Here is a 59798-nt window from a genome sequence, read left to right on the forward strand (position 1 = left end):
ACACATCTAACCGCTTTCAAGATGCTGCATTTACTATTTTATTTTTAATGGTAACCTTAGTCATTTCCCAACAAGTCCAACTAATTGTTTCCTATCTGTTTTGAATTTTGTATACAAGTGGGGCACAGCACTCCCTCGCTGTGCACCACGTGGGTCGATTCAGCCAGGCTATACAAATAAACCTGTTATTACAGTTCAATAGCAATGATGGATGTTGACAAAATAATTGGATCTAACACACGAATACTAATTTTCCCCGTGAGTAAAGTTGTCACCAATATCAATTTAAGGGGCTTTATTGGCTTGCCAAAGCAAGTGAAATAGACAATTATCAAAAGTGAAATAAAGAATAAAAAAAATTAACAGTAAACATTACACTCACACATTCCAAAAGAATAAAGACATTTCAAATGTCATATGTCCATATAGTGTTGTAATGATGTGCAAATAGTTAATGTACAAAAGGGAAAACAAATAAACTAATATAGGTTGTATTTACAATGGCGTTTGTTGGTTGCCCTTTTCTTGTGACAAGTCACAAATCTTGCTGCTGTGATGCACACTGTGGTATTTCACCCAATAGATATGGGAGTTTATCACAATTGGATTGGTTTTCAAATTCTCTGTGTGTCTGGTGTAATGAGGGAAATATGCGTATCTAATATGGTCATACATTTGGCAGGCGGTTAGGAAGTGAAGCTTATTTTTGGAACTAGGTTCTCAATAGCAAGGCTATGCTCAGAGTCTGTACATAGTCAAAGATTTCCTTAATTTTGGGCCAGTCACGGTGGCCAGGTATTCTGCCACTGTGCACTTTAAGGCCAAATAGCTCTGTTAATTTGTAAATTCTTTCCAATATGTCAAGTAATTGTCTTTTTGTTCTCATGACTCGGTTGGGTCTAATTGTGTTGCTATCCTGACCAGCTCCCCTCATCCATTCGAATAATTAAAACAAGTGCATGCTATTGGTTGTCAGAGATCAGTGATTTTGTGAGGTTTTAATGTGGGAGAAGCAGGAATCAGATGACACCGCAAAGAGAAAAATAAATGAAACTCATTTCCTCATCGTCAACCTCTGCTTACGGTACGGTCCCTCTGAACTTGATTTATATCCAATTACTTTGTACAAGAATAAATAAAATCATATAACATTGAAATTCAATGCAATCTTCCTAAAAAACTGCATCTCAGTATTAACATTCTGGTCTTTAAATAAATAAACTATGTTAAGGGTGTGTGGGAAATTGGCTTATTGTGCAACTGGTAAACAAAGGTATATTGTGAGAAGACAAAAGTCCTGACCAAGCTTCCGATTATCATACACATTTATTTTAAAATCAGATCTTGTGGACATTGGTTCTGAAGTGTGTGTTCTGTTAATTTCTTAATGGATGTATCACATCAATCATGAGAAAGAAAGAAAGAAAGAGAAAAGTGCATCTTAGGAAAAAGAGGACAGTACTGTGACGCGACTGAGCGCCACTCAACTCTAAACACTCACACACACAGCCTCTCCAATACAACATTAACACACTCAGGTTGCTCATCAAGTATCTCCACAGACTACCACTGTTCACTTCCCACATGACCAGAGTCATTTGTGCATCCAAAATGGCTCCCTTATTCCCTATATCGTGCACTAGTTGACCAGAGCGCTATAGGCCCTGGTCAAAAGTGGTGCACTATATAGTGAATAGGGGCACCATTTAAGACACAGCCTATTGAAGTTGACGTCTCAGTATTTTTCTTTCTGCAGGCAAAAGATGCAGCACTGAGTCAGCAGGAGGAGGGGGATCCTCAGATGGGGGGGGGGGGGGGGGGGGTGCTAGGTCCCCCTGGCAGATCCCCCCCCCTGACATGGTAACTTCCTGTAAGACAGAGGTCTCATGGGAATGTTCACATGTTGGTGCTCATTCGTGATTGGCTGTTGGCAGAGTTGAGTTCGCCTTGGCTGCCCTCCCTGGGAGGAGACTGGAGAGAGGGAGGGAAAAGGGAGGAGAGAAAAATAAGGTTGAGTGGTTGACATCCTCTATAAGCAAAGACAAGGGGGAAAACCTCCTTCTCATCCTGCATTCTGATGCCTTTACCAGTCTTCAGACATAAGAACATACAGTATATGTATCAAAAGGAAAATGTACCAAGCATACAATATAAAAAGTGTTGCAACTATTCTCTGGTACTGTAAGATCATGACAAACTGGGGAGAGAGGGACAGACGACAGAGATTCCTCCTCTGAATCAAAGGCATTTTATTTCAGAGCCAATGATGTGTGGAAATGAGCAGTAGTGGATGGCTGAGAGGAACAGAGATGAGGAGGAGAGGGGGAGGACGGCCTGTAGAAAATACAGGTGGACCAGAGGTCAACGAGATAGAATGAAAGGAAGACAAAGCGGATATGGGAAAAGGGAAAGAGAGAAAGGAGATAATTAGATGGCGGCACTGATAGGGAGGCTGAGTGAGGCACGGATGTCAAAATAAAGAAAGAAATATCAGTTCTGAGAGATATCCATATCCTAAAGGTAAAAGGCAGGGGGGGGGGGGGGGCAAGATAGATGAGTAGAGAGAGCAGCCTGAAAACCCCAGGGAGACCCTGTGTGCAGAGGTACCTTGACGTGTATCTGGTTGCGCAGCACAGCAGCTCGCAAGATCATGGCTTTGGCTCGCCTCTGGAACTCCTTGCCCATGTGGATAGACTTCTCAAATGTGTGGCTCCGCTGGTCCACGTCACGCGCATACAGGATCTGGGATGAGGAGGGAGAGTATTTCATAGTCTCTTTGTACATAAATGTGCTTGGCATCTCAAAGAGAGAAGGGAGGAGAGAGAGGCTGGGGATAAGAGCGCTGTGGCAAACCATTTGGGTCACTGTCAAATCAACATCCCATGCTGTATTATAAGATTATAAACTGTTAAACAATGAAAGAGTGATCGGAGCTCATCTAGTGTGAGTGAGAGAGCTAGGGGGTGGGGTGTATATGTGACTTGACTCTTGAGTGTGTTACCTTGCTATGGGAGTCTATGCGTGCATTGATAAGTCCCTCCAGTATGAGCTGGGTGAGTTCGTCTTCCAGAGCTAGCACCGTGGTGTTGAAGGCCTGGGCCATCTTAGTCATGTCTGCAGACACGTACGGGCTGAAGTACTGCAACACACACACACACTTAGTCATACATGCAAATGAAAAGTAGAGACTGAGGTACTGCACACGCATGCATGACCCTCGCCCACGCCACTACACAAAAAAAAAAAAGAAGTGTACATTACAGCAAACACACACATTAATACTGGGGAGAGAGAACCTGCTCTGAATGTTAATGATCCCCAAATCAAACTATTTTGATTACATATTCATTATTTACAATCTAAATAACACCAGCGTAACTCACACCCTCCAACAAGTATCCCAACCATCATTCCACTGCAGTAAAACAGAAAAAGGAGACCAAGAGGTCAAGCAGAAGAACAATGTCTAATTATAGGGCATGATATTAAATAACATTAGCAAAACAACCATTTTAGGTGCCATACTTCACCTGCTAGTCCAGTTAACGGTCAGAAGTAGTGATCTATAGAAGGAATAGGGTGCCATTTGGAATGCAACCCCTGTAGATGTTTGACCCCAGGAGTCAGTGTCCTTCAGACACATTTCCTCAGCTAAATGTACTATTGATTGCTGCCTGAGCTAGAAGTGACAGGTTTCCATGAGATTTTCATGTGAATATTCTAGAATCCGCATACGTTGTTGATGATGGTTATTATAACAATATGTGCTCAGAGGCATTTACACCTCCATTTCTCACATAATTAATTTTACAGACACAAAAAGATCCCACCATGTCGAACAAACAAATTGTCTGTCAGCATTTTCAAAAATTAGACCGAAACGGTCACTTTTTTAAATTTACAGTATGACTTTACTCGCATAAAAACTGTGGATGGAAACGTGGTTAGAGAGAGAAAGGTTTTGTATCCGATTCTTTCCCCCAGACGCAACGATTGCCTATTTATTTTTTTACGACTACGGGGGACTGACTAATTGACTATTCAAACCCATCCGTAGTTGTGAGTATATAAGGAAAACAACAGAATACTCTGAATGTCCATGATGTTCAGTATTATATGGGAGTACTGGAGGAAAAGTGTTCCTGTCCCCAGTCTCACCTGTCCGTCTCACCTGTATAAGGGCTCTGTTCCTGATCAGTGTGTAGAGGGTCAGTACGTGGGGGGCCAGGTACATGTCTAACAGCAGGTTATCCTGAGAAATAAGAAAGGCAGTCTGCATTTAGGACAGGTTTCAAATATGTGTTATCAACATAATGAAAACACAGCACTAGGAAAATACATCATAGCTAAGAAATCATGTTACTTGGTTCTTACTTCGTTGAATTCCCGTTTTTAAATGATTTGCTACCCATTTTATGTTTTTCACATCAATGTAATCATTGGATCGATTGATAATCATAGATCATTAATTAGATCAATCTCACCTTGATCTCATCCAGCATTTTGAGACAGGAAGCGTACTTTGACTCATAGAACTTAAAGATGATGTCACGGACCTGAGGCTCCAACTCTAAGAACAATTTAAAGGAGCTGGGAGGACATAAAATACATGAATAGAGTATTGTGGATGGTAACACAGCTCGGTCAGTTACATGAAAAACATACACCATTTATACAAACGATACACAGGCGTTTGCGCGCTCACACACCTGCTTGAGATTACGTTCTTCTGTAGCTCCTGTCTGTCGAAGGTGGCGAGGGCACACATCCCTCCGTACACAGCTACATTGCTGGGGGACAGGAGCTGGACACACAATACAGGAGGTTGGTACAACGCCAACAGAAAAAAATACAAATATTAGAATTTGTCAAGCAGCAATCGTCTTTACAATTGTCCAAGTACCCTTGTCCTAGCTGTTGTTGCCTTCCCAATTGTTGATAAACAATACACAAATTATCACAGAACAACACAGGGAAGTCACAGACATCACCTTTAAAGTACTACACAGATAGGCAGGCAGACTGACTAACCTCAGCGAAGTCACAGTGGTCGAAAGAGGCCAGCAGGAAGCACTTGGCTGCTTGTTTGTACTTTCTGGAGGCCAGCTCAGCTAGGCCTGGGGGACAGTGACAGATATACAGACGTGGAGGAGGAACAAGGAGAAAGAACAAGAGGTCAAATGAACCGGACTGTGGGAAGAGAACTTTGTAATCTAATCAAAGCAGAACGGGGTTTAAAACAAATGCATTTTCATTGAAACAAAACATTAGCATGAGTGTCTGCACCTGTTGAAGATTGGCATCTGTTAGTGAGTTGTATACCCTCTAGAGAACAGGTGAAAACACTTACAGTATGTACATCTCTTTTTAGAACAACAAAGAGTGAGTGAATTACCTGCAGCACATTTTAATTTGGTGAGGACTGACTGACTCTGGCAATCTCTCTCCCCTCTTTGCTGAAACAAAAATAAATATATTCCCTCAATAAAGATGGACACGTCTGTGTTTTTTTTAAGACAGTAGAGGACTTATGCTCTCTGGCTCAGAGGAACCTACGACTTACCTCTGCTATCTCCGGAGTGGATTCAGCTTTGCTCACATAGCTAAGGACGTGGGACCAGTTCTGGAGGTAGACGCTAACCTGATAGATGAAAACAGTAAACTCAGTAAGAAAGCCTGTAGGACACATATCAATATCGCCCTCTAGTGCTAGTCATTGAAGTTAATCACATCACAGAGAAAGGAAGAGGCTGAGAACAAGTGAGGCTGAGAGAGAACGAAAGAGGAATATAGCCCTTCTGCCCTCCAGACTTTACATCGGGATTAAGAGCATTGACCAAAAAACTAGGACCACTAACTGTCATTATGATAAATGATGACATACCTTGATGACATTAAGACACATGTTTATGACATGCTTGGCGCTAGTGCAGTAGTCTCGGGCTCGGGAGTAGCACTTAAGGGCGTTGCTGAGATCACCGCAGTCCAAGTAGTGGTCCCCAAGGTCATCATGACCCCTCCTGAGGTGAAAGAAATTATTATAGAGAGCGTTTGGGCCAGTACCAGAGAGGAAGAAAGGCCAGGAAAGAAAAATTCAGATCCTCCCCTTAAGCCTGAGCAAAGCACTATGCAGAATCACTGATCCACAAATAAATATTCCATTCCAAATGACCTTACATTAAAAAACTACTACTACTAGTCAACTACTCAGTGATTACTTCAAGATCTGCAAACAGACGCACATTGCTCAGGCCGATCCTCTTGGAGGTGAGGATTACCCAATCGGTTTATTATCTACTTGATGCTAACAACCGTAGCGTCTCCCACCCACCTGATGCTCTCTTTGATGGAGTTGCCTTTGTAGTTCTTCAGGTCAGTGTCCAATTTCTCCAGTTTGAGCAGGGCCTTTTTCCTGGTCGACTCGGCCCACGCTGTGTCCAGAGGAGGGGGTTCAACTGCCCCGCCCTCCACCGCAGCATCTGGAGCCCCCTGGACCTCTCTGAACACACACTCGAATCAATCAAACACTCAAAAACAAAAAGCACTTTCCAAACCAACAATGAAAAATAACATACTATGTACTAGTAGTATTGTTGTACCTTCTCTGTGCTATGCTGGAGGGTACTAGGCTATGCTGTGATACACCTACCTGGTGGCCTCTGTGAGCTTGCGGTGGATCTCCTCGTACACGTCTACGTTGAAGGTCCTGTGGACAAAAGACAGGGCCATCTTCAGGGCCTCGGCGCGGAGCTGGGGACAGTGCTCTGCGATGAACTGCAGCCTCTCAATACGCATCAGACCACAGTAGCTGGATGCATATTGCTCCAGGTCCTAGAGAGAGGGAGACAAAGACACACACACACACTTCAGTGGGACAAAAGCCTAAACATTTTTCACTCAATAGTCTGCATTTCTATTTATTAAGGATCCAAACATTAACGCACTTACATTACACATAAAACAGTACATCATATAACATTACTACACCACTACATATCTACAATACAACATGTATAATACCACCACACAACATTATTTGTATGCTCGTGTTTGTGTGTGTCTCATCACAGTCCCTTCTGTACCATAAGGTGTACTTTTATCTGTTTTAAAATCTGATTATACTGCTTGCATCAGTTACCTGATGTGGAATAGAGTTCCATGTAGTCATGGCTCTATGTAGCGCCTACCATATTCTGTTCTGGACTTGGGTATTGTGAAGAGACCTCTAGTGGCATGTCTTGTGGGGTATTCCACTTCTACAGATTCCTTTGATTTCAGTTTAACATTTAAATAGCAGTAAAAATGTCATTTGTGTGGTATTTGAGTCCCATCTAGAAGAAACAAGCCCTCCTTTACAATGCCAGTAGGGGGAAATTCTGGATAGATAGACCATACCAGCGTGGGGTTTTCCACCACATAGTTGACATCTGGTGCATTCTGCTGGTCCTCCTGTGGGTCAGCATCTATCTGCATGGGCTCAACAACCCCCTGAAGAAGAGCGAACATACAGGTAACTGCCAAAATAAAAGAAACACCAACATAAAGTGTCTTAACAGGGTGTTGGGCCACCACGAGCTGCCAGAACAGCTTCAATGCTACAAGTGTCTGGAACTCTGTTGGAGGGATGCGACACCATTCTTTCACGAAAATTTCATAATTTGTTGTTTTGTGGATGGTGATGGAAAACTGTCTCGGGTGCCGCTACAGAACCTCCTAAAATTTGGGCGGCAGGTAGACAAGTGGTTAGAGCTTTGTAGTAACCGAGAGGTTGCAAGATTGAATCCCCGAGCTGACATGGTAAAAATCTGTCGTTCTGCCCCTGAACAAGGCAGTTAACCCACTGTTCCTAGGCCGTCATTGAAAATAAGACTTTTCAATGACGGCCTAGTTAAATAAAGGTCAAATAAAAAACATTGGGTTGAGATCAGGTGACTTACAAACACACTTTAAACCCCCTTTGCTCTTTTGAGACCCCCTCTTTCAAAGTCACAGATATCTTCTTCTAGCAATGATAGCCAAAATAACCGGCAATTTTTATACATGACCCTAAACATGATGGGATGTTAATTGACTAATTAACTCAGGAACCACACCTGTGGATGCACCTGCTTTCAATATAATTTGTATCCCTGATTTTATCAAGTGTTAACTGCCAAAATAAAGATTACTGTACATACTGTTGACAAGTGTCATAGCAGCGTGCCACAATGAGGGGAATACTGACAGTCTGCAACCAGGTTACCAAGGTAATAAATAGCCATACATACACGACACTCCCACAATAGACAGATCGCTCATGTCCCACTGGATACTTACATTGGAGACACAATGTACATGTGTTGCTGAACAAAATTAAAAGGGATGGCTAAACTACTACTAGCTGGATAACAGGTCAGTCAACTAACTACAATAACAGAACTAGCTAGTTAGCATGACTGTCAAAGTGCCTGAAGAAACCATAAATGACCAGCGAACAGTTTCCTGGGGTGCACCTTTCAATTTTTTTTGTCATTCTAACATCTAGTCAGTTGGTATAGAATAACAGTGAATGGAAATATAACGCTGTAGAGTTAGCTATATGAACTTACTAAAGTTAGCCTAGCTAGTTAGCTTGCCAGTACTGCTAGCGGCCCAAGCTACTCCCGATGTATGCAAGGCTTGCGTGTTTATCGGAGTACCCACCGTCCCAGTTAAGCGCAAGGAAAGCCTTCTCCACGTGCATACCCGCATACCGTTTTTGTGTAAACATGCATCAAAATAGATTCATTATTACCTGAAAGTTGAATACTTGCACGGGCAAAGGCATCTTTCACGGTCTGTGACGTTCAGCGGCAGAGAGGAAGAAGCGAAGCGAGACGGATAACTGGGACCTAAATCTGTCTTCTCCAGCAGGTGGCGTTTTTCCCGCTGATCAAGGGAGGAGTTGTTGTATGGAGATCAATGAGTGTCGAATTTAGTTAACAAAAAAGTAATGTCTTGTTTTCTACTTGAGGCTTATTTGATCGAATATACGTTTGGTAATGCTTACGTTGTTACGAGTGTACTGATATAAGTAGGATACATGATATCCTGCCAAGTTTGAGAAAAAAAACACTTTATATCGGATTTGTGCCTGTTATCACACTCGTATCTGTCCTCTCATTGGCTAGAATTGTCCCACCTGATCTTGCCTTCTCCAGACTGCCTTCCATTTCTGAAGACATTTATTGTCATTGTTGGAGCAGCCAGTCGATTAACTGGTCGATATGGTCCCGTGTTTCAGTTGGAAGAGCATGGCGCTTGCAACGCCAGGGTTGTGGGTTTTATTCCCATGTGGGACCAGAAAAATGTACAATGTATCCACTCGCTACTGTAAATAGCTCTAGATAAGAGTGTATTTTAAATGACTAAAATGTAATATGATGGATAATCTGAGTCTACAGCAACAAACAACGGCTCGCTATCACATCCGGGGCATGGGTTCACAGGGCTCTTTACGTAATGACGTCAGCGCTGCTCCAGATGTGTCGGAGGCAGTGTTGTTGCAGCGTTCAAATCAACGCCGAACTCGGAAAAATACGAGGTCAAACATTGACGTCAGTGATATTCAGGTTGAAAATTCGGAATTATAGAAAGAGGCCCGATAATCCCAGATCGATTTTTACCAATGGGAGATCGTTTGTTTCCGAGTTCCCAGTTGTTTCAACGAGTTCTCAGTTGTTTTGAACGTGGAATATTTATATCAACAACAACAAAAAACAGTTGCAAACTGATGGTAATTTGTATTAAGATACAACTAGTTCAGATATTAAAAATGAATTACTGAAATTATAAATTCAAACAATTTATTTGAGGTCACCCTTGGGATGAATACGTTTTTTTTAAAAAACTTTGTCACACTAGTTGGCTAAGCCTACAGGGGGGATTTTGCCGCGAGTTGTTTTGTCTGACAACTTTTTCCATTGTCAGCACAAAATAGGCTACAAGAGCCTACGACATCCAGAGCGAAAATAGCAACACAGTGGCGACCCCAACAGCTGTAGCCTACTACACCACAGGGACATTTAATTTGCAAGGCCAGGTCAGCATCAACCAGAGGGCGCTCAGTTTCAGAGGATTTGCGTTTGGAGCGAGAATCACACAGTAGGTGATTTGAGAAGAATCCGAGAAACAGAGGTCGTTTATAATCGCAATAGAAACAAATGACGTTGTTTGACTCACTTGCACTTGACTGGATGAGTGCACAGCTAGGCTTCTTAATCGCGGTCGAATAGAGAAAGCGGGCTGCTGATGGTTAAAATCTGAGCCCAATCAAATCATAGTCAAGACGAGGAGACAAAAAAAAAGAGAAGATCGTTGAGTATAAAAGCGTCTGGAAACCCTGTATTGTATTTTCATTTTCTTTGATCAGATTCTGTTCACTTAATTCATTTTTGGTGACCAGTTCCCCTGGTGTTTTGTTGCTGCATTTGGGAGGAGGCACATCGGATTAAAAACGTGATTTATTTTGTTTCCATGTAAGTATAAGGCATTTTCGTGATCACAGAATAAGTGTTTTAAGTAATTCGTCATATACAGGGTTTTTCATAGATTTTTTTTTTTTTGACTGAACACTCTTGTCTTTCTTTTGTTTACCGTAGGACAGCCTATAGACCCGTATGTGCACGACATGCACACGGAACAACTCCTAAACATCCCCGTAAACTTTAAAGTTACCTTTATAAGACCCAATAATGTTGGTTAATCGCGTTGTTGTTTTCATACATTTGTTGTGGACTCTACAGTTAAATGACCGAGCCCACAGCAGTCAGACCTGTTTCTATTGGCAGTGACCCAATCTGGCAGATTTGCATCTACCAGATTTGCATAATCCCAAACCAGGCACCAAAATATGAAATGTTATGCATTATGTTTATTTATTTATTTCCCCCTGGAAAATTATGTATAACTCTCATAAATCATACCATCCTTCATGCTATATCCACATATCTGTGCTGAGAGCTCATATTTTACTAAGGGGGCTAATTTTAGTAAAGAAAAAAGGGTTTGATTACATCCCTCTGCTTCCTACAACTGACATCTGCTACTGGTTGAGGTATCATTGCCTCTGAAAATAGCAGCAAACAGGAAATTGCTCACACACTGAAGGTAAGTCTGTCAATTAAATGTGACCTGTATAAACTGACTGGCAAATGGAAGGGCATGAGTGACAAAGTGCCAAGAGGAGAACTTCCAGACTTTACAGGTCTGCCATTTAAGAGGGACTCAATCAGAATGTATATAGAGTTGTACAGTGAAATCTTGGCCCTTTTATTGATTTTTATTTTTTATTTCACCTTTATTTAACCAGGTAAGCAAGTTGAGAACAAGTTCTCATTTACAATTGCGACCTGGCCAAGATGCAGAAACGGACTAGTCTGTCTGGCACCCAGGGTAGAGTAAACCCATGCAGGAGCCAGTATCCATACACTCAGATTAGGTTTTCAAGTGTGTCACTGTCATCTTATTATGCGGGGGGGTGGTGATGTCTCTTCAGGTTCCTGTGTGATGTCATAAAGATGGGACGCGGTGGAGTGGGAAGCAAAGCTGGCGCCGGGGGCTGAAAGGCCCCTCCAGCGGCCAATCAGGATGCATGTCTCCTCGATGGGTGTCAGTAAGTTCTGCTTTCTGTTCTCCCTGGCCCTCTGTGCCCTCCTGCTGCTCCTCATCCCTGCCCTCCAGCCCTCACAGCATCAGGGGGACCTGCCTCAGCCCCGGGCCCACACCAAGCCTGCCCGGGCGGGCACAGGTGCCAGCAAAAACCCCCAGCACCCTGGAGGTCTGGTGGTCCCTCTCCAGGCAGATGTGGGGAAAGTGACAGTGGGAAATTATGGGATTGATGGTGGATCTATAGGGCAGGGCACACCCAGAGAGACCAAGAGGACTGGGGATGGGGACTGGGTGTATACAGATGGTCGAGGTGACACCCAGGGCAATGGGAAGCATACAGACTCTCAGACAGGGCCGAAGGAGGACTTCCTCCACAGAGCTGGAGTTGTGGTGGGGGCTGGAGGGTCTCGGTCCAGGACCCCTCTAGAGCTGAAAGACATTTTCATAGCGGTGAAGACCACCAGGAAGTACCACAAGTCCAGACTGGATTTGCTGTTCCAGACCTGGGTGTCCAAAGCCAAAGAACAGGTAGGGAGGAACGCATACAGACACACACACACACACTCAAGTCTGAACTTGGCAGTGGTTCAGATGCAGCCTATGGCCCTGGATAAGGGTATTTGTTATGTCATAACCCCCCCAGGTTATGTTTTGTCGACATGGTAGATCATCTCATTTGTCTTGTACTGTTAGCAAGACCTCCAGACAGGGCATGTTTCTAGAGTACACAAGGACTCCTTCCCCTCTCTCTGTTCTCCAAGCAGCTGTAGTAACAGTAAAGAGTGAACATAATTTCTAGCACCATGGGCTGCATGTCACTGCAACTACACTGCAGGTCCATTTCTCTTAATAGTTGACTCTACTCCTTCAACAAGGGTTTGATTATCATATAGAACATGGAAGTGGAGGAAATGTGCTGTTATGGCAAATTCTGGTTTAAGATTCTATCCCAGTGAACACAAGATTTTGAAAATATTTATTTTCAACATCTTTCCAATGTCTTCATGTGCTCATAGGGATGGTTTTAGCCATAGGGCAGCAGGTAGCTTAACAGTTAGAGCGTTGGGCCAGCAACCAAGAGGTCGCTGGTTTGATTACCCCAGCCGACAAGGTAAAAAAATCTGTCGACATGCCCTTGAGCAAGGCATTTAAACCTAATTTGCTCAAGGGATGTCATGAAACTATGGCTGACACTTTAAAACAACACATTTCACTGCACCTATCCAATACAAAACTTTTTTGTTGTTGTAGCCAACACTGCAGATCCATGCCCCCATGCTGGCCCACATCTGGGTTTCCTATTGCTATTACAAAAGTAGAGACATCTGGGACATTGCAGATACCCAGTTCACTCCCTGTCAGCACAGAGCTCAAGCACTTGGAACTCATCTCAGAAAAACATCTCAACCATTAAATAAACAACTTCTCCCCCCTTGGCAAGAGTATCAGCTCCTGTGGTTCAGAATGACGAGATGTGCGTCAAGAGCATAAAGGCCAGTTGGAATCAATTGACTGCTTGGATCGGGTTCTATAAGGATTCTAACAAACCACATGCGTAACTCATCTTGATGAATTGATGCCAAGCCATCTTATTGGCTCTTCTGCCAATCTCTGTTGGTCTTGTGGTTGTTTGGTGTGATATTGGGTGTTTCCTCATCTGCACGGTTAGAATCCTCCACTAAAGCAATGGTTGATGTTCAGTGGAGCCATAAAGTAAAACTGAAGCAGATTCTCTGAGATGAGAAGTCCATGTGTTCTCCACCCCTCATAACCTCAGCTACTATGGCCCAATCCTAACGTATTGTCCCATCAGTGCATGATGTATGCTTAAGTTTGAGTTACCTGTATCTCTGGCTGGGATTCAGTGATCTGTATATACAAGACCATAATGAGACAGATGCTGGGGTAGAGAGTCAAATCAAATTTGATTTGTCACATACATATGGTTAGCAGATGTTAATGCGAGTGTAGCGAAATGCTTGTGCTTCTAGTTCCGACAATGCAGTAATAACCAACGAGTAATCTAACCTAACAATTTCACAACAGCTACCTTATACACACAAGTGTAAAAGGATGAAGAATATATACATAAAGCTATAGGAATGAGTGATGGTACAAAACGGCATAAGCAAGAGGCAGTAGATGGTATTGAGTACAGTATATACATATGAGATGTGTAATGTAGGGTATGTAAACATTATATTAAGTGGCATTGTTTAAAGTGGCTAGTGATACATTTTTTACATGTATGGCAGCAGCCACTCAATGTTAGTGGTGGCTGTTTAACAGTCTGATGGCCTTGAGATTGAAGCTGTTTTTCAGTCTCTCGGTCCCTTCTTTGATGCACCTGTACTGACCTCGCCTTCTGGATGATAGCGGGGTGAACAGGCAGTGGCTCGGGTGGTTGTTGTCCTTGATGATCTTTATGGCCTTCCTGTGACATCGGGTGGTGTAGGGGTTCTGGAGGGCAGGTAGTTTGCCCCCGGTGATGCGTTGTGCAGACCTCACTACCCTCTGGAGAGCCTTACGGTTGTGGGCGGAGCAGTTGCCGTACCAGGCGATGATACAGCCTGACAGGATGCTCTCGATTGTGCATCTGTAAAAGTTTGTGTGCTTTTGGTGACAAGCCGAATTTCTTCAGTCTCCTGAGGTTGAAGAGGCGCTGTTGTGCCTTCATCACCACACTGTCTGTGTGGGTGGACCATTTCAGTTTGTCCGTGATGTGTACGCCGAGGAACTTAACTTTCTACCCTCTCCACTACTGTCCCGTCGATGTGGATAGAGGGGTGCTCTCTCTGCTGTTTCCTGAAGTCCACGATCATCTCCTTTGTTTTGTTGAGTGTGAGGTTATTTTCCTGACACCACACTCCGAGGGCCCTCCCCTCCTCCCTGTAGGCCGTCTCGTCGTTGTTGGTAATCAAGCCTAGCACTGTAGTGTCGTCTGCAAACTTGATGATTGAGTTGGAAGCATGCATGGCCACGCAGTCGTGAGTGAACAGGGAGTACAGGAGAGGGCTCAGAACACACCCTTGTGGGGTCCCAGTGTTGAGCATCAGCGGGGTGGAGATGTTACCTACCCTCACCACCTGGGGTCGGCCCATCAGGAAGACCAGTACCCAGTTGCGCAGGGCGGGGTTGAGACCCAGGGTCTATGGTACTATGGTGTTAAATGCTGAGCTGTAGTCGATGAACAGCATTCTCACATAGGTATTCCTCTTGTCAAGATGGGTTAGGGCAGTGTGCAGTGTGGTTGCGATTGCGACAGGACTGATTTTCTTTTTGTTATCCGTGATTGACTGTAGACCCTGCCACATACCTCTTGTGTCTGAATTGTGACTCTACTTTGTCTCTATACTGACGCTTAGCTTGTTTGATTGCCTTGCGGTGGGAATAGCTACACTGTTTGTATTTGGTCATGTTTCCGGTCACCTTGCCCTGGTTAAAAGCAGTGGTTCGCGCTTTCAGTTTCACGCAAATGCTGCCATCAATCCACAGTCTCTGGTTTGTGAATGTTTTAATAGTTGCTGTGGGAACGACATCGCCAATGCACTTGCTAATGAACTCGCTCACCGAATCAGCATATTCGTCAATGTTGTTGTTTAATGCAACGCGGAACATTTCCCAATCCACGTGATCGAAGCAATCTTGAAGCGTGGAATCAGATTGGTCGGACCAGTGTTGAACAGACCTGAGAGCGGGAGCTTCCTATTTTAGTTTCTGTCTATAGGCTGGAAGCAACAAAATGGAGTCGTGGTCAGCTTTTCCGAAAGGAGGGCGGGGGAGGGCCTTATATGCGTCGCGGAAGTTAGAATAACAATAATCCAGGGTTTTACCAGCCCTGGTAGCACAATCGATATGCTGATAGAATTTAAGGAGTTGTAGTGATGGTACAGAAGGAGAGAACCGATGCTCTACAGAACAGTGTCTTGCTGGCCGTAGTGTGTGTGGGTGGGTATGTACCCATGGTGGCCAGGGGACATGGAATGGTTAAGCACATGACAGCGTGTGTGTGCAGGAAGGGCGGAAAGGCATGCCCTGTGTGTGTCAGTATGTGCAGCGTGGGGAAGTGTTCTCGCGCGGGCCTGTATGTGGTTGTAGACCCTGGGCCACCAGAGGGAAGAAGTTCCTGGGCAACCAGAGACTAGAGGAGAGCAGGAGACGTGTGCAGGAGGAACACACTGCTGTGTTTGCTCTCTCTCTCTGTGCAGGATTTTCTGCCCACCCCCACCACCCACCACCCACCATTTAGAAGGCTGGAGGGCAGGAGGAATCTGTGGGAGCAAGGCTGGTTGAACTGGGAAGAAAGGGGGTGGGGGACAGCGATTCCAGAGAGAAAGAGCAAACACAGCAGTGTGTTCCTCCTGCACACGTCTCCTGCTCTCCTGTAGTCTCTGGTTGCCCAGGAACTTCCTCCCTCTGGGGGCCCAGGGTCTACCACCACAGGAGGAATGAGAGATGTGTTTAGGGGATAAGTCAGAGGGAGGGGGAAGTGGGGAGAATTCTCTGGTGTTATCCTTCTCCAAACACAGAGGCCTGTATGGGAGGCTGTAGAATATAGATCAACATTCCCCATTCAGGGATCTATGGGAGGCTGTAGAATATAGATCAACATTCCCCACGCAGGGATCTATGGGAGGCTGTAGAACAGGGATGGGCGACTCCAGTCCTTGGGGGCCTGATTTTGCCCCAGCCTCAGCTAACACACCTGACTCCAGTAATCAACTGGAGGCTGTAGAATTTATTATAGATCAACAGGCAAAATAGCACAGCTGGTGAGAACTGTGTCATAGGGTAGAACCATAACCTTGTATATTATAGAAAGATACCCATGTGTTAAATGGTGTGTAGCGTTGAATTGTAGGGGTAGGCTGTGTGAGTGAAGGGGTAGGCTGTGTGAGTGAAGGGGTAGGCTACTTCATACTCTTTTTTTTCCATAGCCAACATACATCACGTATTAACATACTTTCACACTTATGCTGATTTCACAAGTACTATTTTAGAATGTCCGGTCACACACATTTCCTAGGTGGCAAAGGTCTGGATGGATATAGTCATTTATCGGTGTAGTAACAAACCCCCACCTCGCAACCCCAAACTGTTCACACAACTCTTGCTGGTGGAGAGAACATGTTTCTTGCAATTCTACACATTTTGCATTGGGCAGAGAATTGTTTTTGCTGTTATAAAGCAAATTTTCTGTAATTCTACACATTTTGCATTGGGCAGAGAATTGTTTTTGCTGTTATAAAGCAAATGTTCTGTAATTCTACACATTTTGCATTGGGCAGAGAATTGTTTTTGCTGTTATAAAGCAAATTTTCTGTAATTCTACACATTTTGCATTGGGCAGAGAATTGTTTTTGCTGTTATAAAGCAAATTTTCTGTAATTCTACACATTTTGCATTGGGCAGAGAATTGTTTTTGCTGTTTATAAAGCAAATGTTCTGTAATTCTACACATTTTGCATTGGGCAGAGAATTGTTTTTGCTGTTATAAAGCAAATTTTCTGTAATTCTACACATTTTGCATTGGGCAGAGAATTGTTTTTGCTGTTATAAAGCAAATGTTCTGTAATTCTACACATTTTGCATTGGGCAGAGAATTGTTTTTGCTGTTATAAAGCAAATTTTCTGTAATTCTACACATTTTGCATTGGGCAGAGAATTGTTTTTGCTGTTATAAAGCAAATTTTCTGTAATTCTACACATTTTGCATTGGGCAGAGAATTGTTTTTGCTGTTTTAAAGCTATTTTTCTGCAATTCTACACATTTTCCCATGTCTTACTTGTGTTTAAATGATACCAGGGGTCGAAGCTCGACCCCATTCTGAGTCTGGACTGTTGTTCGCCAGTTGATTATGGGGGATATAGGGAATAGGGTGACTGGTTCATATCCTGGGTCTGTTCTGGGACTATAAAACAGATCAGCAGTGAGGCCCTTCAAGACAAAGAGTTCCAGTGTTCAGCTGCACATTAACAGGACCAAACACACTGGCCCAATTTGCTTAGTAACTAACGTCACAGCTCAATTTGTGTTGACATAAAAATACCCTATCTCCCAGGCAGCTCCAGGGGTGCATCCCAAATGGCACCCTATTCTCTTTGTAATGCACTACAGGCCCTGGTCAAAGTAGTGCACTATATAGGAAATGGGGTGCAATTTGGGACACAGACCAGGAGAGGAGTGTTCAAAGACCGCATTGTGCCACCGTTCCACTGTGTGTCTACTTTTTAATGGCCACCTGCACAACTATTCACTAAAAGAACAAGTGTGACCACTGCTACTGTTCTGACCATTGGCTCAGACAGGTATAGGGCATTGGCCTAGTTCTCAGTCTTTTAGGTCAACAATTTAACAAAACATTTTTTATTTTTTTTAACTAGGCAAGTCAGTTAAGAACAGATTCTTATTTAAAATGATGGCCTAGGTTGAGCCACTCTAAGGAAAATGTTATGAGCCTCAGTTAAGAGCAGCAGCTGGGTAGTTCCACTCATTTATAGATCATATGGATGTGTCAGGCTCATCAGTTGTTTTACTGTTTGGAAATCAAGAGGGTTTAAAGAGTAGTGGGATCTACAGACAGACAGGCCTCTGATTGGTGTATGGGGTCAAATAGAATGGGCTTTCAACAGACATTCTGGCTCATGTGAGGTTTATGGAGTAGTATGAAGTTGCTCCTAATTCCAAGACACTGATCTAAGGTCAGTTTTGTGTTTTCCTCACTAGTGGTTAAGGTTCAGAATAATGGTGGGCTGATCCTAGGTCTGTGACTATGGGCAACGTATACCTGGAGTGGAGTTTAAAGGATGCCTGCTGGGTTTATTTGGACCTGTTAAAACCCTATGAGGGGAGTCTGTGAGAACACAAAGCAGCCATTTCTCTTTAGCTCCAGTCTTGCTGAGTGAACACGAGGCTAACCTTCTCTCCATATATGTGGAGAGATTTCTCTGGAAAGAAAAGAAGACATGGAACCACACTGAGTCACAGCTTTAGTCTCTGAGTATTTCAAATGTGGAAACTATTCTAGGAATCCTTCTACAGTGTTCATAATAGAGCTGTTGGAAAATGACTTACGGGAGGGAGGGAAGAAAGGTACTGTAGATTGAAGGGATTGGAGGCTTTCTCCTGCACGGTGTAGCAGCTTTGAATGAACTGGAGTAGAACCAGAGTATCTTGAAGTGTTTTAACAAGATGTTATCACTTTTCTCGTGTGTGACTTTTTGCGCATTTGTGTTGTTTTAACAGCCTGTCAGAGAATTTATACCATCTACAGTGAGCCAGAATAGCCCCAGGCTTGCAGGTTGACTTAACATGGTAGAAATCTGTTTAAAACTTCAGCCAACGGGCCCCGGCAACCACACTGCCTCCGGGCCCCGGCAACCACACTGCCTCCGGGCCCTGGCAACCACACTGCTCTCCAGGCCATTTATGCCCTGCTGGCTGGCCAGGGATCTGCTGAGTTGCCAGGGTGACTGGATCCTCCCCTCTTTGATCAGGGAAGGTCTTTGTTTGCCTGGCATGGTCTGGCTCGTCCTGGTGGTGGTGGTGTGTGTGTGTGTGTCACATGCCTGTGGTGTCCTGTGTAGTTTTCCACCAGTCCTGGCACGGATGCTCAGCATCTCCCAGGGCACACAGGAAAGAGAGGGCATGCCACCGGGCACGAGGCAGGGAGGAGACAACTGGAGGATAAAATAAGGGGGGGATGAGGGAGGGAGGGAAGAAAGATGAAAAGGGGACAGAGGGATAGAAAGTGAAGGCATGCCACTGGGCACGAGGCAGGCGGGCAGAAGGGATTGAGGGAAAGAATAAATGACAGGAGGAAGGGAGGGGTAACAGACAATTAGGAGAGAGAGGAGGAAAGGAAAGAGGGAGCATACCATAGTTGAGGCGAGCAGGGTAAAGGGGAGGAGGGGGACTGAGTGCCAGGGAGAATGGGCCCAGTGTTGTTTGAGTTAGCATAGTCTGGTTATTGTTTTACCCAACTGCTTCACTCCATGAATCAGCAGTATAGGTCTAGGACATGGAGGCCTCATTGTGCAAGCCACATGTTTGATCTCTCTTCCCTTTCCTCTCTCTTTTGCTCTCTCTCGTTCTCTATGTCTTGTGTGTGAGGGGGGTGTATACGTGGAAACAAACTTAGTGTTAACAAATCTCTCTCTCTCTCTCTGTCTCCTCAAGACCTTTATATTCACTGACGGGGAGGATCAGGAGCTGAGGAGGAGAGCAGGTCAGTCTACACTCTAATAGGTGGATACTGGAAGTACAAATAGGAGAGCAATTATTGTGTCACTGTACCTTCTTAAATGTAACTATTTATCAAATGTGATTGGAGTTCTTAGAAAGACTTGTAATATGTTATCAGGCATATGTGTATTTGATACCCTAGCATTACTGTCTCAGTAGTACGATAAGTAGACTCAACATCCTCATCTTTTCTCTCAGGGGCTAATGTCATCAACACCAACTGTTCAGCAGCACACACGCGGCAGGCCCTGTGCTGTAAGATGTCTGTGGAATATGACAAGTTCATCGAGTCGCAGAGGAAGTGAGTCTTGACATACTTTACCTTACTTCCTGCTATTCACCATCACATTGCATGCTAAGAACATAACTATAGATTAAGTTCTTCATTATTTGGCCAATAAGAAGCCAATTCAGAAGTTAGTTTGTTCTCCTACCCTGATCAGGGAGGCCAAGTAGTCCCACTGAGCCGCTCAGTTTCAGAAGACTGCCTGTCTTATGTAAAGAAATATTTATCTTTCTTTACTGGTGAGAAGAGGAAAGGCCTATTTTGAGAATACATCTCACGCATATGTCTTAGATTCTGTGTGTTTAGTTAAGGAGGTCAACAGATTGATAGGACTGTATGTCTCCACGTACAGTAGCTCTGGCAAGCACAGATTGTAGAAACACACTGGCCTATTTGGCTCCCGAGTGGCGCAGCAGTCCGTCGGCACTGCATCTCAGTGCTAGAGGCGTCACTACAGACCCTGTTTCGATCCCGGGCTGTATCACAAGCGGACGTGATCGGGAGTCCCATGGGGTGGTGCACAATTGGCCCAGCATTGTCTGAGTTAGGGGAGGGTTTGGCTGGGGTAGGCCGTCATTGTAAAATTTGAATTTGATCTTAACCGACTTGCCTGGTTAAAGGTTAAATAAAAACAGTGAAAATATGGACACATTTGTTCTCTCTCTGTCCTCCCCCTTCCCTCCCTTTCTATTCTCTCTCCTCCTTCTCCCAGATGGTTCTGCCATATGGATGATGATAACTATGTGATTGTACCCAGTCTGCTAAAGCTGCTGTCCTCCTTCCAACACACCCAGGATGTTTACCTGGGCCGGCCCAGCCTCGACCACCCCATAGAGGCTGCAGAGAGGGTCAAGAGTGATGGATCTGTGAGTACACCCTGTCTGTTTGTCTGTCTCTTTCTCCAGACCATCCTTCTCTCTCGCTCCATCCCTCCCATCTCGGTCGTTCTGTCTATGCCTCCCTTCCTGTCTCTCTCTTTATCTCTCTCCATCTCTCTCCCTTACTCCTGACCTCTGACCCTTGTTTTCTTCTCCTAGGTGTCAGTGAAGTTCTGGTTCGCTACAGGAGGTGCAGGGTTCTGTATCAGTCGTGGTCTGGCCCTCAAGATGAGTCCATGGGCTAGGTGAGTTTGAACAGTTCAACACTCTCTGTTCTTCAGATGCACATATTATTGTAGCTGTTAAGCTATTAAGCCAAACTGTTTTGAGCAGTTCACTCACAACCTCACATCTTACCCCCCTTTCTTTTCTTTTTCATCCTTTCCTGTCCTCCTCCTCCCTAGTCTGGGGAACTTCATCAGCACGGCAGAGAAGATCCGTCTCCCTGACGACTGCACTATCGGTTACATCATCGAGGCGCTGCTGGAGGTGACGCTGACACACACCCACCTCTTCCACTCCCACCTGGAGAACCTGCAGAGGCTGCCCACAGACACCGTGCTGGAACAGGTAGGGGTGGGGGGCTGTGTGTGTAGGAGGGGGTCTGTCTGTGAGAGAGAGAGATTGTCTACACACAAGTGTGTGGGTGAAAGAGACACCCTACTTTGTCTTTTGTCTGTGATGTATACAACAGATACCAATTGTTTGTGTGTGTGTCTAGGTCACTCTGAGCTATGGGGGTTTTGAGAACAGGAGGAATGTGGTCAGCATTGGAGGAGCCTTCTCCCTGGTGGAGGACCCCTCACGGTAATCAGACATTAACCCAACATCCACCCAGCATTCAGTAATGCACAAGACAATTACATGACACTTGTTTACTAAACCTCTGCCTCAGTGCAAAGTTTGCTCTAGCTGAATTGTGAATTACATGTAAATGGTTATCCCCTCTCTCTCCACCAACTATTTTTTGTCTTACCATTTCCCTCACCCCCGGCATTGCTCATCTCTCCCTCTCTCTTCATCCATCTGCCCCCTCTCTCTTCCTCCCCTCCCTCTATCTCTCCGTCTCTCTCTCTCTCTAGGTTTAAGACTGTCCACTGCCTCCTCTACCCAGAGACTGACTGGTGTCCTAGTAAGGGTCACCATTGATGGCCACTAAAGTATATCTACAATACTTCCTACCAGCCTGGTTGACTGGTGTCCCTGTGTATGCTAGCTATATCATTGCCATGGCAAAATGACAATTTGGCCAAAGCAAAACCAGACTGGCACCCTGGCTAACCCAACAGAACCACTTCACTCAGATAAAATGGTTAAATGTCTGTGTGTCTTTGAGAGGAGACAAGCGGAGGTAAATGGAGTGAGGATCACTTTTGTCATGGTGGGGTGATGAAGAAATGCCCCACTACTCTTATCAGTACTGTACCCTCCACTCATCGCAGTAAGTTGTCGTCGCTGGCTGTTGCTGTGGCGATGTGTATCACCACTCGTTGCTTTAAATCCCAAACTCTAATCTTTTAGTATTGTGGTCGAGGTTTTTTTGAAGGAGTGTTAAAGTACTTAAATTACTGTTGAAAAGGTACCTTAAGATGCTGAACAGGGTGAAATGTTAAATTATTTGCTTTTAGGTGTAAACATTTACCGGACTGATGTTTTTTATACAAGAGCTCATGACCAGATGTCATCAGAGATGATTATCTGATATCAGTGTTACAGGAAGAGAGAGACCGTTTAAGTAATGAGTGAGAGACGTTTGTGCTAATGTAACGGAGTTAAGAATGTACCGTAAGCTGACTCCAAGGCTGGCTTGAAATGTCGCAGATGGAGCATTCCAATTAGATCTTTTTGTATAGCTCAATCGATTGGCACGTTGTCAAGGAGGTTGGTCACGTGTGTTTGCGAGCAGAGGATCACTAGTTGAAGCCCGGTATGGGGAGAGAGACAGTGGAGGAAGCTATACTGTTAGCTGCACGTCGGATTCACTTCACAGACTACCCTTGTGCCCCTCATGTCCTGAAGTTAATGTCTTACCAGAAGAGGTTTCAAACTGGTGTGTGTACATATGTGCAGGTTTGTGTGAAACCTAATAGTTTAACCACTCAATCCGAATGCTTTTAATATCTTATAGCCAAAGATGATACCAGTGCCTTATGTTTCAATCAACTAGACTTTGGAAATGCTTAAGAGCACATAATGAAAAATGAATTGAAGGCATGAAAGGGATCGTATGTGTGACAGTAGGAATTAAAACAAGTGTGCACCACACATATACACACAGCCCTGCAGTAACCAAAACAGACTCCTCTGAAGGTGAGCACATTATCCTAAAGATCATTCATTAGAACCCTTTGTTGCGATTCCCCCAAAACATGTTATTTCTCTGTCAAAAGGACTACACATTTTGCACTCATCTCAATTCCCGTGTTTAATATCTCTGTGTATTAAAAGTTACATTCGTGTTGTTGACTCGTTGTAATGTGTGAGCTTGAGCTGGAAGTAGGTGTGTTTTACTGATGTCTCACATTCCTTTTTGCACGAAAACACTATAATCCAAATACAGAATCTGTCTTTCCCACTGCAGGTCAGTGGCTGAGAGAGAGGAGTCTGACTCAGATTCGAGTCAGGATGTGATATTTTTCCTCATCTTCTCCTGTCATCCGTTTCACCATTGATGTATTATTTTGTTTAATAAAGCATAAAGCATGTTTTGCAGCATTACCAAACATTCCTCGCTGCCCTTTGCTTTACAGATTCATTGTTTTTTATCATTATACTTATTAAGACACAATTACCAACACAGTGATGTACAGGAGGACAGTGGAACAATGTTAATGGTGCCGAAATACACTGTCATGCTGTTTCTAGCTTCTAGCCACCTTTGCAGTGTGTTTTTGTGTGTTATTTCTTACAATATTTGCTCACAAAGTTTCTTGCATTATTATCTACAGCCGGAAATAACTTTTGGATTTTAGATCGGCAGTCACTCACCAGCATTTCGACCAGAAATTCAACTTGAATTGGTTCCTTTGTTTGAATTTCCAGAGCGAATTCCATTAATTCCAGGGTCTGCCGCAAGACGACGTCGCCAGAGAAGAGGAATAAGAAGTGGGCTTTTAGTCGGACTCAGGTGGCATACCCCATCGGTTTGTGGTGGTAAATAGACTGCTACAAATTATATAGATGAAAGCTCTCTTGGTAAATAGTGTGGTCTACAGCTTATCAGTAGATACTCTACCTCAGGTGAGCAAAACCTCGAGACTTCCTTAGATATTGTGCACCAGCTGTTGTTTACAAATATACACAGACCACCACCCCTTGTCTTACCAGAGGCTACTGTTTTATCCTGCAGAATCAGTGTATAACCTGCCAGCTGTTTGTTATTCATGTCGTCGTTTAGCCACGACTCGGTGAAACATAAGATATTATTTTTGAATGTCCCGTTGGTAGGATATACGTGCTTGTAGTTCGTTTATTTTATTATGTAATAATTGTACATTGGCTAATAGGACCGATGGTAAAGACTAATTACCCACTCTCCGCCGGATACTTACAAGGCACACTGACCTTCATCCTCGATATCTCCATCTCTTTCTCCTGCGAATGACGCTTCTTCCCTCCTATTGGCAGAAACTTAAACAGGAAGTAACTGGTAAGGACGGTTCAACGTTGGTCTGACAAATCGGAATCTGAGAATGGTATTGACGTATACACTGACTCGTGACTGTTCATCAGAAGTGCATAGAGGATGTTGTTCCCACTGTGACGAATAGAAAGAACTCATCCAAACCAAATACCAAACCAGCTGCCTCTGACGTGTACAAACAGATTAGCAATGCTCTCCGTAAGGCAATCAAACAGGCAAAACGACAGTACAGGGACAAAGTGGAGTCGCAATTCCAACAGGTCAGATGTATGTGACAGGGACTCCAGACAATCGCAGATTATAAAGGGAAAGCCAGCCACATCGCGGACACCGACACCTTGCTCCTGGACAAGCTAAATACCTTCTTCAGCTTCCTCAGGTTGTCGCTGTCGCGCCTTCTTCGCCACACTGTCTGTGTGGGTGGACAATTTCAGATTTTCAGTGATGTGTATGCCGAGGAACTTGAAGTTTTCCACCTTCTCCACTGCGGTCCCGTATCTGTTTCCTGAAGTCCATGATCAGCTCCTTCATTTTGTTGACGTTGAGGGACCATTCCGCCAGGGACCTCACCTCCTCCCTGTAGGCTATCTTGTCATTGTTGCTAATCAGGCCTACAACTGGTGTGTCGTCTGCACACTTGATTGAGTTGGAGGTATGCATTGCCACGCAGCCATGGGTGAACAGAGAGTACAGGAGGGGCCCTTGTGGGGCCTTGATTGCCTTACGGAGGGAATAACTACACTGTTGGTATTCAACCATATCGCGTTTTCAGTTTTGTGAGAATGCTGCCATCTATCCACGGTTTCTGGTTTGAGTAGGTTTTAATAGTCACTGTGGGAACAACATCCCCTATACCCTTCCTGATGAACTCAGTCACCATGTATGTGTAAACGTCAATGTTATTTTCAGAAGCCACCCGGAACATATCCCAATCCGGGTGATCAAAACAATCTTGAAGCATGGATTCCAATTGGTCAGACCAGCATTGAATAGACCTTAGCACAGGTACTTCCTGTTTGAGTTTCTGCCTATAGGAAAGGAGGAGAAAAATGTATTTGTGATCTGGTTTGCAGAAGGGAGGGCCTTGTATGCGTCTCGAAAAGGCGAGTATTGGGGGTCTAGTGTTTTTCCTAAGCGAGAACTACAACCAATGTGTTGATAACTTCACCAAGCATCACGTCTGGAGGAAATAAGGCACCAGAGCGCTCAGGACATCTGACTGGGGGGCGAAGGTTCACCTTCCAACAGAACAACAACCCTAAGCACACAGTCAAGACAACGCAGGAGTGGCTTCGGGATAAGTCTCTGAATGTCCTTGAGAGGCCCAGCCAGAGCTTGGACTTGAATCTGATCAAAAATAGCTGTGCAGCGACGCTCCCCATCCAACCTGACAGAGTTTAAGAGGATCTGCAGAGAAGATCCCCAGAGAAACTCCCCAAATACAGATGTGTCAAGCTTGTAGCATCATATCCAAGAAGACTCAAGGCTGTAATTGTTGCCAAAGGTGCTTCAACAAAGTACTGAGTAAAGAGTCTGAATTCTTACATTAAGTTGATTTTTATAAATTAGCAAAAATGTCTAAAAAACTGTTTTTGCTTTGTCATTATAGGGTATTGTGTTTTGATTGATGAGGATTGTTTTTGTAATCAATTTTAGAATAAGGCTGTAACATAATTATTTTTTAATTCAAGGGGTCTAAATACTTTCCGAATATACACTATATTATACACTGGGTGCCTGTGTGAAAATATCCATAAACACAAGTCCTGAATGCCGATTGCCTGAAAGCCGTGGTATATCAGACCGTATACCACGAGTATGACAAAACATTTATTTGTACTGTTCTAATTATGTTGGTAACCCGTTTATAATATCAATAAGGCACCTCTGGGGTTCGTGGTATATGGCCAATATACCACGGCTAAAGTCTGTATCCAGGCACTCCTCGTTGCGTCGTGCATGAGAACAGCCCTTAGCCGTGGTATATTAGCCATATACCACACCACCTCGAGCCTTATTGCTTAATTGTATTCTAGTCAAGGCTCATCCTACATAACTACTGTTGTACAAACCTTTCTATGCATATACTGTCTACACACACCATCATATACACATACTGTATATTTATATTCCAGACTCTGACATTGCTTGTTCTGATATTTATTTTTTTGGATTTGTGTTTATTGTTTTGTATTGTTCGGTATTACTGTACTGTTGGAGCTAGGAACATAAGCATTTCCCTGCACCTGCAATAACATCTGCAAAGTATGTGTACTCAACCAATAAAATGGGATTTCATGTTGGCACATTTACTATTCTTATTACAGTAAATAAGGGGCAGATAGGTTTGAAATGTTTGAGTTAACATAATCAGCTTGATTCTCCCACCCTTTGGAACAACGTGCTTGGCCCATGAAGTTTGTCAGTGAGCTAATGCGGTGATTCCCAGCCACAACAGTACACATTAAAATGTTTTTCGAAGGCTACAACAAAAAATGTGTGGTGTTTGAGGTACTCGAGGACTGGAGTTGGGAAACGCTGAGCTAATGCATGGAGGCCTATGAAATGTTTGTTTCATTGGAACATAATAACCCAGCTCGCATTAGATTTATGCCTGATTACCTCACTCTTCCCTTTATCCTATCGTGGGCTGCCATCAATCCAACCCCATTTCCAGCAGAGAGGGAAGATAACTCTGGGATAATTGCTTTATGCACTGGGGTAATTTCTCTCTCTGACTGAAACTCAATTGGAGAATGTGTTAACTCAGTGAGACAAATTCTCATGGCCGTATTTAATAAACCGAGTAGGAGTGCTATACAGACTGGTGGGTACCTGATCTTAGATCAGCACTCCTACTCTGAGAGATGGGAGGGGGTACGTCACAGAACCAGAACAACAACAGTCATTGAATTGCTGCTAGTGCATGATTCCACTGCCTGTCTTGAAGAGACTGAAAATTGTAAATGACATAGTGCAGTGACAAAGTATTTGCCTCTGTCTGATTTTCTCTATTTTCGCACATTTTTTATACTGAATGTTATCAGATCTTCAACCAAAAACAAATTTTTAGATAAAGGAAACCTGAGTTTACAAATAACAAACCAAATGTATTTATTTTATTTATTTAACTAACAAAGTTATGCAACACCCAATTCCCCTGTGTGAAAAGTAATTGCCCCTTTACGTGCTAACTGTCACCTTTAGCTGCAATGACTGCAACCAAATGCTTCCTGTAGTTGTTGATTAGTTTAGCACATCTCTGTGGAGGAATGTTGGCAGAACTGCTTTAACTCAGCGACATTTGTGGGTTTTCAAGCATGAACTGCTCATTTCAAGTCCTGCCACAACATCGCATTTTGGATTAGGTCTGTACTTTGACTAGGCCCTTCCAAAACATAAAATGTGTTGCTTTTAACGATTTTCATGTAGATTGTGTTTTGGATCATTGTCTTGCTGCATGACCCAGCTGTGAGTCCGCTTCAGCTCACAGGCGAGGTTCTTACTGTGGAATGCAGTGTTTGGTTTTTGCCAGGCATAATAGGGCCCATGTCGTCCAAAAAGTTTTACTTTTGACTCATCTGTCCATGGAACATTCTTCTAATAGTCTTGATGATTATCCAGGTGTTTTTTTTGGCAAACACTACATTCCACAGTAAGAACCTCATACCAACGGTGAAGCATGGTGGTGGTAGTGTGATGGTTTGGGGATGCTCTGCTGCCTCAGGGGCCTGTACGACTTGCCCTAATAGAAAGAACCATGAATTATGCTCTGTATCAGATAATTATACAGGAGAATGCCAGGTCATCTGTCTGTGAGCTGAAGCGTAGCTGGGTCATGCAGCAAGACTGTGACCCAAAACCAACAATCAAGTTAAAATGATAATTGTTAAAAAAGCAACACACAAGTTTTGTATTGGCTTAGCCAAAGTCCAGACCTAATCCCAATTGAGATGTTTTGTGGCAGGACTTGAAATGAGCAGTTCATGCTTGAAAACCCACAAATGTTCCTGAGTTAAAGCAGCTCTGCATGCAAGACTGGACCAAAATTCCTCCACAGCGATGTGAGAGACTGATCAACAACTACAGGAAGCATTTGATTGCAGTCATTGCAGCTAAAGGTGGCACGACCAGTTATTTAGTGTAGGGGGGAATTACTTTTTCACACAGGGGAATTGGGTGTTGCATAAATGTGTTAATTAAATAAATAAACTAAGTATACATTTAGTTTGTTATTTGTAAACCTTTACCTAATATTAGGTTTTGGTTGACAATCTGATAACATTCCGTGTCAAAAATATGCAAAAATAGAGAAAATCAGAAAGGGGGGCACAGACTTTTCACCCACTGTATATGGTGCATGCATCACTATCATGTAGTTTGGTTAACTAGATCATTTGATACAGTAAAAAGGCTGCCTTTTGACTAAAATCAGAAGTTTTATTGACATTGGCCTGTACAGTATGGTTTACTGAGATTATATTTTATAAAATGAAAGTATCTCTCTAAATACACATGAAAACACACATATATTGAATTGGATTGTAAATATCAATCTACAGTGAATTTGATGTTGGTTGTTGAATACTCTGTTCTGATGCAAGACTGAATATTAAGTTGCCTATATACCCGTTGCTTCTAGGGGTCAACTAGGAACAGTAACTTTTTTATCCATTAACTTTTTGCGCAACTTCGAGGTGCACTCTTCATACACCACATCCGTTTTCCGCTAAAATTCATGAGAATAAAAATTTGCTTTATGGTTTTAATTTAAGGTTAGACATACATTTAGCAGTGTGGTTAAGGTTATGTTTAAAATTACGTTTTAAGAAAATACATTGTAGAAATAGGCGGGGTTTATGACTGTGCGGCTGTCGTAACCAGTGACAACTGGGTAAGAAAATTACTTAATAGAGCTCAATATATCTTGCACTGTTCATATAACGAATATTTATTTTAACGCGACATTTTTCAATATTTGAAAGTGAGGAGGGCATGTAGTATCGATTTCGCCCTTATCGCATGCGGATGATCTATTTTGTTGCATTGTGTCTCTCACCCTTTGCTCTCCATATTGTGCAACATTTACTTGTCCCATAACTTCGCAGCGAAAGTCTGAAGAGCCATGGAAATCTCTTTCGCAGGCAAGCGGGCCATAGTCACGGGGGCAGGAAAAGGTAAGAAAACTACCACCATATTTAAAGATAGTGTCGACGTCTGGTTTGCTGCGAAAACACAACCAAATGCACTTACAACAAGTAAATCAACAAGTAGTTTTGAGCTCAAACTAAGCAACATCCAATGTGTCCTGAAAGAACCACTGTCATGATTGTGGGTGACCGAATAACCCAAACATTGTCGAAATGTATGTGTCAGGTTGGCCGTCACACTGAGATCTCCAGTGAATAATGGTCATTGTGTTTATGGATATTTTCACACAGGCATCGGCCGGGCCACGGCGCTTGCTCTGGCGCGCTGCGGGGCAGAGGTCGTGGCAGTCACACGTACGCGGGCTGACCTGGACAGCCTTCTGCTGGAGGTAACCCCCGCAACACCCATATACACACACAATGCCCCTACAACAGTGGGGTGTCGGTACCGTTTAAGATTGGGGAAGACGTCTTTAAAAAAAAAAAACATTTATGAGCATGGCCTTATTTCTATTACAGCATATTGGATGACTGTCATTCATATTTAAATCACCCAGCTCAATGTAACATCGATAGGTTTAGTCTAATATGTGATACTCAATTTTCCCTATACCCATCATGAAGTTTCAACAATCTAGCCTACGAATTATAGTTTATAATGTAGGTGCACATGTCAAAAAAACAATTGGAGCAACCAAGGTAACAGACAGTGAGTGACATGCCCAGGAATGCCTTGCACACACTTGCCTGCATCTAGCAGACCTTGACTTGGAAGAGTTCCAGTGTTGGATAGCCTTAGCTTAGTGTTGGATAACCTTTTCAGTTAAAGAAATAACAAAAATAATAATAAGAGCCAGTTAGCTAACATAAATAGCATTCCTCTCTGTTTGAGTAGGCTAAATTAGCTAGCTGCATTAGTGAGTGTAAGTTATATTGAAAAGAAATCTAACAAAATATAGCTATCTCTCTCTCTCTCTACAGCTTGTCCTTAATTTTTGAAGAAATGAATTTGTTCAACTATTGTCTTTCTCTCTTTGAGTCAACTAGTCACCACATTTTATGCACTGCAGTGCTAGCTAGCTGTAGCGTATGCTTTCTGTACTTAGATTCATCCTCTAATCCTTTTGATTGGATGGACAACATGTCAGTTCATGCTGCAAGAGCTCTGATAGGTTGGAGGATGTCCTCCGGAAGTCGTCATAATTATGTGTACAGTCGTGGCCAAAAGTTTTGAGAATGACACAAATATTAATTTCCACAAAGTTTGCTGCTTCAGTGTCTTAAGATATTTTTGTCAGATGTTACTATGGAATACTGAAGTATAATTACAAGCATTTCATATGTGTCAAAGGCTTTTATTGACAATTATATAAAGTTGATGCAAAGAGTCAATATTTGCAGTGTTGACCCTTTTTTTTCCAAGACCTCTGCAATCCGCCCTGGCATGCTGTCAATTAACTTCTGAGCCACATCCTGACTGATGACAGCCCATTCTTGCATAATCAATGCTTGGAGTTTGTCAGAATTTGTGGGTTTTTGTTTGTCCACCCGCCTCTTGAGGATTGACCACAAGTTCTCAATGGCATTAAGGTCTGGGGAGTTTCCTGGCCATGGACCCAAAATATCAATGTTTTGTTCCCCGGGCCACTTAGTTATCACTTTTGCCTTATGGCAAGTTGCTCCATCATGCTGGAGAAGGCATTGTTCATTACCAAACTTCCTGGATGGTTGTGAGAAGTTGCTCTTGGAGGATGTGTTGGTACCATTCTTTATTCATGGCTGTGTTCCAAGGCAAAATTGTGAGTGAGCCCACTCCCTTGGCTGAGAAGCAACACCACACATGAATGGTCTCAGGATGCTTTACTGTTGGCATGACACAGGACTGATGGTAGCACTCACCTTGTCTTCTCCGGACAAGCTTTTATCCGGATGCTCCAAACCATTGGAAAGGTGATTCATCAGAGAAAATGACTTTACTCCAGTCCTCAGCAGTCCAATCCCTGTATCTTTTGCAGAATATCAGCCCGTCCCTGATGTTTTTCCTGGAGAGAAGTGGCTTCTTTGCTGCCCTTCTTGACACCAGGCCATCCTCAAAGTCTTTGCCTCACTGTGCGTGCAGATGCACTCACACCTGCCTGCTGCCATTCCTGAGCAAGCTCTGTACTGGTGGTGCCACGATCCTGCAGCTGAATCAACTTTAGGAGACGGTCCTGGCACTTGCTGGACTTTCTTGGGTGCCCTGAAGCCTTCTTCACAACAATTGAACCGCTCTCCTTGAAGTTCTTGACGTTCCGATAAATGTTTGATTTAGGTGCAATCTCACTGGCAGCAATATCCTTGCCTGTGAAGCCCTTTTTGTGCAAAGCAATGATGACGGCACGTGTTTCCTTGCAGGTAACCATGGTTGACAGAGGAAAAACAATGAATCCAAGCACCACCCTTTTTTTTAAGCTTCCAGTCTGTTAGTCAAACTCAATCAGCGTGATCTCCAGCCTTGTCCTCGTCAACACTCACACCTGTGTTAACGAGAGAATCACTGACATGATGTCAGCTGGTCCTTTTGTGGCAGGGCTGAAATGCAGTGGAAATGTTTTTTGGGGATTCAGTTCATTTGAATGGCAAAGAGGGATTTTGCAATTAATTGCAATTCATCTGATTACTCTTCATAACATTCTGGAGTATATGCAAATTGCCATCATACAAACTGGAGGCAGCAGACTTTGTGAAAATTAATATGTGTGTCATTCTCAACTTTTGGCCATGACAGTAAGTCTATAGAAGGTGAGAACCATGAGCCTCCTAGGTTTTGAATTTAAGTCAATGTACGCAGAGGAGGATGGAAAATAGCTGTCATCCAGCTACACCATGGTGCTGTTGAGGCTACTGTAGACCTGTAGAACGTCATTGCAAAACAGTGTCTTTTAATTAGTTATTTGGTGACGTGAATATATTTAGTATAGTTTTATCCCCCCAAAAAATCTCACTATTTTTCAGAAATTCACTGAGTAGGATGGTCCTCCCCATCCTCCTCTGAGCAGCCTCCACTGCGTTATGACCCTCATATCCCTACAACCCCGCCCAGCCCCCCCTCCACTGCTCAAGGTCTGGACCCCCCCCCCCATTGCATGCTCTATTGTCCCCTTATAGGACCTCTCCTCTCCACTAGCCCTATACGCATATCATTAGAGGCTAGCTAGTTTTCCCTGCTGCTCTTTTCACCTCCATGTCCCATTGTTTCGGCTCCGTGACGAGAGATGATGGGAGATTCTTTGTGGTGATTCGTTGGGGTGATTCTCTCTGCTGTCTTTTCTCTCTGTGTGATTGGTTCTGGTGCTGGTTGTTCCCTGCAGTGTCCGTCCATCAAGCCGGTGTGTGTGAACCTCGGTGACTGGGGGGCCACAGAGGAGGCGCTACGGGAGGCCGGCGGTAATGTCGATCTGCTGGTGAATAACGCAGCCTATGCCACGCTGCAGCCTTTCCTAGAGGTCACCCCCGACCAGTTTGACATGTAAAGATGCTCTCATCGCTGTCCTTTAAATCAGAAATTCTCAACATTTTGTTTAAACAATTTAATGTCAGAATTTTTGTAAATTCAATTAGTATTTTCAGCAGAGCTTTTAGCAGCCTATTTAGTGTATTTGGTTGATTTTTGTGGTCTCAAACCAGTGAGCTTACTAACATTTTTCATCGAGCAAAATTGATTGTCAATGGAAATGGTCGGAATGTTGATTGCTTGTCTTATAAATTGCTACATTACTGTCAATATAGCATTAAAAATAGCTTTCCAGGTGGCATTTCGGCAATTTTGTATCGCAATGCGAATATTGGGTCGCAACTGAGACAACCTGGTCCAATTTGGGTCCCAATTTGTCCTTGTTTTTGAAAGAAAACACTTTTGTCCATTAAAATAACATCAAATTGATCAGAAATACAGTGTAGATGTTGTAAATGACTATTGTAGCTGGGAACGGCAATTTTTTTAATGGAATATCCACATAGGCGTACAGAGGCCCATTATCAGCAACCAATGGCACGTTGTGTTTGCTAAGTTTATCATTTTAAAAGGCTAATTGATCATTAGAAAACTTGTCCTCTTGCTCCGTTGTGCCTCCCACTCTTTCTATTCTGGTTAGAGCCTGTTTGCGCTGCGCTGTTCTGTGAAGGGAGTAGTACACAGCGTTATACGAGATCTTCAGTTTCTTGGCAATTTCTAGATGGAATAGCCTTCATTTCTCAGAACAAGACTAGACTGACGAGTTTCAGAAGATAGGTCTTTGTTTGTAGCCATTTTGAGCCTGTAATTGAACCCATAAATGCTGATGCTAAAGATACTCAACTAGTCTAAAGAAGGCCAGTTTTGTTGCTTCTTTAAACAGAACAACAGTTTTCAGCTGTGCTAGCATAATTGCAAAAGGGTTTTCTAATGATCAATTAGCCTTTTTAAAATGATAAACTTGTATTTGCTAACACAACGTGCCATTGAACACAGGAGTGATGGTTGCTGATAATGGGCTTCTGTACGCCTATGTAGATATTCCATTAAAAATCTGCAGTTTCCAGCTACAATATCATTTACAACATTAACAATGTCTACACTGTATTTCTGATCAATTTTATATTATTTTAATGGACAAAAAAATTGCTTTTCTTTCAAAAACAAGGACATTTCTATGTGACCCCAAACGTTTGAACGGTAGTGTACATATTACACCTGTTTATTTAAACATGGTTGAAAAATAGCTTTCCAGATAGGATGGTTTAAATGAACAAGGTTTAAACTGTGTTACCTCTGTGTGCTAGTTACACAACAGAAATATTCCAAACATAGAAGGCTATCTGGACATTAATAGGAATATCTCATAAATCCCATAGATTTTTTTTCCTATTCCCAGATCCTTTAACATCAACGTGAAGGCTGTCCTCCATGTCTCTCAGGTAAGAAAAGGCTGTCAGAAATTGAATTGGCTCCCTGTAACATAGTTATACGTTATAGGTAACTTAACAGTTTCTCCACACTCACTGTGCATTCTCTGTCTCTCTGTGTGTGTGGGTAGATTGTGGCTCGGGGTATGAAGGCCAGAGGAACAGGAGGCTCCATAGTGAACATCTCCAGCCAGGCGTCTCAGTGTGCCCTCCAAGACCACACCGTCTACTGTAAGTCACTGACCGGGACCAAACAGAGCAGTACATACATCCCATCAAAACATATCTCAGCTATAGCTCGATTATATCAATTAACTCACTACATCTTGATGTAGTTGATATTTGAATGCATACTGTCGGTCTGTGTGTGCAGGTGCCACTAAAGGTGCTCTGGACATGCTGACTAAGGTTATGGCCCTGGAGCTTGGACCCTATCAGGTAACTACAGGAGGACTGACCCAATAGCAGAGAGCACACATCAAGACACACATGGTTCTTCTGATGTCAGACCAGTACATTTAAATCTCTGTCTGCAACAGTTGTATTGTGGTGGCATCATGTTATGTGTATTCTTGTCACCGGCAGAGACTGCGGAGTTTGTCAAGATCAAAAGAAACATGAAAGGAGCAAAGCCCAGATAAAAAGCTAGAGGAATACCTGCCTCAGTCTTCTTAATACCTAACCCTGGGATAGTTTTATTTTTCAGCAAGACAATTACAAATGTTTTTATGCCAAAGACACCAGAATGGCTTTCCAATAGGTGTTGACTGTTCCTGAATTGTCCAGTCTCCATCCTGACTTAAATCTGTTTGAAAATCAGAGGCAAGGTTTGAATATTGCTGCCCATCAATGACTCCAACCAAATTTACTGACCTTGAGCAATTTATACAAAAACGATGGATATATGTTGCCCTAATAGCAGTGGCGGCCCAGTGTGGCCATGGCCTCCCCTGAAATCTGATTGGCCTACCCCAAGAAATTCTGAGATCTGATCGGTCGTCTCTGACTATATTAATAATTTTGACCAAGACGCGCACCAACAGTAAGACTCACCGGAGAAAGCATCCGAGCGAGCGAAACATCGCCACTGAAGCTAGGACAGCCGAGTCCCTCCCCATCCTCCAAAAACATCTGAAGCCCTACCTCTTCAAAGAGTATCCCCCTTTTCGTGAACTGACACTCACACTTGACTTTTCCCCACTACTAGCACTTACTTTGCTGATAGATGCTTTATTGAGGAAAAATGTACTTACTAGGACTGAGATACACTGAGTGTACCAAACATTAGGAACACCTTCCTAATATTGAGTTGCACCCCCTTTAGCCTTCAGAAAAAAGTGTTGAAAGTGTTCCACAGGGATGATGGACTCCAATGTTTCCCACAGTTGTGTTAAGTTGGCTGGATGTGTTTTGGATAGTGGACCATTCATGATACACATGGGAAACTGTTGAGCATGGAAAAACCCAGCAGCATAGCAGTTCTAAGATTTAAAAATCCTTCTTTAACCTGTCTCCTCCCCTTCATCTACACTGATTGAAGTGGATTTAACAAGTGACATCAATAAGGGATCATAGCTTTCACCTGGATTTACCTGATCAGTTTATGTCAAGAGAAGGAGTTCCTAATGCTTTGTACACTTAGCTAGGTGGGACAACAACATACACTATCTTAAGATGAATACACTAACTGTAAGTCGCTCTGGATAAGAGCGTCTGCTAAATGACTAAAATGTAAATGGAAAAATATATGTGGAGCCCATGTATATGATCCTGTCTGGCTAAAAAGAGCATGACATGTCATATTCTTTTTGGCCAGACTGCATCAGATACATGGGCTACAGATACTAAGAAAGAGGGGCGCTGTTTGCCCTGCTCGGATGCGTTCTCTGGTGAAATGGATTCAGCCTCTTGCTAATTGAAGGAAAATTATGAAACACGAATGAGAAATATATATTTTTAAGTTTTTTTATTGTTAAAATATTTGGGGAAGTATAGCTTCCTTTTGCATCCATGAATACACAACCCTTTGTAAGCTGAATGTTATTAGACATATGGTGCTTGTAAAAGATGTCCCTTTCCATTCAAATGGTAGGTGCACAGTGCACTGCTCAGATGCTGGACTTATTTTGGAGTAGACGAACATGCGTAGATGACCTACGTTTTGAAGTGATTTGTTTGACAATCAGATAAAAACATCATGACAGGTTGTGTTCACGACACATTAAAAGGTAATACATTTTTACAGTTAAATGACATCTTTACTATAAAGACCCCCCCCCCCCCCCCGAATATCAGGATATAATTCGCACTCTGGATGGTACTTTCAAGTAAATTTACTGCTGAATGCTAATACCCTTATTTAAAACCCTGACTTTTAATCAATGTTAGTGTTTGTATTCATGTACCAAACCTAAGCTTAAGCATTTAATGCATTGAACCTTCATAATTATATATAACAGTTACACCTTGCATCAATAAAGGTTCAAAGTGTTATGTCCCCCCTAAACTGGGTCTGTTCCCCACCTTGGCCACCCCATTCAAAATGTTCTGGACACGCCACTGCCTAAGAGTTTGCGAAGTTGGTGGAAGCACCTATGGCAGCCATTACAGCTGTGAAACATTTTGAATAAGATTCTACCATTAACTCTGAGGTGTGAAGACACGCAATCAAGACCTCTTCATATAAAATAATTCAAAAATGTTCTATCTTTGGAAATCTGGAGTAGTTTGTTTTACATCGGTAGAAAAAAATATGAAATGTAATATTTGTTTCAATTTTAAGGCAGAAAAATGTGAAGACTGCAAGGGGTGTGTAGACCTTCACTTGGCACTGTATTGATTTTATGTATTGATTATCTACAGGGACTAGGGTTTAGTGCCTTGCTCAAGGGCACAAGGACAGAGTTTTCACCTAGTCAGCTTGGGGATTTGAATCCGCAACCTTTTGGTTACTGGCCCAACACTCTTAACTGCTAGGCTACCGCCTTGTTGACTAATAAGTATTGATTGTTGGGGTGTACTTATTTCTTGCTAGATCCGTGTGAACAGTGTGAACCCCACAGTCGTGATGACTAAGATGGGGAGACTGGCATGGAGTGACCCTGGCAAGGCCAAGACCATGACCTCACGCATCCCTCTGGGACGATTCGCAGGTCACATACATGTTGTTTTGTTACTAATAAGTTATTTATACAGTGCATTCGGGAAAGTATTCAGACCCCTTGACTTTTTCCACATTTTGTTACATTACAGCCTTATTCTGAAATGGATTACATTGTTTTTTTCTCTCATGAATCTACATACAATACCCCATAATGACAAAGCAAAAACAGGTTTTTAGAAATGAGGGGAAAAAAACTGAAACACCTTATTTACATAAGTATTCAGACCCTTTGCTATGAGACTCGAAATTGAGCTCCGATGCATCCTGTTTCCATTGATCATCCTTGAGATGTTTCTACAACTTGATTGGAGTCTACCTGTGGTAAATTTGATTGATTGGACATGATTTGGAAAGGCACAAACCTGTCTATACCAAAAACCAAGCCATGCGGTTGAAGGAATTGTCCGTAGAGCTCCGAGACAGGATTGTGTTAAGGCACAGATCTGTGGAAGGGTACCAAAAAATGTCTGCAGCATTGAAGGTCCCCAAGAACACAGTGGTCTCCATCATTCTTGAATGGAAGAAGTTTGGAACCACCAACACTCTTCCTAGAGCTGGCCGCCCGGTCAAACTGAGCAATTGGGGAGAAGAGCCTTGGTCAGGGAGGTGACCAAGAACCTAATTGTCACTCTGACAGAGCTCCAGAGTTCCTCTGTGCGATGGTTGTCCTTCTGGAAGATTCTCCCATCTCTGCAGCACTCCACCATTCAGGCCTTGGTAGAGTGGTCAGACGGGAGCCACTCTTCAGTGGCAGGGACTGGGAGACTAGTCAGGATCGAGGGAAAGATGAACGGAACAAAGTTTAGAGAGCTCCTTGATGAAAACCTGCTCCAGAGTGTTAAGGACCACAGACTGGGGTGAAGGTTCACCTTTCAACAGGACAACAACCCTAAGCACCAGCCAAGAAAATGCAGGAATGGCTTCGGAACAAGTTAATGTCCTTGAGTGGCCCAGCCAGAGCCCAGACTTGAACCCAAACAAACATCTCTGGAGAGACGTGACAATAGCTGTACAGCAATCCTCCCCATCCAACCTGACAAAGCTTGAGAGGATCTGCAGAGAAAAATGGGAGAAACTCCCCAAATGTGTGAAAAGACTTGAGGCTGTAATTGCTGCCAAAGGTGCTTCAACGAAGTACTGAGTAAAGGGTCCGAATACTTATGTAAATGCGATATTTCCGTTTAAACATTTTTGCCCTCCAAAAAATAAGTAATCTGGTTTTACTTTGTCATTATGGGGTATTGTGTGTAGATTGACGAGGGGAAAAAACAATTGAATCCATTTTAGAAGAAGGCTGTAACGTAACAAAATGCTGAAGAAGTCAAGGGATCTGAGTACTTTCCACGATGCACTCTATACTGTATATTATATGTTCTTGTTTTTATTAACACAGCTAACCATGAACATCTGATGACACACAGACTGCCCAACCCCACTCTTTATCATGTGGAGGTGTGTTACTTTATGGTTGTGTGTGTGTATTATTATTGTGTGTGTGTGTTCCTCTCTGCAGAGGTGGAGGATGTGGTGAACTCTATCCTGTTCCTGCTCAGCGATAAGAGTTCTATGACCAACGGTGTCACCCTGCCTGTGGACGGGGGCTTCCTGGCCTGCTAACCTCTCACCTTCTCATTCTGCCTTCTGATTGGCTGGCGTAGTCATTTTCCATGGTGTCCACTAGTACCCATTTAATTCCTCTTCAAGCACTGATTATATTCGGACTTGATTTTGTTTTATGTTACTGATTACATGTCACCCAGAACAATAGAATGAGTCTTTATGAGCTGCCCTGTTTGTTGTAACCGTAAGCAATTGTTTATTTTTTGCATATTGTGGTTGCAGATTGTGGGTGTGTGTTAGCTTATAGAGAGAACTGCTGGATGAAACTAGTGTAATATACAGTCGTGACCAAATGTTTTTGAGAATGACACAAATATAAATTTTCACCAAGTCTGCTGCCTCCAGTTTGTATGATTGCAATTTGCATATACTCCAGAATGTTATGAAGAGTGATCAGATGAATTGCAATTAATTGCAAAATCCCTCTTTGCCATGCAAATGAACGGAATCCCCAAAAATAATTTCCACTGCATTTCAGCCCTGCCACAAAAGGACCAGCTGACATCATGTCAGTGATTCTCTCGTTAACACAGGTGTGAGTGTTGACGAGAACAAGGCTGGAGATCACTTTGTCATGCTGATTGAGTTTGAATAACAGACTGGAAGCTTCAAAAGGAGGGTGGTGCTTGGAATCATTGTTTGATCTCTGTCAACCATGGTTACCTGCAAAGAAACACGTGCCGTCGTCATTGCTTTGCACAAAAAGGACTTCACAGGCAAGGATATTGCTGCCAGTGAGATTGCACCTAAATCAAACGTTTATCGGATCATAAAGAACTTCAAGGAGAGCGGTTCAAATGTTGTGAAGATAGCTTCAGGGTACCCAAGAAAGTCCAGCAAGCGCCAGGACCGTCTCCTAAAGTTGATTCAGCTGTGGGATTAGGGCACCACGAGGACAGAGCTTGCTCAGGAATGGCAGCAGGCAGGTGTGAGTGCATCTGCACGCACAGTGAGGCGAAGAATTTTGAAGGATGGCCTGGTGTCAAGAAGGGCAGCAAAGAAGCCACTTCTCTCCAGGAAAAACATCAGGGACAGACTGATATTCTGCAAAAGGTATAGGGATTGGACTGCTGAGGACTGGGGTAAAGTCATTTCCTGATGAATCCCCTTTCCGATGGTTTGGGGCATCCGGAAAAAAAGCTTGTCTGGAGAAGACAAGGTGAGCGCTACCATCAGTCCTGTGTCATGCCAACAGTAAAGCATCCTGAGACCATTAATGTGTGGTGTTGCTTCTCAGCCAAGGGAGTGGGCTCACAATTTTGCCTAGGAACACAGCCATGAATAAAGAACGATACTAGCACATCCCCCCGAGAGCAACTTCTCCCATCCATCCAGGAACTATAGTTTTTGCAATTCAGTTAGGACATCTACTTTGTGCATGACACAAGTAACTTTTCCAACAATTGTTTACAGACTGAATTATAAATTAAATAATCTATCACAATTCAAGTTTGCATACACTAAGTTGACTGTGCCTTTAAACAGCTTGGAAAATTCCAAGAAAATTATGTCATGGCTTTAGAAGCTTCTGATAGGCTAATTGACATCATTTGAGTCAATTGGAAGTGTACCTGTGGATGTATTTCAAGGCCTACCTTCAAACTCAGTGCCTTGACGTCATGGGAAAATCCAAATAAATCAGCCAAGACCTTACAAAAAAATTCTGGCTCATCCTTGGGAGCAATTTTCAAATGCCTGAAGGTACCACGTTCATCTGTACAAACAACAGTACGCAAGTATAAACACCATGGGACCACACAGCCATCATACCGCTCAGGAAGGAGACGTGTTCTGTCTCCTACAGATGAACATACCTTGGTGCAAAAAGTGCAAATCAATCCCAGAACAACAGCAAAGGACCTTGTGAAGATGCTGGAGGAAACAGGTACAAAAGTATCTATATCCACAGTAAAACGAGTCCTATATCGACATAACCTGAAAGGCCGCTCAGCACGGAGGAAGCGACTGCTCCAAAAAAGCCAGACAACATTTGCAACTGCAAATGGGGACAAAGATTGTACTTTTTGGAGAAATGTCCTCTGGTCTGATGAAACTATTTGGCCATAATGACCATCGTTATGTTTGGAGGAAAAAGGGGGAGGCTTCCAAGCCGAAGAAAACCATCCCAACTGTGAAGCACGAGGGTGGCAGCATGATGTTGTGTGGATGCTATGCTGCAGGAGGGACTGGTGCACTTCACAAAATAGATGGCATCATGAGGCACCAAAATTATGTGCATATATTGAAGCAACATCTCAAGACATCAGTCAGGAAGTTAAAGCTTGGTCGCAAATGGGTCTTCCAAATGGACAATGACCCCAAGCATACTTCCAAAGTTGTGGCAAAATGGCTTAAGGACAACAAAGTCAAGGTATTGGAGTGGCTATCAGAAAGCCCTGACCTCAATCCTATAGAAAATTTGTGGGCAGAACTGAAAAAGCGTGTGCCAGCAAGGAGGCCTACAAACCTGACTCAGTTACACCAGCTCTGTCAGGAGGAATGGGCCACAATTCACCCAACTTATTGTGTGAAGGTTGTGGAAGGCTACCTGAAACGTTTGACTGAAGTTAAACAATTTTAAAGATAATGCTAACAAATACTAATTGAGTGTATGTAAACTTCTGACCCACTGGGAATGTGGTGAACGAAATAAAAGCTGAAATAAATCCTTCTCTCAACTATTTTTCTGACATTTCACATTGTTAAAATAAAGTGGTGATCCTAACTGACCTAAGACAGGGAATTTTTACTATGATTAAATATCAGGAATTGTGAAAAACGTAGTTTTAAATGTATTTAGCTAAGGTATATGTAAACCTCCGACTTCAACTGTAGCTTTCACCTGGTCAGTCTGTTCTGACTTCAACTGTAGTATGATGAGACAAACATGTGTTTACAAACCACAATACAGTACAACATTTTGTATTTATTAATAAACATACACTACCGTTCAAAAGTTTGGGGTCACTTAGACGTTTCCTTGTTTTTGAAAGAAAAGCAATTTTTTGTCAGTTTCACATAACATCAAATTGATCAGAAATACAGTGTAGACATTGTTAATGTTGTAAATGACTATTGTAGCTGGAAATGGCTGATTTGTAATGGAATATCTACATAGGCGTACAGAGGCCCATTATCAGCAACTATCACTCCTGTGTTCCAATGGCACGTTGTCAAATCAAATCAAATTTTATTTGGCACATACACATGGTTAGCAGATGTTAATGTGTAGCGAAATGCTTGTGCTTCTAGTTCCGACTATGCAGTAAGAACCAACGAGTAATCTAACCTAACAATTTCATAACAGCTACCTTATACACACAAGTGTAAAGGGATAAAGAATATGTACATAAGATATATGAATGAGTGATGATACAGAACGGCATAGGCAAGATGCAGTAGATGGTATCGAGTATAGTATATGAATATGAGATGAGCAATGTCGGGTATGTAAACATAAAAGTTGCATTGTTTAAAGTGGCTAGTGATACATTTTTTACATAAAATGTCCATTATTAAAGTGGCTGTAGTTGAGTCAGTATGTTGGCAGCAGCCACTCAATGTTAGTGGTGGCTGTTTAACAGTCTGATGACCTTGAGATTGAAGCTGTTTTTCAGTCTCTCGGTCCCTGCTTTGATGCACCTGTACTGACCTCGCCTTCTGGATGATAGCGGGGTGAACAGGCAGTGGCTCGGGTGGTTGTTGCCATTGATGATCTTTATGGCCTTCCTGTGACATCGGGTGGTGTAGGTATCCTGGAGGGCAGGTAGTTTGCCCCCCGGTGATGCGTTGTGCAGACCTCACTACCCTCTGGAGAGCCTTACGCTTGTGGGTGGAGCAGTTGCCGTACCAGGCGGTGATACAGCCCGACAGGATGCTCTCGATTGTGCATCTGTAGAAGTTTGTGAGTGCTTTTGGTGACAAGCCAAATTTCTTCAGCCTCCGGAGGTTGAAGAGGCGCTGCTGCGCCTTCTTCACCACGCTATCTGTGTGGGTGGACCAATTCAGTTTGTCCGTGATGTGTACGCCGAGGAACTTAAAACTTTCTACCCTCTCCACTACTGTCCTGTCGATGTGGATAGGGGGGTGCTCTCTCTGCTGTTTCCTGAAGTCCACGATCATCTCCTTTGTTTTGTTGATGTTGAGTATGAGGTTATTTTCCTGACACCACACTCCGAGGGCCCTCACCTCATCCCTGTAGGCCGTCTCGTCTTTGTTGGTAATCAAGCCTACCACTGTAGTGTCGTCTGCAAACTTGATGATTGAATTGGAGGCGTGCATGGCCACGCAGTCGTGGGTGAACAGGGAGTAGAGGAGAGGGCTCAGAACGCAATGTTGTGGAGCCCCAGTGTTGAGGATCAGCGGGGTGGAGATGTTGTTAGCTACCCTCACCACCTGGGGGCGGCCCGTCAGGAAGTCCAGTACCCAGTTGCACAGGGCGGGGTCGAGACCCAGGGTCTCAAGTTGATGACGAGTTTGGAGGGTACTATGGTGTTAAATGCTGAGCTGTAGTCGATGAACAGCATTCTCACAAAGGTCTTCCTCTTGTCCAGATGGGATAGGGCCGTGTGCAGTGTGGTTGCGATTGCGTCGTCTGTGGACCTATTGGGGCAGTAAGCAAATTAGAGTGGGTCTAGGGTGTCAGGTAGGGTGGAGGTGATATGGTCCTTGACTAGTCTCTCAAAGCACTTCATGATGACGGAAGTGAGTGCTACGGGGCGGTAGTCTTTTAGCTCAGTTACCTTAGCTTTCTTGGGAACAGGAACAATGGGGGCCCTCTTGAAGCATGTGGGAACAGCAGACTGGGATAAGGATTGATTGAATATGTCCGTAAACACACCAGCCAGCTGGTCTGCGCATGCTCTGGGGATGCAGCTGGGGATGCCGTCTGGCCTGCAGCCTTGCGAGGGTTAACACGTTTAAATGTTTTACTCAAGTCGGCTGCAGTGAAGGAGAGTCCGCAGGTTTTGTTAGCGGGCCGTGTCAGTGGCACTGTACTGTCCTCAACGCGAGCAAAGAAGTTGTTTAGTCTGTCTGGGAGCAAGACATCGAGGTCCGCGACGGGGCTGGTTTTCTTTTTGTAATCCGTGATTGACTGTAGACCCTGCCACATACCTCTTGTGTCTGAGCCGTTCAATTGCGACTCTACATTGTCTCTATACTGACATTTAGCTTGTTTGATGGCCTTGTGGAGAGAATAGCTACACATGCGTCGCGGAAGTTAGAATAACAATGATCCAGGGTTTTACCAGCCATGGTAGCACAATCAATATGCTGATAGAATTTAGGTAGTCTTGTTTTCAGATTAGCCTTGTTAAAATCCCCAGCTACAATGAATGCAGCCTCAGGATATGTGGTTTCCAGTTTACATGGAGTTACATGGGGGGGGGGGGGGGGGGGGGTTCGATTACAGGCTCAAAATGGCCAGAAATAAAGACCTTTCTTCTGAAACTTGTCAGTCTATTCTTATCCTGAGAAATTAAGACTATTCCATGCGAGAAATATGGCCCTTGTACTGACTGAGTTTGACACCTTGCTTTAGACCATACATTGTTAAAACAAAACCCCAAAATGATTTACTGTAACACTAGGTGTGTTCATTTCTTACACTGAGAAAGTGTAACAACGTTAGCACTAAGCAAAGAGAGTCCAGTCTACTCTAAATCAAGTGTTATTTTTGGCACTGTGGGTGTTGTGTACTACTCTATAGTAGAGCTATGGAAACAAACACCACAATCAAGTTCATTTGAACACTTTAAGAGTAAAATGGGGAACTCTGCAACAGAGTTAAATCTTTAACACATTCAAAAGTGTTATTTATCACCAGCATAGTGGGACTCCTATGTTCGCTGAAAATAGTGTATATTTTACACTTTCAGAGTTAAATGACAAATAAATGGCATGTAACACCATGCAACGTTTTTACGGTAGCCAACTGCTACACAGTATCCGATTTCTGATGTCCTATGTATGTTCTGTATACGGATAATGAAATTGTAAGACTGACATATTTCTCAACATGCTCACAACCTGCCAATGGATACAAATGATTAGATCAATTGTGCATGTCAAGTTTAAATCATATACTAAACTCAGCAAAAAAAAGAAACGTCCTCTCACTGTCAACTGCGTTTATTTTCAGCAAGCTTGACACGTGGAAATATTTGTATGAACATAACAAGATTCAACAAATGAGACATAAACTGAACCAGTTCCACAGACATGTGACTAACAGAAATGGAATAATGTGTCCCTGAACAAGGGGGGGGGATCAAAATCAAAAGTAACAGTGGCCACCAGCTGCATTAAGTACTGCAGTGCATCTCCTTCTCATGGACTACACCAGATTTGCCTGTTCTTACTATGAGATGTTACCCCACTCTTCCACTAAGGCAGCTGCAAGTTCCCAGACATTTCTGGGGGGAATGGCCCTAGCCCTCACCCTCCGATCCAACAGGTCCCAGACTTGCTCATTGGGATTGAGATCCGGGCTCTTCGCTGACCATGGCAGAACACTGACATTCCTGTCTTGCAGGAAATCACGCACAGAACGAGCATTATGGCTGGTGGCATTGTCATGCTGGAGGGTCATGTCAGGATGAGCCTGCAGGAAGGGTACCACATGAGGGAGGAGGATGTCTTCCCTGTAACGCACAGCGTTGAGATTGCCTGCAATGACAACAAGCTCAGTCCGATGATGCTGTGACACTGCCCCAGTCCATGACGGACCCTCCATCTCCAAATCGATCCCGCTCCAGAGTACAGGCCTCGGTGTAACGCTCATTCCTTCAACGATAAACGCGAATCCGACCATCACCCCTGGTGAGACCAAACCGTGACTCCTCAGAGAAGAGCATTTTTTGCCAGTCCTGTCTGGTCCAGTGACGGTGGGTTTGTGCCCATAGGCGACGTTGTTGCCGGTGATGTCTGGTGAGGACCTGCCTTACAACAGGCCTATAAGTCCTCAGTCCAGCCTCTCTCAGCCTATTGCGGACAGTCTGAGCGCTGATGGAGGGATTGTGCGTTCCTGGTGTAACTCTGGCAGTTGTTGCCATCCTGTACCTGTCCCGCAGGTGTGATGTTTGGATGTACCGATCCTGTGCAAGTGTTGTTACACGTGGTCTGCCACTGTGAGGACAATCAGCTGTCCGTCCTGTCTCCCTGTAGCGCTGTCTTAGGCGTCTCACAGTACGGACATGGCAATATATTGCCCTGGCCACATCTGCAGTCCTCATGCCTCCTTGCAGCATGCCTAAGGCACATTCACGCAGATGAGCAGGGACCCTGGGCATCTTTCTTTTGGTGTTTTTCAGTCAGTAGAAAGGTCTCTTTGGTGTCCTAAGTTTGCCTACCGTCTGTAAGCTGTTGGTGTCTTAATGACCGTTCCACAGGTGCATGTTCATTAATTGTTTATGGTTCATTGAACAAGCAAGTGTTTAAACCCTTTACAATGATCTGTGAAGTTATTTGGATTTTTACGAATTATCTTTGAAAGACAGGGTCCTGAAGAAGGGACGTTTCTTTTTTTGCTGAGTTTATATGGTGACCCTCTATTAGTCTTTCTAACCAGCACTTTAAAACAATTACAGTTTTGTATATTTTGGTATCTGACTAAATGGTGAGCCTATCATTATCTGTTGTATTTGTGATATAACTAAATGTTCTCATGGTATTTTAAGAGAAAAGTAGATTTTGGATGAAAGACGTGAAAGATGTGTGAAACCCCAAAGAATACACAATCAAAGGTTCTAAACATAAGATAGTGGGCATTACAAGTGTTATCAGTTTAGAGTTTTGAAAATATACCACTTACATCGGGAAATGTGGCAAAGTTATTGAAAAAATCCATAACTGAAAGCACTTCAGTAACAATGCGATGATTCACCTCTTTCTTATCGCTCTCCCTCCAGAATAGATTTCATTATCTTAATTATCTTATCCATTGTTCTTTTTATTGTCATACAGAAAGTGACTACTAGTTTCAAAATGTTCACAGTAATAATGTGAATAAGCAGCAACAGTAATGAGTTTTGTCCTGACCTGTCTCTCAGTCCTTTCTGATTCAGCTGGGACTGTATCATGGCCTTTGTGTTCATCCATTGTACACAGATAACAGATAAACTGCTGATCGTTGCGGCAGTAAATATCAAGCAGTTTGTCATGACAAGAGCAGATATTCTCTCAGATCTTCTATTTCACCTTTATTTAACCAGGTAGGCCAGTTGAGAACAAGTTCTCATTCACAACTGCGACCTGGCCAAGATAAAGCAAAGCAGTGCGACACAAACAACAACAGAGTTACACATGGAATTAACAAACTTACAGTCAACAACACAATAGAAAAAAAAAACGATATACAGTGTGTGCTAATGAGGTAAGATTAGGGAAGTAAGGCAATAAATAAGCCGTAGTGGCGAAGTAATTACAATTTAACAATTAAACACTGGAGTGATAGATCTGTAGAAGATTAATGTGCAAGTAGAGATACTGGGATGCAAAGGAACAAAAAAATGTATCTATGAGCTGCACTGACAGCTGATGCTTAATGTTAGTGAGGGAGATATGAGTCTCCAGCTTCAGTGATTTTTGTTGTGTGGAAGCTTGGACCAGCTTGTGCTTCAGAAAGGCAAGAGTTTCATAGTGATGCTGGATGTGAGTATCACAGAAAGAGGCCAGACACACCAGACAGGACTTGAAAGCATTGAGTTTTATCCCACTACAGGTGTCACATGCCACATCTCAGGTCCAGCGTAATAACGAGCAAGAGGAGCAGCCTGGAGTCCTGTCTTCTTCAGATTCTCCACCAATTCAGCCATTTGTGTTTCTGTTTAGAACAGGCCTAGGGATGAAGGTCTGTCTGCACTGGTTGCAGCTGTATTTGTGTTATGGATCCCCATTAGCTGCTGCCAAGGCAGCTCTTACACTTCCTGGAGTCCGGAAGAATTAGGTTATACAATAAAAAGGTTATACAATAAAAAAAATGTTACAATACATTCATACGTGTGTGTGTGTGTGTGTGTGTGTGTGTGTGTGTGTGTGTGTGTGTGTGTGTGTGTGTGTGTGTGTGTGTGTGTGTGTGTGTGTGAGTGTGTGAGTGCGTGTGTGTGTGTATGCATGTGTCTGTGCCTACGTTTGTGTTACTTCACAATCCCCGCTGTTCCATAAGGTGTATTTTCACCTGCTTTTTAAATCTGATTCTACTGCTTGCATCAGTTACCTGTGGAATAGAGTTCTATGTAGTCATGGCTCTATGTAGTACTGTGCGCCTCCTATAGTCTGTTCCGGACTTGGGGATTGTGAAGAGACCTCTGGTGGAATGTCTTGTGGGGTATGCATGGGTGTCTGAGCTGTGCTAATAGTATAAACAACCAGCTTGGTACCTTCAGCTTGTTGTTCACCTCGTACGAAAACAAGTAGTAATGAAGTCAATCTCTCTTCTACTTTGAGCCATGAGAGATTGACATGCATGTCATTAATGTTAACTCTCCGTGTACTTTTAAGGGCCAGCCGTGCTGCCCTGTTCTGAGCCAACTGCAATTTTCCCAAGTCCCTCTTTGTGGCACCTGACCACACTACTAAACAGTAGTCCAGGTGCAACAAAACTAGGGCCTGTAGGACCTGCCTTGTTGATAGTGTTGTTAAGAAGGCAGAGCAGCGCTTTATTATGGACAGACTTCTCCCCATCTTAGCTACTGTTGTATCAATATGTTTTGACCATGACAGTTTACAATCCAGGGTTACTCCAAGCAGTTTAATCACCTCAACTTTCTAAATTTCCACATTTTTCATTACGAGATGTAGTTGAGGTTTAGGGTTATGATCGTCCTGGTCAAAGCAGTCGTTAATTTGTGTCCACAAGGAAAAGCCACATGATCCATCAGCAGATCTGACAACTAATGGGATCCACAGATGTTGCCATGTTGGAGCTGACACTAACAGACTGAGCTGCAGAGTATAAGAGATCACTATTGTTTCTCTAGAAGTATTGATGTTTCTAAGAGGGAAAATGTACTGGTTGAGTATGTTTACTCTGTACCTGTACAAGGTGTGGTGTTAGACCAAGACCAGGAGGAGAGTGGCTGTGATTGGACAACTGATGGATGTGATAGGGGAAGAGTGGAGTGTTTGGACTGGAGTCATGCCTCCGTTAATCAGAATCAGAAAAATTTAAGAATGCAGAAGAACCAGACTTGAACTTTATCTTGACAGAAAGCAATCAAATTGGTCTGGGAGCAGGGAGATGTGTTTTTTTGCTGAAGTTGAAAACCCACACACATTGCAAAGAATGATAAAATAATTTAGACACTAGTACACTTCAGGACATTTGACACAAAAAACCTGTTACATATACATTTGTATTTATTATACAAAATTGAAAGATATCACGACACTGACATGTGAAGTCATAAAAAATAAGACAAACAATTAAACCATTATACAAGTCATCTTACAGTACATTGCCAGTGCATTAAAAAAAAGCTTTCTTCTTAATAACAATGGGCTCGAATCACCAGTTCATATCCATGCAGTAGTAGTTTTAGTAGCTTTTCAGAATTTTGATCTACAGTATTGAGGAATAGGATGAAGTTACCCCTTGACACTGATCTAAGACCAGTTTTGCAAATCCCCCCTAATGGTTAAGGTTAGGATTGAGTAGTGGTAAGCTGATCCTAGATCTGCTCCTGAGGAAAACTTCTACCCAAAGCCAGTATTGACACCTTGGACAGGCTCAGAGACACATTATTCAACCACAGTTGCTATGCCAACCACTAACGTCATGACAGAGAAGACTGCAGTTCTGTATCTCACCACCAGAGTGGGACATACAGTTATACTGCAGGTCCACAACCACCACAGAAATGCACTGGTTAATTAATTATATATGTTTGCAATATGATACCTCCTAGAGTCAAAGTGAGTTACTATTATCCTTTTATTTTGAATTGTCTGGAATTAAAGAGTTAAATATTCAGGTACATAATAAATAGATATATCCATAATTAATTCCTCCTCCAAAGGTTTTTTTATTTTATTTTTTTAAACGTTACTAGACTTAGTTTGGTTAACACATAAAACAGACCACGATTGTGATCGTCCATTTCCCTTTTCTTTTTTTGAGTCGACAGTTTGTTGCAAAGTCTTGTGTATCACTACAATACGAAATAGTACCAAAAACTTGACACTGCTTGAAACTTTACTCTCTCACACATACAGTGACATGCGAACACACACACACACACTCCCACACACACCCACCCACACGCGCAAATGAACATATACAAAGGACGTTGGGAAAATGAAGACAGATTGTTTAGACCCATGCAGGCACCTCCATCAGAGGCATTACTCAGGCAGCAAGGTTGTACAGCCCCCACTTTTGGCATGCTTGTCTGTTTATCACATTATTCACTTCACAGAGTAGGGTGAAATTGACCCTAAACACTGATCTAAGGTCAGTTTTGTGTTTTTTTCTCCCCGTAATGGTGAAGGTTAGGATTTGAGGTGGGTACGCTGATCCTAGATCTGTAACTAAGGGCAACTTCAACCCAGAGCCACATATTCACAGTACAGGCTGTTTTGAGTGCTGTATCAACTCAAGCAAACAAGACTGAGAGGGATGAGGGTTGTATGAGTGAGAGTAGACACTTTAACTGTCCACGGAGGAGTACTTTCCTCTGTGGAAAACAGACAAATGGAAACTTGACGACGCATATCTTTACACCAGATCAAATCGTTTTCCCACTGTAAAAAAAAAAAGTCCAGTAATTCTCTTTCTCTTCGGGCCAAATCCTAACTTAAGATCAAATATTCCATTGACATGAATGTGTTATTTACACAAACATCAGTTAAATTGCCGTTACGTGGTGTCTCAAGTCAAGATTCGTCCCGAAGAGAAGTAGTGGTCATTATGGTGATGTTTTAGTAGTACCAGACAATGGCCGCCATATTGGCTGTTTCTCCTGGACCAATGAGAGCCCTCAGAACACGGTGCACCTCTTGCCCCTCTTCTTGACGGGTGGGGGACAGAGCACGGCGCGGATGGCCTCGTCAAACACAGTCTTCAACCCTCGCTGGGTCAGGGCAGAGCACTCCAGGTACTTCACAGCACCTGACCACCACACACAAACAACAACACGCTTATTTCACATCTATAAACATAGAACAAAAAAACATCTGACTCTGGGTAAGAAGATAAAGGGCTTAATTGACAATCTCGCACTATCCCAGACTCGGCAATCTGACATCATCTCACACAGTGGGTCACTTCCTGCTTAGAGCAAAACCCTGTGAAAGTAACCGCCCCTTCCGCTGTACTTCCGTATCATGTCCCCTAATCTTTTGAACGGGCTTCACGATTATATCATGACATTTGTGAAAAAACGATAATTTAAAATATATACATCAAATTATATTTATGTTTGTTGATGAATTTACTTCTACCAGATGCCTTTTATTACATTTTTGCCCTGAAGACCATTCAAAAAGCCTACAAAAGTTGTTTTTTTAAACTACAAGGCTACTTCCTGGAAAACCACACGTCACTTGCATAGCGTATTAACAACAGAATCCAAATCTGCCAAGACCACCACCAATGGCTCTTCCCAATGTGGGCATAGATGGGCAGACACCCACACAGACTGACCTATCTCCCGTGCCATGGCCAGACCCTGGGGGTAGGTGATGGGGGACAGCTTCTTGTCCCTCAGCCTTTCGATGGTGTCCTTGTCATCTCTCAGATCCAGCTTGGTGCCCACCAGGATGATTGGGGTGTTGGGGCAGTGGTGTCTCACTTCAGGGTACCACTGAGACAGAGGGTAAAGGTCATTAGATCAAAAGTCAAAGATGGAGAACAAGGCTGGGTGGAACAGAGCTATTGAAATAAAACCTCTAATCTAGTCTGTAGGGCCATAGATGGATTATAGCTAGAGTAGAGCAGAATAGTATAATAAAATAGAACACAATTAGGCACTGCTGAAATAACCTCACCCATTCTTTAAAAACACAACATCCCAATTAGTGAATCTTCATTTTGAACCAGCTACAGTCCTGAATATAGAGAGAGAGAGTTTGGCCATTGTGGTTTCAACCCAAAAGCATTACAATGCTCTTAGATGACATCACACACCTTTCTGTTTGTCAAACTCTCTCTCTCTATATTCAGGACTGTAGCTACAGAACATGAACCAGGGAGAGCTATAGATGTGCTTCTTTAGGTCAGGCTCGGCAGGTCCCTTGTTCCTGTGTCTGTGAGCAGGAAGGTTCAGTACTGACCTTAGCTCGGACGTTCTCAAAGGAGGCCGGGCTGACCAAGGAGAAGCATATCAAGAACACATCCTGGGGAGAACCATAGAGAGACAGACCTTAGGGTGAAACCACTGAGATCAACCAACCACGGAATCACCTGACTCCACATGGGACAGACTGGAAGAAAAGCTCTGCTGCGGAATGGTAGATTGCAAATCAATCCTTCACAGAAATGTAATGGGTTGTGTGTGTGTGTGTGTGTGTGTGTGTGTGTGTGTGTGTGTGTGTGTGTGTGTGTGTGTGTGTGTTTTACCGTCTGTGGATAGGACAGTGGTCTGAGTCTGTCGTAGTCTTCCTGTCCTGCTGTATCCCATAGACCCAGATTCACTGGTTTCCCATCTACCATCACATTGGCAGAGTAGTTGTCAAAGCTAGTGAGACAGATAGGGAGATAGGGAGAATATCTTTATCTCTATGTAAAGTATACTCGTCAGAAACACAAACACTACATAGAGGAAAGCAGACTTACATTCACTCACTCACTCACTCACTCACTCACTCACTCACTCACATCTATGTGTGTGTGTGTGTGTGTGTGTGTACTCACACAGTGGGTATGTACTCTCCGGGGAAGGCATTGGTGGTGTAGCTGATCAGCAGACAGGTCTTACCCACGGCCCTGAGAGAGAGATTTTTGGTTCTTACTCACTGCTATAGAAAAACACAAGTCCAATAACGAGACAAAAAAAATGCTGCTGAGGTAGGTAGGCTGATACTCAGCGTGTGTGTGTGGTTCTGCCCTTCTCTCTCTTTCAGTTTAAGTGTCACACAGACACTGGCCTACATTCACTTTGCCTGGGGGACATACTACCACCCTCACGCCCTACTGCCCCCATCCCTGTTATCGACAAACACACAGTACAGGAAGGGTTGGTGACAGTGATGTGTGTGTGTGTGTCTATGATTATGTGTATCCTGCATGTCAAAATGATATGAACAGATTGATGGTGGCATGGCAGGGTAGGGGATGAATGGTGTGTGTTAGAATGTGTGTGTGTGTGTGAATAGGAAGAGAGGGGAAGAGGGAGGGGTAATGAAAAATTGTTTTTTTGTGATCGCAGGCCACTAAAGGTCTCTTGGTTGCTCTGGGAATGACTGATTAGCAGATGCAATTTTAACACATTATGCTAATGCACAGATGTCATTAATTGATTAATGACCCCTAGTCATCAGAAATCCTCCAAAAGGGATGTAGCATTAGTAGGGCACTGTAGATGTCAACATTTAGCCTAGTACAGAAAAACTCAGATATAGGATCAGATCAATTATTTCTATAGTAAAATAATTACATAGGCCTACTCAGCTGTTTTTCATACCAAACCCCCAAATACTGTAAATACATTTATTATGCGTGGTAGTTAATTATGGATCGTGCATGAAGGCAGTCAAAACTATAACTGTATAGATTATTTATATTATCACACATGTCAAAAAAAACGGCTGTAAATTAAGATTCTTATAAAACAACGCCTAGAGATTCCTTAGCCCGCATCGTCACTGATGAAGTCTAATTCCGACGGCCTACGACGCGAGTAGGTGTTTCCCATAGCATCGCTACAGCCTGGGCGTTTTCTCAGCGTAAAAATACAAAAGTGTACATTTTACACATCCCACATCCCGCATGATATTACAAAAATTCCACAAATTAACGGAATTTAATTTGTTTTTTTAAAACCTAGCTGTGCATTTCCAAGTGAATGCTTAGAAAGAAGACTTCCCATATAACAGCGAGCCCCAGCCCCTTTTCCTACACACTGCATCTCCCATCCATGACCGCATCACTGATCACACACACAGAAAGGATGAGAAAAATATCTCTACGTTGAGATTGAGATTCTTACCCGTCGCCGACCACCACGCATTTAATTGCTTGCATTTGCGAAGGAGCAGGCGGTGTCACAAAGCCGAAAGAAGTGTTTTTAAAAATATATATTTCACAATGAAAGCTAGCTGTGATTTGTATGAGAAGCGGGCCAGTCCGCTCAGCTTTTGAGCCGCAGTGAAAGGGGGTCGATGAAGAGTGGCGCCAGAAAACAACGGAAAAGACCGAGCGTATTTAAAGGGCCAGTGACCATCCGAACTGTATTTACTGCTTTCTCTTAGTATTTCTTTGTATCCCCAATTAGCCGCTGCCTTCCTGGGGTCCAAACAAAAGACAACAAATAAAATAAATAATATACATAACACAATACATAATACAAAGCAAAATACAGTACAAAATATATAAACATGTCTGTGTCTCTTTACAGTCCCCTGGTCCCATAATGGTTTTTTGAATCTGGTTTTATTGCTAGCTTGAGTTGGCTGGGGTGGCAGAGAGTTCCATGTAGTCATGGCTCTATTTAATACTGTGCGTTTCCCAGCCTCTGTTCTGGACCTGGAGACTGTGAAGAGACCTCTGGTTACATGTCTTGTGTTGTACCGATGAGTGTCTGAACTGTGTGCCAACTGCTTGAAAAGACAGTTTGGAACTTTTAACCCATCAACAGCTCGCACAAAGACCAGTAGGGAGATATACATGCATACCACTGAAATTCACCCTCCGTGTACATCTAAGTACAATTCGTGCTGCTCTGTTCTGGACCAACTGGAATGTCCTTCTTTGTCGCATAGGACCACACAACTGGGAAGTAGTCCAGGTGAGACAAAACTAGGTTCTGTAGGACCTGTCTGTTTGATTTAGATGTCAAGAAAGCAGAGCAACACCTTATCATGGACAGACCTCTTACCATTTTAGAAAACATTGAGTCTACATTGAGCTCCAAAAGTATTGGGGTGTAAATTCTACAATGACTATGAGGTTAAAGTGTAGAGTGTCAGAATTACTTTGAGGGTATTTACATCCATATTGGGTGAACCATTTACAAATTACAGCACTTTTTGAACATAGTCCCCCCATCTTAGGGGCCCAAAAGTATTGACACATTACCTTTGGTCCCACATTCATAGCACAAATGACTACATCAAGCATGTGACTCTACACATTTGTTGGATGCATTTGCTGTTTGTTTTGGTTGTGTTTCACGTTATTTTGTGCCCAATAGAAATGAATGGTAAATAACGTAGTGTGTTATTTGAGTCCCTTTTACTGTAAACAAGAATACAGGTTTCTAAACACTTCTACATTAATGTGGATGCTACCATGATTACAGATAATCCTGAATGAATCGTGAATAATGATGAGTGAGAAAGTTACAGATGCACAAATATCATACCCCCAAGACATGCTAACCTCTCACCATTACAATGACAGGGGAGGTAGAATTTATATTGGGGGGAGGAGGGTTATGATAATTGTGAGTCTAACCTCCTCACTCATCATTATTCACGACTCATTCGGAATTATCCACATGAACTTTTGACTATTTTCATATACATAAGTGACACTGAGTGTACAAAACATTAGGAACACCTGCTCTTTCCATGACACAGACTGACCAGGTGAAAGCTACAGTTGAAGTCGGAGGTTTACATATACCTTAGCTAAATACATTTAAACTAAGTTTTTCACAATTCCTGACGTTTAATCCTAGTAAAAATTCCCTGTCTTAGGTCAGTTAGGATCACCACTTTATTTTAACATTGTGAAATGTCAGAATAATAGTAGAGAGAATTATTTATTTCAGCTTTAATTTCTTTCGTCACATTTCCAGTGGGTCAGAAGTTTACATACACTCAATTAGTATTTGGTAGCATTGCCTTTAAATTGTTTAACTTGGGTCAAGCGTTTTGGGTAGCCTTCCACAAGCTTCCCACAATAAGTTGGGTGAATATTGGCCCATTCCTCCTGACAGAGCTGGAGTAACTGAGTCAGGTTTGTAGGCCTCCTTGCTCACACACGCTTTTTCAGTTCTGCCCACACATTTTCCATGGGATTGAGGTCAGGGCTTTGTAATGGCCACCCCAATAACTTGACTTTGTTGTCCTTAAGCCATTTTGCCACAACTTTTGAAGTATGCTTGGGGTCATTGTCCATTTGGAAGACCCATTTGCGACCAAGCTTTAACTTCCTGACTGATGTCTTGAGATGTTGCTTCAATATATGTACATACTTTTGCTGCCTCATGATGCCATCTATTTTGTGAAGTGCACCAGTCCCTCCTGCAGCAAAGCACCCCCACAACATGGTGCTGCCACCCCCGTGCTTCACGGTTGGGATGGTGTTGTTCGGCTTGCAAGCCTCCCCCCTTTTCCTCCAAACATAACGATGGTCATTATGGCAAACAGTTCTATTTTTGTTTCTTCAGACCAGAGGACATTTCTCCAAAAATTACAATCTTTGTCCCCATGTGAAGTTGCAAACCGTAGTCTGACTTTTTTATGGCGGTTTTGGAGCAGTGGCTTCTTCTTTGCTGAGCGGCCATTCAGGTTATGTCGATTTAGGACTGTTTTACTGTGGTTATAGATACTTTTGTACCTGTTTCCTCCAGCATCTTCACAAGGTCCTTTGCTGTTGTTCTGGGATTGATTTGCACTTGTCGCACCAAAGTACATTAATCTCTATGTGTCACGACTTCTGCCAAAGTCGATGCCTCTCCTTATTTGGGCGGTGCTCGGCGGTCGACGTCACCGGTCTTCTAGCCATCATTGATCCATTTTTAATTTCCCATTGGTTTTGTCTTGTCTTCCTACACACCTGGTTTCAATCCCATTCATTACCTGTTGTGTATTTTAACCCTCTGTTTCCCCTCATGTCTTTGTCAGAGATTGTTTGTTGTTCAGTATTCGTGTTGTTTGTATTGGTGCGCGACAGGTCCTCGTATCCACTTTGTTTTATTGTATTCATGGTTTTGGAGTTATGTTTTTTTTCCCAAGTTAATAATCAACTCCATTCCACTAAGTTTGATTCTCCTGCGCCTGACTTCACCGCCACCTATACACACGACTGACACTAGGAGACAGAACGCTTCTCCTTCCTGAGCGGTATGACGGCTGCGAGGTCCCATGGTGTTTATACTTGCATACTATTGTATGTACAGATGAACGTGGTACCTTCAGGCGTTTGGAAATTGCTCCCAAGGATGAACCAGGTCTACATTTTCTTTCTGAGGTCTTGGCTGATTTCTTTAGATTTTCCCATGATGTCAAGCAAAGAGGCACTGAGTTTGAAGGTAGGCCTAGAAATACATCCACAGGTACACCTCCAATTAACTCAAATGATGTCAATTAGCCTATCAGAAGCTTCTAAAGCCATGCCATAATTTTCTGGAATTTCTAGTTATTTAAAGGCACAACTTAGTGGATGTAAACTTCAGACCCACTGGAATTGTGATACAGTGAATTATAAGTGAAATAATCTGTCTGTAAACAATTGTTGGAAAAACTACTTGTGTCATTGCACAAAGTAGATGTCCTAACCGACTTGCCCAAACTATAGTTTGTTAACAATAAATTTGTGGAGTGGTTGAAAAACAAGTTTTAATGACTACAAACTAAGTGTATGTAAACTTACGACTTAAACTGTATATCCCTTATTGATGTCACTTGTTAAATCCACTTTAATCCATGTAGATGATTGTGGACTACAGGAAAAAGAGGACTGAGCACGCCCCCATTCTCATCAACGGGGTTGCAGTGGAGCAGGTTGAGAGCTTCAAGATCCTTGGCGTCCACATCACCAACAAAGTAACATGGTCTAAGCACACCAAGACAATCGTGAAGAGGGCACGACAAAACCAATTCCCCCTCAGGAGACTGAAAAGATTTGGCATAGGTCCTCAGATCCTCAAAAGGTTCTACAGCTGCACTATCGAGAGCATGGCTGACTGGTTGCATCAATGCCTCAACTAACATATTACCTCAACTAACCGGTGCCCCCGCACATTGACACGTGACTAATAACATTTGATTTGATGTGGAGGAGATTTCCAAGCCTTGAGACAGTTGAGAGATAGATTGTGTATGTGTGCCATTCAAAGGGCGTGAATGGGCAAGACAAAAGATGTAAGTGCCTTTGAATGGGGTATGTTAGTAGGTGCCTTGCGTATTGGTTTGAGCGTGTCAAGAACTGTAATGTTTTTCATGCTCAAAAGTTTCCCGTGTGTATCAAGAATGGTCCACCACCCAAAGGATATCCAGCCACATGACACAACTGTGGTAAGCATTGGAGTCAACATGGGCCAGCATCCTTGTGAGTCGCTTTCAACCCCTTGCACAGTCCATGACCTGACGAATTGAGGGTGTTCTGAGGGCAAAAAGTGCAATTCAATATTAGGAAGGTATTCCTTATGTTTTGTACACTGTGTATGTTTTGACCATGATAACTTGCTATTTAGGGTTGAGTGATTTGTCCCAAAAACAATGCTTTTAGTTTGAGATATTTAGTAGCAGCCTATTGCTAGTTAACTATTTTTAAACTGACTGGAGCTCTATGTTAAGGGTGCCAGTTATATTTTGTACTGTCGTAGCTGATGTGTATACAGTTAAGTCGTCAACGTACATAGACACACAGGCTTATTCAAGGTCATTGGAAGGTCATTAGTAAAAACAGAAAACAGTAATGGTCTAAGCCGGCTGCCCTGCGGTACACCACACTCAACCAAATTTGCATTATAGAGGCTTCCATTATAGAAAACCCTCTGTGTTTTATTAGATAGGTAACTCTCCTCCATGATAAGGCAGATGATGTAAATCCATAACGATATCTGTGGCACCATGAGAGGCATGGGCATAGGTGTGGCTGAAGGATTCCCAGTGTAGCACCATGGACAGAACACCCACATCAGCACAGGAGACAGGTGCGCTCACTTCAGCACCATGGACAGCGGAACTGTGGAAGGCTGCACTACCTGCAGGCTGGACCTCACTCAAGTGGAGCAGTTTGGAAGACACAGAGTGCCTACTCGCCCACTTACACTGTGTTTCTCACTCCGTCAGGAGAGTTACGAACTCTGCCAGTGAGGCCACACCGCCGCAAGAGACTACATACAGGTGGCCGGCGTCTTTAACCACCCTCTT

General features: G+C 43.1%; 4 protein-coding genes across 7 annotated transcripts; 2 read left to right on the plus strand and 2 right to left on the minus strand.

Moving 5' to 3' along the window:
- Positions 1-1307: 1307 nt before the first annotated feature.
- Positions 1308-9475, minus strand: LOC149974327 (COP9 signalosome complex subunit 1). Its single transcript, XM_090212064.1, has 15 exons — positions 9161-9475; positions 8774-8907; positions 7396-7488; positions 6650-6831; positions 6332-6499; positions 5885-6020; positions 5564-5641; positions 5396-5456; positions 5032-5117; positions 4710-4804; positions 4485-4590; positions 4172-4252; positions 3002-3139; positions 2608-2742; positions 1308-1971 (listed from the first exon to the last, which is right to left on the minus strand). Exons 2-15 carry the CDS (start codon positions 8804-8806, stop codon positions 1897-1899), a joined length of 1467 nt encoding a protein of 488 aa, XP_090068190.1. The 5' UTR covers positions 8807-8907; positions 9161-9475; the 3' UTR covers positions 1308-1896.
- Positions 8169-23760, plus strand: LOC149974328 (beta-1,3-N-acetylglucosaminyltransferase radical fringe-like). Of its 2 annotated transcripts, none has more exons than XM_090212066.1 (9): positions 8169-8246; positions 11516-12156; positions 19808-19856; positions 20072-20174; positions 20872-21025; positions 21197-21282; positions 21442-21607; positions 21759-21844; positions 22120-23760. In XM_090212066.1, exons 2-9 carry the CDS (start codon positions 11608-11610, stop codon positions 22184-22186), a joined length of 1260 nt encoding a protein of 419 aa, XP_090068192.1. In that variant the 5' UTR covers positions 8169-8246; positions 11516-11607; the 3' UTR covers positions 22187-23760. The 2 variants fall into 2 exon arrangements, with proteins under 2 accessions (XP_090068192.1, XP_090068191.1); XM_090212065.1 differs by lacking the exon at positions 8169-8246 and adding an exon at positions 9476-10496.
- Positions 23761-29331: 5571 nt separating this feature from the next.
- LOC149974329 (L-xylulose reductase-like) lies at positions 29332-39867 on the plus strand. Of its 2 annotated transcripts, XM_090212068.1 has the most exons (9): positions 29332-29574; positions 29789-29857; positions 30122-30219; positions 33181-33338; positions 34723-34765; positions 34885-34984; positions 35127-35191; positions 37788-37905; positions 39430-39867. In XM_090212068.1, the coding sequence occupies exons 2-9, from the start codon at positions 29806-29808 to the stop codon at positions 39531-39533; spliced, it is 738 nt and encodes a 245-aa protein (XP_090068194.1). In that variant the 5' UTR covers positions 29332-29574; positions 29789-29805; the 3' UTR covers positions 39534-39867. The 2 variants fall into 2 exon arrangements, with proteins under 2 accessions (XP_090068194.1, XP_090068193.1); XM_090212067.1 differs by having other exon boundaries at positions 29350-29857.
- A 10010-nt stretch (positions 39868-49877) lies between these two features.
- Positions 49878-54881, minus strand: LOC110499218 (Rac family small GTPase 3). Of its 2 annotated transcripts, XM_021576208.3 has the most exons (6): positions 54683-54881; positions 53389-53460; positions 53095-53212; positions 52809-52871; positions 52180-52339; positions 49878-51645 (listed from the first exon to the last, which is right to left on the minus strand). In XM_021576208.3, exons 1-6 carry the CDS (start codon positions 54715-54717, stop codon positions 51515-51517), a joined length of 579 nt encoding a protein of 192 aa, XP_021431883.1. In that variant the 5' UTR covers positions 54718-54881; the 3' UTR covers positions 49878-51514. The 2 variants fall into 2 exon arrangements, with proteins under 2 accessions (XP_021431883.1, XP_021431884.1); XM_021576209.3 differs by lacking the exon at positions 52809-52871 and having other exon boundaries at positions 54683-54876.
- Between the last annotated feature and the right edge of the window lie 4917 nt (positions 54882-59798).

The sequence above is a fragment of the Oncorhynchus mykiss genome, chromosome 20, assembly GCF_057628025.1.
Source record: "Oncorhynchus mykiss isolate SJ-2025 chromosome 20, ASM5762802v1, whole genome shotgun sequence".
Classification (NCBI taxonomy): domain Eukaryota; kingdom Metazoa; phylum Chordata; class Actinopteri; order Salmoniformes; family Salmonidae; genus Oncorhynchus; species Oncorhynchus mykiss.

Coding starts and splice junctions, on each gene's coding strand:
- LOC149974327 (XM_090212064.1), bottom strand. CDS start 8,806: ATGCCTTTGCCCGTGCAAGTATTCAACTTTCAG. Junction 6,500..6,649: donor AAGCTCACAGAGGCCACCAG/GTAGGTGTATCA, acceptor GTGTGTGTTCAG/AGAGGTCCAGGGGGCTCCAG. Junction 2,743..3,001: donor GCATAGACTCCCATAGCAAG/GTAACACACTCA, acceptor TCCTCATCCCAG/ATCCTGTATGCGCGTGACGT.
- LOC149974328 (XM_090212066.1), top strand. CDS start 11,608: ATGCATGTCTCCTCGATGGGTGTCAGTAAGTTCTGCTTTCTGTTCTCC. Junction 12,157..19,807: donor TGTCCAAAGCCAAAGAACAG/GTAGGGAGGAAC, acceptor TGTCTCCTCAAG/ACCTTTATATTCACTGACGG. Junction 21,608..21,758: donor CAGACACCGTGCTGGAACAG/GTAGGGGTGGGG, acceptor GTGTGTGTCTAG/GTCACTCTGAGCTATGGGGG.
- LOC149974329 (XM_090212068.1), top strand. CDS start 29,806: ATGGAAATCTCTTTCGCAGGCAAGCGGGCCATAGTCACGGGGGCAGGA. Junction 30,220..33,180: donor TGGACAGCCTTCTGCTGGAG/GTAACCCCCGCA, acceptor TGTTCCCTGCAG/TGTCCGTCCATCAAGCCGGT. Junction 37,906..39,429: donor CCCTCTGGGACGATTCGCAG/GTCACATACATG, acceptor TCCTCTCTGCAG/AGGTGGAGGATGTGGTGAAC.
- LOC110499218 (XM_021576208.3), bottom strand. CDS start 54,717: ATGCAAGCAATTAAATGCGTGGTGGTCGGCGACGG. Junction 53,213..53,388: donor GGAGAGTACATACCCACTGT/GTGAGTACACAC, acceptor CTGTCTCACTAG/CTTTGACAACTACTCTGCCA. Junction 52,872..53,094: donor CACTGTCCTATCCACAGACG/GTAAAACACACA, acceptor GGTTCTCCCCAG/GATGTGTTCTTGATATGCTT.